The sequence below is a fragment of the Nothobranchius furzeri genome, unplaced genomic scaffold (assembly GCF_043380555.1).
Source record: "Nothobranchius furzeri strain GRZ-AD unplaced genomic scaffold, NfurGRZ-RIMD1 Scf024, whole genome shotgun sequence".
NCBI lineage: Eukaryota > Metazoa > Chordata > Actinopteri > Cyprinodontiformes > Nothobranchiidae > Nothobranchius > Nothobranchius furzeri.
The window spans coordinates 2,074,225-2,146,313 of record NW_027223041.1 but is presented as its reverse complement, the minus strand read 5'-3'; the positions used below and the strand labels follow the sequence as shown (position 1 = coordinate 2,146,313).

The following is a 72,089-nucleotide window of genomic DNA, read 5'->3' as shown; positions in this document are numbered from 1 at the left end:
CCGGTGACCTTTGGGACATGGTTTTACCCCGTATAGGAATGCGCGATCATCTTGAAACGTTCAGATCACTTACAACTCAATAGATTCTACCTTCTTGTAGCGTTTCAGCCTGATTGGACCTTGTTTTCACACAGATGGACCCAGAATGATGTGAAATTGTGCTTCGTGCAACATAATTCTGGGTGCCATTTACAAACCATAAGTGCTAATGACTCCATTCCTTTTTGTGGTTGTAGGGGCTGTTGATTGGAGTACACTAAAACAAACCTGATCTCTCTAGGACATTCAGAAGCCAAGTTATAAGCCCACAAATGTGTAACTGGACTACTTTAAATTGACACCAGATCCGGTGACCTTTGGGACATGGTTTGACCCCCTTAGGAAAGTGCTATCATCATGAAACGTTCAGATCACTTACACCTCAGTAGATTCTACCTTCCTGTAACGTTTCAGCCTGATTGGGCCTTGTTTTCACACAAATGAACCCAGAATGATGTGAAATTGTGCTTCGTGCAACATAATTCTGGGTGCCATTTACAAACCATAAGTGCTAATGACTCCATTCCTTTTTGTGGTTGTAGGGGCTGTTGATTGGAGTACATTAAAACAAACCTGATCTCTCTAGGACATTCAGAAGCCAAGTTATAAGCCCACAAATGTGTAACTGCACTACTTCTTTAAATTGACACCAGATCCGGTGACTTTTGGGACATGGTTTGACCCCCTTAGGAAAGTGCTATCATCATGAAACGTTCAGATCACTTACAACTCAATAGATTCTTCCTTCCTGTAACGTTTCAGCCTGATTGGACCTTGTTTTCACACAAATGAACCCAGAATGATGTGAAATTGTGCTTCGTGCAACATAATTCTGGGTGCCATTTACAAACCATAAGTGCTAATGACTCCATTCCTTTTTGTGGTTGTAGGGGCTTTTGATTGGAGTACACTAAAACAAACCTAACCTCTCTAGGGCATTTAGAAGCCAAGTTATAAGCCCACAAAGGTGTAACTGGACTACATCTTTAAAGTGACACCAGGCCCGGTGACCTTTGGGACATGGTTTGACCCCCTTAGGAAAGTGCTATCATCATGAAACGTTCAGATAACTTACAACTCAATAGATTCTACCTTCCTGTAACGTTTCAGCCTGATTGGACCTTGTTTTCACACAAATGAACCCAGAATGATGTGAAAATGTGCTTCGTGCAACATAATTCTGGGTGCCATTTACAAACCATAAGTGCTAATGACTCCATTCCTTTTTGTGGTTGTAGGGGCTGTTGATTGGAGTACATTAAAACAAACCTGATCTCTCTAGGACATTCAGAAGCCAAGTTATAAGCCCACAAATGTGTAACTGCACTACTTCTTTAAATTGACACCAGATCCGGTGACTTTTGGGACATGGTTTGACCCCCTTAGGAAAGTGCTATCATCATGAAACGTTCAGATCACTTACAACTCAATAGATTCTACCTTCCTGTAACGTTTCAGCCTGATTGGACCTTGTTTTCACACAAATGAACCCAGAATGATGTGAAATTGTGCTTCGTGCAACATAATTCTGGGTGCCATTTAAAAACCATAAGTGCTAATGACTCTATTCCTTTTTGTGGTTGTAGGGGCTGTTGATTGGAGTATACTAAAACAAACCTGATCTCTCTAGGACATTCAGAAGCCAAGTTATAAGCCCACAAATGTCTAACTGGACTACTTCTTTAAATTGACACCAGATCCGGTGACCTTTGGGACATGGTTTGACCCCCTTAGGAAAGTGCTATCATCATGAAACGTTCAGATCACTTACAACTCAATAGATTCTACCTTCCTGTAACGTTTCAGCCTTATTGCACCTTGTTTTCACACAAATGGACCCAGAATGATGTGAAATAGTGCTTCGTGCAACATAATTCTGGGTGCCATTTACAATCCATAAGTGCTAATGACTCCATTCCTTTTTGTGGTTGTAGGGGCTGTTGATTGGAGTACACTAAAACAAACCTGATCTCTCTAGGACATTCAGAAGCCAAGTTATAAGCCCACAAATGTGTAACTGGACTACTTCTTTAAATTGACACCAGATCCAGTGACCTTTGGGACATGGTTTGACCCCCTAAGGAAAGTGCTATCATCATGAAACGTTCAGATCACTTACAACTCAATAGATTCTACCTTCCTGTAACGTTTCAGCCTGATTGGACCTTGTTTTCACACAAATGAACCCAGAATGATGTGAAATTGTGCTTCGTGCAACATAATTCTGGGTGCCATTTACAAACCATAAGTGCTAATGACTCCATTCCTTTTTGTGGTTGTAGGGGCTTTTGATTGGAGTACACTAAAACAAACCTAACCTCTCTAGGGCATTTAGAAGCCAAGTTATAAGCCCACAAAGGTGTAACTGGACTACATCTTTAAAGTGACACCAGGCCCGGTGACCTTTGGGACATGGTTTGACCCCCTTAGGAAAGTGCTATCATCATGAAACGTTCAGATAACTTACAACTCAATAGATTCTACCTTCCTGTAACGTTTCAGCCTGATTGGACCTTGTTTTCACACAAATGAACCCAGAATGATGTGAAAATGTGCTTCGTGCAACATAATTCTGGGTGCCATTTACAAACCATAAGTGCTAATGACTCCATTCCTTTTTGTGGTTGTAGGGGCTGTTGATTGGAGTACATTAAAACAAACCTGATCTCTCTAGGACATTCAGAAGCCAAGTTATAAGCCCACAAATGTGTAACTGCACTACTTCTTTAAATTGACACCAGATCCGGTGACTTTTGGGACATGGTTTGACCCCCTTAGGAAAGTGCTATCATCATGAAACGTTCAGATCACTTACAACTCAATAGATTCTACCTTCCTGTAACGTTTCAGCCTGATTGGACCTTGTTTTCACACAAATGAACCCAGAATGATGTGAAATTGTGCTTCGTGCAACATAATTCTGGGTGCCATTTAAAAACCATAAGTGCTAATGACTCTATTCCTTTTTGTGGTTGTAGGGGCTGTTGATTGGAGTATACTAAAACAAACCTGATCTCTCTAGGACATTCAGAAGCCAAGTTATAAGCCCACAAATGTCTAACTGGACTACTTCTTTAAATTGACACCAGATCCGGTGACCTTTGGGACATGGTTTGACCCCCTTAGGAAAGTGCTATCATCATGAAACGTTCAGATCACTTACAACTCAATAGATTCTACCTTCCTGTAACGTTTCAGCCTTATTGCACCTTGTTTTCACACAAATGGACCCAGAATGATGTGAAATAGTGCTTCGTGCAACATAATTCTGGGTGCCATTTACAATCCATAAGTGCTAATGACTCCATTCCTTTTTGTGGTTGTAGGGGCTGTTGATTGGAGTACACTAAAACAAACCTGATCTCTCTAGGACATTCAGAAGCCAAGTTATAAGCCCACAAATGTGTAACTGGACTACTTCTTTAAATTGACACCAGATCCAGTGACCTTTGGGACATGGTTTGACCCCCTAAGGAAAGTGCTATCATCATGAAACGTTCAGATCTCTTACAACTCAATAGATTCTACCTTCCTGTAACGTTTCAGCCTGATTGGACCTTGTTTTCACACAAATGAACCCAGAATGATGTGAAATTGTGCTTCGTGCAACATAATTCTGGGTGCCATTTACAAACCATAAGTGCTAATGACTCCATTCCTTTTTGTGGTTGTAGGGGCTTTTGATTGGAGTACACTAAAACAAACCTAACCTCTCTAGGGCATTTAGAAGCCAAGTTATAAGCCCACAAAGGTGTAACTGGACTACATCTTTAAAGTGACACCAGGCCCGGTGACCTTTGGGACATGGTTTGACCCCCTTAGGAAAGTGCTATCATCATGAAACGTTCAGATAACTTACAACTCCATAGATTCTACCTTCCTGTAACGTTTCAGCCTGATTGGACCTTGTTTTCACACAAATGAACCCAGAATGATGTGAAAATGTGCTTCGTGCAACATAATTCTGGGTGCCATTTACAAACCATAAGTGCTAATGACTCCATTCCTTTTTGTGGTTGTAGGGCCTGCTGATTGGAGTACACTAAAACAAACCTGATCTCTCTAGGACATTCAGAAGCCAAGTTATAAGCCCACAAATGTGTAACTGGACTACTTCTTTAAATTGACACCAGATCCGGTGACCTTTGGGACATGGTTTGATCCCCTAGGAAAGTGCTATCATCATGAAACGTTCAGATTACTTACAACTCAATAGATTCTACCTTCCTGTAACGTTTCAGCCTGATTGGACCTTGTTTTCACACAAATGAACCCAGAATGATGTGAAATTGTGCTTCGTGCAACATAATTCTGGGTGCCATTTAAAAACCATAAGTGCTAATGACTCCATTCCTTTTTGTGGTTGTAGGGGCTGTTGATTGGAGTATATTAAAACAAACCTGATCTCTCTAGGACATTCAGAAGCCACGTTATAAGCCCACAAATGTGTAACTGGACTACTTCTTTAAATTGACACCAGATCCGGTGACCTTTGGGACATGGTTTGACCCCCTTAGGAAAGTGCTATCATCATGAAATGTTCAGATCACTTACAACTCAATAGATTCTACCTTCTTGTAGCGTTTCAGCCTGATTGGACCTTGTTTTCACACAAATGAACCCAGAATGATGTGAAATTGTGCTTCGTGCAACATAATTCTGGGTGCCATTTAAAAACCATAAGTGCTAATGACTCCATTCCTTTTTGTGGTTGTAGGGGCTGTTGATTGGAGTATATTAAAACAAACCTGATCTCTCTAGGACATTCAGAAGCCACGTTATAAGCCCACAAATGTGTAACTGGACTACTTCTTTAAATTGACACCAGATCCGGTGACCTTTGGGACATGGTTTGACCCCCTTAGGAAAGTGCTATCATCATGAAACGTTCAGATCACTTACAACTCAATAGATTCTACCTTCTTGTAGCGTTTCAGCCTGATTGGACCTTGTTTTCACACAAATGAACCCAGAATGATGTGAAATTGTGCTTCGTGCAACATAATTCTGGGTGCCATTTACAAACCATAAGTGCTAATGACTCCATTCCTTTTTGTGGTTGTAGGGGCTGTTGATTGGAGTATAATAAAACAAACCTGATCTCTCTAGGACATTCAGAAGCCAAGTTATCAGCCCACAAAGGTGTAACTGGACTACTTCTTTAAATTGACACCAGATCCGGTGACCTTTGGGACATGGTTTGACCCCCTTAGGAAAATGCTATCATCATGAAAAGTTCAGATCACTTACAACTCAATAGATTCTACCTTCTTGTAGCGTTTCAGCCTGATTGGACCTTGTTTTCACACAAATGAACCCAGAATGATGTGAAATTGTGCTTCGTGCAAAATAATTCTGGGTGCCATTTACAAACCATAAGTGCTAATGACTCCATTCCTTTTTGTGGTTGTAGGGGCTGTTGATTGGAGTATAATAAAACAAACCTGATCTCTCTAGGACATTCAGAAGCCAAGTTATCAGCCCACAAAGGTGTAACTGGACTACTTCTTTAAATTGACACCAGATCCGGTGACCTTTGGGACATGGTTTGACCCCCTTAGGAAAGTGCTATCATCATGAAAGGTTCAGATCACTTACAACTCAATAGATTCTACCTTCTTGTAGCGTTTCAGCCTGATTGGACCTTGTTTTCACACAAATGAACCCAGAATGATGTGAAATTGTGCTTCGTGCAACATAATTCTGGGTGCCATTTACAAACCATAAGTGCTAATGACTCCATTCCTTTTTGTGGTTGTAGGGGCTGTTGATTGGAGTACATTAAAACAAACCTGATCTCTCTAGGACATTCAGAAGCCAAGTTATAAGCCCACAAATGTGTAACTGGACTACTTCTTTAAATTGACACCAGATCCGGTGACCTTTGGGACATGGTTTGACCCCCTTAGGAAAGTGCTATCATCATGAAACGTTCAGATCACTTACAACTCAATAGATTCTACCTTCCTGTAACGTTTCAGCCTGATTGGACCTTGTTTTCACACAAATGAACCCAGAATGATGTGAAATTGTGCTTAGTGCAACATAATTCTGGGTGCCATTTAAAAACCATAAGTGCTAATGTCTCCATTCCTTTTTGTGGTTGTAGGGGCTGTTGATTGGAGTACACTAAAACAAACCTGATCGCTCTAGGACATTCAGAAGCCAAGTTATAAGCCCACAAATGTGTAACTGGACTACTTCTTTAAATTGACACCAGATCCGGTGACCTTTGGGACATGGTTTGACCCCCTTAGGAAAGTGCTATCATCATGAAACGTTCAGATCACTTACAACTCAATAGATTCTACCTTCCTGTAACGTTTCAGCCGGATTGGACCTTGTTTTCACACAAATGGACCCAGAATGATGTGAAATTGTGCTTCGTGCAACATAATTCTGGGTGCCATTTACAAACCATAAGTGCTAATGACTCCATTCCTTTTTGTGGTTGTAGGGGCTGTTGATTGGAGTACACTAAAACAAACCTGATCTCTCTAGGACATTAAGAAGCCAAGTTATAAGCCCACAAATGTGTAACTGGATTACTTCTTTAAATTAACACCAGATCCGGTGACCTTTGGGACATGGTTTTACCCCGTATAGGAATGCGCGATCATCTTGAAACGTTCAGATCACTTACAACTCAATAGATTCTACCTTCTTGTAGCGTTTCAGCCTGATTGGACCTTGTTTTCACACAGATGGACCCAGAATGATGTGAAATTGTGCTTCGTGCAACATAATTCTGGGTGCCATTTACAAACCATAAGTGCTAATGACTCCATTCCTTTTTGTGGTTGTAGGGGCTGTTGATTGGAGTACACTAAAACAAACCTGATCTCTCTAGGACATTCAGAAGCCAAGTTATAAGCCCACAAATGTGTAACTGGACTACTTTAAATTGACACCAGATCCGGTGACCTTTGGGACATGGTTTGACCCCCTTAGGAAAGTGCTATCATCATGAAACGTTCAGATCACTTACACCTCAGTAGATTCTACCTTCCTGTAACGTTTCAGCCTGATTGGGCCTTGTTTTCACACAAATGAACCCAGAATGATGTGAAATTGTGCTTCGTGCAACATAATTCTGGGTGCCATTTACAAACCATAAGTGCTAATGACTCCATTCCTTTTTGTGGTTGTAGGGGCTGTTGATTGGAGTACATTAAAACAAACCTGATCTCTCTAGGACATTCAGAAGCCAAGTTATAAGCCCACAAATGTGTAACTGCACTACTTCTTTAAATTGACACCAGATCCGGTGACTTTTGGGACATGGTTTGACCCCCTTAGGAAAGTGCTATCATCATGAAACGTTCAGATCACTTACAACTCAATAGATTCTTCCTTCCTGTAACGTTTCAGCCTGATTGGACCTTGTTTTCACACAAATGAACCCAGAATGATGTGAAATTGTGCTTCGTGCAACATAATTCTGGGTGCCATTTACAAACCATAAGTGCTAATGACTCCATTCCTTTTTGTGGTTGTAGGGGCTTTTGATTGGAGTACACTAAAACAAACCTAACCTCTCTAGGGCATTTAGAAGCCAAGTTATAAGCCCACAAAGGTGTAACTGGACTACATCTTTAAAGTGACACCAGGCCCGGTGACCTTTGGGACATGGTTTGACCCCCTTAGGAAAGTGCTATCATCATGAAACGTTCAGATAACTTACAACTCAATAGATTCTACCTTCCTGTAACGTTTCAGCCTGATTGGACCTTGTTTTCACACAAATGAACCCAGAATGATGTGAAAATGTGCTTCGTGCAACATAATTCTGGGTGCCATTTACAAACCATAAGTGCTAATGACTCCATTCCTTTTTGTGGTTGTAGGGGCTGTTGATTGGAGTACATTAAAACAAACCTGATCTCTCTAGGACATTCAGAAGCCAAGTTATAAGCCCACAAATGTGTAACTGCACTACTTCTTTAAATTGACACCAGATCCGGTGACTTTTGGGACATGGTTTGACCCCCTTAGGAAAGTGCTATCATCATGAAACGTTCAGATCACTTACAACTCAATAGATTCTACCTTCCTGTAACGTTTCAGCCTGATTGGACCTTGTTTTCACACAAATGAACCCAGAATGATGTGAAATTGTGCTTCGTGCAACATAATTCTGGGTGCCATTTAAAAACCATAAGTGCTAATGACTCTATTCCTTTTTGTGGTTGTAGGGGCTGTTGATTGGAGTATACTAAAACAAACCTGATCTCTCTAGGACATTCAGAAGCCAAGTTATAAGCCCACAAATGTCTAACTGGACTACTTCTTTAAATTGACACCAGATCCGGTGACCTTTGGGACATGGTTTGACCCCCTTAGGAAAGTGCTATCATCATGAAACGTTCAGATCACTTACAACTCAATAGATTCTACCTTCCTGTAACGTTTCAGCCTTATTGCACCTTGTTTTCACACAAATGGACCCAGAATGATGTGAAATAGTGCTTCGTGCAACATAATTCTGGGTGCCATTTACAATCCATAAGTGCTAATGACTCCATTCCTTTTTGTGGTTGTAGGGGCTGTTGATTGGAGTACACTAAAACAAACCTGATCTCTCTAGGACATTCAGAAGCCAAGTTATAAGCCCACAAATGTGTAACTGGACTACTTCTTTAAATTGACACCAGATCCAGTGACCTTTGGGACATGGTTTGACCCCCTAAGGAAAGTGCTATCATCATGAAACGTTCAGATCACTTACAACTCAATAGATTCTACCTTCCTGTAACGTTTCAGCCTGATTGGACCTTGTTTTCACACAAATGAACCCAGAATGATGTGAAATTGTGCTTCGTGCAACATAATTCTGGGTGCCATTTACAAACCATAAGTGCTAATGACTCCATTCCTTTTTGTGGTTGTAGGGGCTTTTGATTGGAGTACACTAAAACAAACCTAACCTCTCTAGGGCATTTAGAAGCCAAGTTATAAGCCCACAAAGGTGTAACTGGACTACATCTTTAAAGTGACACCAGGCCCGGTGACCTTTGGGACATGGTTTGACCCCCTTAGGAAAGTGCTATCATCATGAAACGTTCAGATAACTTACAACTCCATAGATTCTACCTTCCTGTAACGTTTCAGCCTGATTGGACCTTGTTTTCACACAAATGAACCCAGAATGATGTGAAATTGTGCTTCGTGCAACATAATTCTGGGTGCCATTTAAAAACCATAAGTGCTAATGACTCCATTCCTTTTTGTGGTTGTAGGGGCTGTTGATTGGAGTATATTAAAACAAACCTGATCTCTCTAGGACATTCAGAAGCCACGTTATAAGCCCACAAATGTGTAACTGGACTACTTCTTTAAATTGACACCAGATCCGGTGACCTTTGGGACATGGTTTGACCCCCTTAGGAAAGTGCTATCATCATGAAATGTTCAGATCACTTACAACTCAATAGATTCTACCTTCTTGTAGCGTTTCAGCCTGATTGGACCTTGTTTTCACACAAATGAACCCAGAATGATGTGAAATTGTGCTTCGTGCAACATAATTCTGGGTGCCATTTAAAAACCATAAGGGCTAATGACTCCATTCCTTTTTGTGGCGATAGGGGCTGTTGATTGGAGTACACTAAAACAAACCTGATCTCTCTAGGACATTCAGAAGCCAAGTTATAAGCCCACAAATGTGTAACTGGACTACTTCTTTAAATTGACACCAGATCCGGTGACCTTTGGGACATGGTTTGACCCCCTTAGGAAAGGGCTATCATCATGAAATGTTCAGATCACTTACAACTCAGTAGATTCTACCTTCCTGTAACGTTTCAGCCTGATTGGACCTTGTTTTCACACAAATGAACCCAGAATGATGTGAAATTGTGCTTCGTGCAACATAATTCTGGGTTCCATTTACAAACCATAAGTGCTAATGACTCCATTCCTTTTTGTGGTTGTAGGGGCTGTTGATTGGAGTACATTAAAAAATACCTGATCTCTCTAGGACATTCAGAAGCCAAGTTATAAGCCCACAAATGTGTAACTGGACTACTTCTTTAAAATTGACACCAGATCCGGTGATCTTTGGGACATGGTTTGACCCCCTTAGGAAAGTGCTATCATCATGAAACGTTCAGATCACTTACAACTCAGTAGATTCTACCTTCCTGTAACGTTTCAGCCTGATTGGACCTTGTTTTCACACAAATGGACCCAGAATGATGTGAAATTGTGCTTCGTGCAACATAATTCTGGGTGCCATTTACAAACCATAAGTGCTAATGTCTCCATTCCTTTTTGTGGTTGTAGGGGCTGTTGATTGGAGTACACTAAAACAAACCTGATCGCTCTAGGACATTCAGAAGCCAAGTTATAAGCCCACAAATGTGTAACTGGACTACTTCTTTAAAGTGACACCAGATCCGGTGACCTTTGGGACATGGCTTGACCCCCTTAGGAAAGTGCTATCATCATGAAACGTTCAGATCACTTACAACTCAGTAGATTCTACCTTCCTGTAACGTTTCAGCCTGATTGGACCTTGTTTTCACACAAATGGACCCAGAATGATGTGAAAATGTGCTTCGTGCAACATAATTCTGGGTGCCATTTACAAACCATGAGTGCTAATGTCTCCATTCCTTTTTGTGGTTGTAGGGGCTGTTGATTGGAGTACACTAAAACAAACCTGATCGCTCTAGGACATTCAGAAGCCAAGTTATAAGCCCACAAATGTGTAACTGGACTACTTCTTTAAATTGACACCAGATCCGGTGACCTTTGGGACATGGTTTGACCCCCTTAGGAAAGTGCTATCATCATGAAACGTTCAGATCACTTACAACTCAATAGATTCTACCTTCCTGTAACGTTTCAGCCTGATTGGACCTTGTTTTCACACAAATGGACCCAGAATGATGAGAAATTGTGCTTCGTGCAACATAATTCTGGGTGCCATTTACAAACCATAAGTGCTAATGACGCCATTCCTTTTTGTGGTTGTAGGGGATGTTGATTGGAGTACACTAAAACAAACCTGATCTCTCTAGGACATTAAGAAGCCAAGTTATAAGCCCACAAATGTGTAACTGGATTACTTCTTTAAATTGACACCAGATCCGGTGACCTTTGGGACATGGTTTTACCCCCTATAGGAATCTGCGATCATCTTGAAACGTTCCGATCACTTACAACTCAATAGATTCTACCTTCTTGTAGCGTTTCAGCCTGATTGGACCTTGTTTTCACACAAATGGACCCAGAATGATGTGAAATTGTGCTTCGTGCAACATAATTCTGGGTGCCATTTACAAACCATAAGTGCTAATGACTCCATTCCTTTTTGTGGTTGTAGGGGCTGTTGATTGGAGTACACTAAAACAAACCTGATCTCTCTAGGACATTCAGAAGCCAAGTTATAAGCCCACAAATGTGTAACTGGACTACTTCTTTAAATTGACACCAGATCCGGTGACCTTTGGGACATGGTTTGACCCCCTTAGGAAAGTGCTATCATCATGAAACGTTCAGATCACTTACAACTCAGTAGATTCTACCTTCCTGTAACGTTTCAGCCTGATTGGGCCTTGTTTTCACACAAATGAACCCAGAATGATGTGAAATTGTGCTTCGTGCAACATAATTCTGGGTGCCATTTACAAACCATAAGTGCTAATGACTCCATTCCTTTTTGTGGTTGTAGGGGCTGTTGATTGGAGTACATTAAAACAAACCTGATCTCTCTAGGACATTCAGAAGCCAAGTTATAAGCCCACAAATGTGTAACTGGACTACTTCTTTAAATTGACACCAGATCCGGTGACTTTTGGGACATGGTTTGACCCCCTTAGGAAAGTGCTATCATCATGAAACGTTCAGATCACTTACAACTCAATAGATTCTACCTTCCTGTAACGTTTCAGCCTGATTGCACCTTGTTTTCACACAAATGAACCCAGAATGATGTGAAATTGTGTTTCATGCAACATAATTCTGGGTGCCATTTAAAAACCATAAGTGCTAATGACTCCATTCCTTTTTGTGGTTGTAGGGGCTGTTGATTGGAGTACCCTAAAACAAACATGATCTCTCTAGGACATTCAGAAGCCAAGTTATAAGCCCACAAATGTGTAACTGGACTACTTCTTTAAAGTGACACCAGATCCGGTGACCTTTGGGACATGGTTTGACCCCCTTAGGAAAGTGCTATCATCATGAAACGTTCAGATCACTTACAACTCAGTAGATTCTACCTTCCTGTAACGTTTCAGCCTGATTGGACCTTGTTTTCACACAAATGGACCCAGAATGATGTGAAATTGTGCTTCGTGCAACATAATTCTGGGTGCCATTTAAAAACCATAAGTGCTAATGTCTCCATTCCTCTTTGAGGTTGTAGGGGCTGTTGATTGGAGTACACTAAAACAAACCTGATCGCTCTAGGACATTCAGAAGCCAAGTTATAAGCCCACAAATGTGTAACTGGACTACTTCTTTAAATTGACACCAGATCCGGTGACCTTTGGGACATGGTTTGACCCCCTTAGGAAAGTGCTATCATCATGAAACGTTCAGATCACTTACAACTCAATAGATTCTACCTTCCTGTAACGTTTCAGCCTGATTGGACCTTGTTTTCACACAAATGGACCCAGAATGATGTGAAATTGTGCTTCGTGCAACATAATTCTGGGTGCCATTTACAAACCATAAGTGCTAATGACTCCATTCCTTTTTGTGGTTGTAGGGGCTGTTGATTGGAGTACACTAAAACAAACCTGATCTCTCTAGGACATTAAGAAGCCAAGTTATAAGCCCACAAATGTGTAACTGGATTACTTCTTTAAATTGACACCAGATCCGGTGACCTTTGGGACATGGTTTTACCCCCTATAGGAATCTGCGATCATCTTGAAACGTTCAGATCACTTACAACTCAATAGATTCTACCTTCTTGTAGCGTTTCAGCCTGATTGGACCTTGTTTTCACACAAATGAACCCAGAATGATGTGAAATTGTGCTTCGTGCAACATAATTCTGGGTGCCATTTACAAATCATAAGAGCTAATGACTCCATTCCTTTTTGTGGTTGTAGGGGCTGTTGATTGGAGTACACTAAAACAAACCTGATCTCTCTAGGACATTCAGAAGCCAAGTTATAAGCCCACAAATGTTTAACTGGACTACTTCTTTAAATTGACACCAGATCCGGTGACCTTTGGGACATGGTTTGACCCCCGTAGGAAAGTGCTATCATCATGAAACGTTCAGATCACTTACAACTCAGTAGATTCTACCTTCCTGTAACGTTTCAGCCTGATTGGGCCTTGTTTTCACACAAATGAACCCAGAATGATGTGAAATTGTGCTTCGTGCAACATAATTCTGGGTGCCATTTACAAACCATAAGTGCTAATGACTCCATTCCTTTTTGTGGTTGTAGGGGCTGTTGATTGGAGTACATTAAAACAAACCTGATCTCTCTAGGACATTCAGAAGCCAAGTTATAAGCCCACAAATGTGTAACTGGACTACTTCTTTAAATTGACACCAGATCCGGTGACTTTTGGGACATGGTTTGACCCCCTTAGGAAAGTGCTATCATCATGAAACGTTCAGATCACTTACAACTCAGTAGATTCTACCTTCCTGTAACGTTTCAGCCTGATTGGACCTTGTTTTCACACAAATGGACCCAGAATGATGTGAAATTGTGCTTCGTGCAACATAATTCTGGGTGCCATTTAAAAACCATAAGTGCTAATGTCTCCATTCCTTTTTGAGGTTGTAGGGGCTGTTGATTGGAGTACACTAAAACAAACCTGATCGCTCTAGGACATTCAGAAGCCAAGTTATAAGCCCACAAATGTGTAACTGGACTACTTCTTTAAATTGACACCAGATCCGGTGACCTTTGGGACATGGTTTGACCCCCTTAGGAAAGTGCTATCATCATGAAACGTTCAGATCACTTACAACTCAATAGATTCTACCTTCCTGTAACGTTTCAGCCTGATTGGACCTTGTTTTCACACAAATGGACCCAGAATGATGTGAAATTGTGCTTCGTGCAACATAATTCTGGGTGCCATTTACAAACCATAAGTGCTAATGACTCCATTCCTTTTTGTGGTTGTAGGGGCTGTTGATTGGAGTACACTAAAACAAACCTGATCTCTCTAGGACATTAAGAAGCCAAGTTATAAGCCCACAAATGTGTAACTGGATTACTTCTTTAAATTGACACCAGATCCGGTGACCTTTGGGACATGGTTTTACCCCCTATAGGAATCTGCGATCATCTTGAAACGTTCAGATCACTTACAACTCAATAGATTCTACCTTCTTGTAGCGTTTCAGCCTGATTGGACCTTGTTTTCACACAAATGGACCCAGAATGATGTGAAATTGTGCTTCGTGCAACATAATTCTGGGTGCCATTTACAAATCATAAGTGCTAATGACTCCATTCCTTTTTGTGGTTGTAGGGGCTGTTGATTGGAGTACACTAAAACAAACCTGATCTCTCTAGGACATTCAGAAGCCAAGTTATAAGCCCACAAATGTGTAACTGGACTACTTCTTTAAATTGACACCAGATCCGGTGACCTTTGGGACATGGTTTGACCCCCGTAGGAAAGTGCTATCATCATGAAACGTTCAGATCACTTACAACTCAGTAGATTCTACCTTCCTGTAACGTTTCAGCCTGATTGGGCCTTGTTTTCACACAAATGAACCCAGAATGATGTGAAATTGTGCTTCGTGCAACATAATTCTGGGTGCCATTTACAAACCATAAGTGCTAATGACTCCATTCCTTTTTGTGGTTGTAGGGGCTGTTGATTGGAGTACATTAAAACAAACCTGATCTCTCTAGGACATTCAGAAGCCAAGTTATAAGCCCACAAATGTGTAACTGGACTACTTCTTTAAATTGACACCAGATCCGGTGACCTTTGGGACATGGTTTGACCCCCTTAGGAAAGTGCTATCATCATGAAACGTTCAGATCACTTACAACTCAGTAGATTCTACCTTCCTGTAACGTTTCAGCCTGATTGGACCTTCTTTTCACACAAATGGACCTAGAATGATGTGAAATTGTGCTTCGTGCAGCATAATTCTGGGTGCCATTTAAAAACCATAAGTGCTAATGTCTCCATTCCTTTTTGAGGTTGTAGGGGCTGTTGATTGGAGTACACTAAAACAAACCTGATCGCTCTAGGACATTCAGAAGCCAAGTTATAAGCCCACAAATGTGTAACTGGACTACTTCTTTAAATTGACACCAGATCCGGTGACCTTTGGGACATGGTTTGACCCCCTTAGGAAAGTGCTATCATCATGAAACGTTCAGATCACTTACAACTCAATAGATTCTACCTTCCTGTAACGTTTCAGCCTGATTGGACCTTGTTTTCACACAAATGGACCCAGAATGATGTGAAATTGTGCTTCGTGCAACATAATTCTGGGTGCCATTTACAAACCATAAGTGCTAATGACTCCATTCCTTTTTGTGGTTGTAGGGGCTGTTGATTGGAGTACACTAAAACAAACCTGATCTCTCTAGGACATTAAGAAGCCAAGTTATAAGCCCACAAATGTGTAACTGGATTACTTCTTTAAATTGACACCAGATCCGGTGACCTTTGGGACATGGTTTTACCCCCTATAGGAATCTGCGATCATCTTGAAACGTTCAGATCACTTACAACTCAATAGATTCTACCTTCTTGTAGCGTTTCAGCCTGATTGGACCTTGTTTTCACACAAATGGACCCAGAATGATGTGAAATTGTGCTTCGTGCAACATAATTCTGGGTGCCATTTACAAATCATAAGTGCTAATGACTCCATTCCTTTTTGTGGTTGTAGGGGCTGTTGATTGGAGTACACTAAAACAAACCTGATCTCTCTAGGACATTCAGAAGCCAAGTTATAAGCCCACAAATGTGTAACTGGACTACTTCTTTAAATTGACACCAGATCCGGTGACCTTTGGGACATGGTTTGACCCCCGTAGGAAAGTGCTATCATCATGAAACGTTCAGATCACTTACAACTCAGTAGATTCTACCTTCCTGTAACGTTTCAGCCTGATTGGGCCTTGTTTTCACACAAATGAACCCAGAATGATGTGAAATTGTGCTTCGTGCAACATAATTCTGGGTGCCATTTACAAACCATAAGTGCTAATGACTCCATTCCTTTTTGTGGTTGTAGGGGCTGTTGATTGGAGTACATTAAAACAAACCTGATCTCTCTAGGACATTCAGAAGCCAAGTTATAAGCCCACAAATGTGTAACTGGACTACTTCTTTAAATTGACACAAGAACCGGTGACTTTTGGGACATGGTTTGACCCCCTTAGGAAAGTGCTATCATCATGAAACGTTCAGATCACTTACAACTCAGTAGATTCTACCTTCCTGTAACGTTTCAGCCTGATTGGACCTTGTTTTCACACAAATGGACCCAGAATGATGTGAAATTGTGCTTCGTGCAACATAATTCTGGGTGCCATTTAAAAACCATAAGTGCTAATGTCTCCATTCCTTTTTGAGGTTGTAGGGGCTGTTGATTGGAGTACACTAAAACAAACCTGATCGCTCTAGGACATTCAGAAGCCAAGTTATAAGCCCACAAATGTGTAACTGGACTACTTCTTTAAATTGACACCAGATCCGGTGACCTTTGGGACATGGTTTGACCCCCTTAGGAAAGTGCTATCATCATGAAACGTTCAGATCACTTACAACTCAATAGATTCTACCTTCCTGTAACGTTTCAGCCTGATTGGACCTTGTTTTCACACAAATGGACCCAGAATGATGTGAAATTGTGCTTCGTGCAACATAATTCTGGGTGCCATTTACAAACCATAAGTGCTAATGACTCCATTCCTTTTTGTGGTTGTAGGGGCTGTTGATTGGAGTACACTAAAACAAACCTGATCTCTCTAGGACATTAAGAAGCCAAGTTATAAGCCCACAAATGTGTAACTGGATTACTTCTTTAAATCGACACCAGATCCGGTGACCTTTGGGACATGGTTTTACCCCCTATAGGAATCTGCGATCATCTTGAAACGTTCAGATCACTTACAACTCAATAGATTCTACCTTCTTGTAGCGTTTCAGCCTGATTGGACCTTGTTTTCACACAAATGGACCCAGAATGATGTGAAATTGTGCTTCGTGCAACATAATTCTGGGTGCCATTTACAAATCATAAGTGCTAATGACTCCATTCCTTTTTGTGGTTGTAGGGGCTGTTGATTGGAGTACACTAAAACAAACCTGATCTCTCTAGGACATTCAGAAGCCAAGTTATAAGCCCACAAATGTGTAACTGGACTACTTCTTTAAATTGACACCAGATCCGGTGACCTTTGGGACATGGTTTGACCCCCGTAGGAAAGTGCTATCATCATGAAACGTTCAGATCACTTACAACTCAGTAGATTCTACCTTCCTGTAACGTTTCAGCCTGATTGGGCCTTGTTTTCACACAAATGAACCCAGAATGATGTGAAATTGTGCTTCGTGCAACATAATTCTGGGTGCCATTTACAAACCATAAGTGCTAATGACTCCATTCCTTTTTGTGGTTGTAGGGGCTGTTGATTGGAGTACATTAAAACAAACCTGATCTCTCTAGGACATTCAGAAGCCAAGTTATAAGCCCACAAATGTGTAACTGGACTACTTCTTTAAATTGACACCAGAACCGGTGACTTTTGGGACATGGTTTGACCCCCTTAGGAAAGTGCTATCATCATGAAACGTTCAGATCACTTACAACTCAGTAGATTCTACCTTCCTGTAACGTTTCAGCCTGATTGGACCTTGTTTTCACACAAATGGACCCAGAATGATGTGAAATTGTGCTTCGTGCAACATAATTCTGGGTGCCATTTAAAAACCATAAGTGCTAATGTCTCCAATCCTTTTTGAGGTTGTAGGGGCTGTTGATTGGAGTACACTAAAACAAACCTGATCGCTCTAGGACATTCAGAAGCCAAGTTATAAGCCCACAAATGTGTAACTGGACTACTTCTTTAAATTGACACCAGATCCGGTGACCTTTGGGACATGGTTTGACCCCCTTAGGAAAGTGCTATCATCATGAAACGTTCAGATCACTTACAACTCAATAGATTCTACCTTCCTGTAACGTTTCAGCCTGATTGGACCTTGTTTTCACACAAATGGACCCAGAATGATGTGAAATTGTGCTTCGTGCAACATAATTCTGGGTGCCATTTACAAACCATAAGTGCTAATGACTCCATTCCTTTTTGTGGTTGTAGGGGCTGTTGATTGGAGTACACTAAAACAAACCTGATCTCTCTAGGACATTAAGAAGCCAAGTTATAAGCCCACAAATGTGTAACTGGATTACTTCTTTAAATCGACACCAGATCCAGTGACCTTTGGGACATGCTTCGGACACTTTCCTACGGGGGTCAAACCATGTCCCAAAGGTCACCGGATCTGGTGTCAATTTAAAGAAGTAGTCCAGTTACACATTTGTGGGCTTATAACTTGGCTTCTGAATGTCCTAGAGCGATCAGGTTTGTTTTAGTGTACTACAATCAACAGCCCCTACAACCACAAAAAGGAATGGAGACATTAGCACTTATGGTTTTTAAATGGCACCCAGAATTATGTTGCACGAAGCACAATTTCACATCATTCTGGGTTCATTTGTGTGAAAACAAGGTCCAATCAGGCTGAAACGTTACAGGAAGGTAGAATCTATTGAGTTGTAAGTGATCTGAACGTTTCATGATGATAGAACTTTCCTATAGGGGGTCAAACCATGTCCCAAAGGTCACCGGATCTGGTGTCACTTTAAAGAAGTAGTCCAGTTACACATTTGTGGGCTTATAACTTGGCTTCTGAATGTCCTGGAGAGGTCAGGTTTGTTTTAGTGTACTCCAATCAACAGCCCCTACAACCACAAAAAGGAATGGAGACATTAGCACTTATGGTTTGTAAATGGCACCCAGAATTATGTTGCACGAAGCACAATTTCACATCATTCTGGGTTCATTTGTGTGAAAACAAGGTCCATTCAGGCTGAAACGTTACAGGAAGGTAGAATCTATTGAGTTGTAAGTGATCTGAACGTTTCATGATGATAGCACTTTCCTAAGGGGGTCAAACCATGTCCCAAAGGTCACCGGATCTGGTGTCAATTTAAAGAAGTAGTCCAGTTACACATTAGTGGGCTTATAACTTGGCTTCTGAATGTCCTAGAGCGATCAGGTTTGTTTTAGTGTACTCCAATCAACAGCCCCTACAACCACAAAAAGGAATGGAGACATTAGCACTTATGGTTTGTAAATGGCACCCAGAATTATGTTGCACGAAGCACAATTTCACATCATTCTGGGTTCATTTGTGTGAAAACAAGGTCCAATCAGGCTGAAACGTTACAGGAAGGTAGAATCTACTGAGTTGTAAGTGATCTGAACGTTTCATGATGATAGCACTTTCCTAAGGGGGTCAAACCATGTCCCAAAGGTCACCGGATCTGGTGTCAATTTAAATAAGTAGTCCAGTTACACATTTGTGGGCTTATAACTTGGCTTCTGAATGTCCTAGAGAGATCAGGTTTGTTTTAGTGTACTCCAATCAACAGCCCCTACAACCACAAAAAGGAATGGAGTCATTAGCCCTTATGGTTTTTAAATGGCACCCAGAATTCTGTTGCACGAAGCACAATTTCACATCATTCTGGGTTCATTTGTGTGAAAACAAGGTCCAATCAGGCTGAAACGCTACATGAAGGTAGAATCTATTGAGCTGTAAGTTATCTGAACGTTTCAAGATGATCGCACATTCCTATAGGGGGTAATACCATGTCCCAAAGGTCACCGGGCCTGGTGTGACTTTAAAGAAGTAGTCCAGTTACACCTTTGTGGGCTTATAACTTGGCTTCTGAATGTCCTAGAGAGGTTAGGTTTGTTTTAGTGTACTCCAATCAACAGCCCCTACAACCACAAAAAGGAATGGAGTCATTAGCTTTTTTGGTTTGTAAATGGCACCCAGAATTATGTTGCACGAAGCACAATTTCACTTCATTCTGGGTCCATTTGTGTGAAAACAAGGTCCAGTCAGGCTGAAACGTTACAGGAAGGTAGAATCTATTGAGTTGTAAGTGATCTGAACATTCATGATGATAGCACTTTCCTAAGGGGGTCAAACCATGTCCCAAAGGTCACCGGATCTGGTGTCAATTTAAAGAAGTAGTCCAGTTACACATTTGTGGGCTTATAACTTGGCTTCTGAATGTCCTAGAGAGATCAGGTTTGTTTTAGTATACTCCAATCAACAGCCCCTACAACCACAAAAAGGAATGGAGTCATTAGCACTTATGGTTTGTAAATGGCACCCAGAATTATGTTGCACGAAGCACAATTTCACATCATTCTGGGTTCATTTGTGTGAAAACAAGGTCCAATCAGGCTGAAACGTTACAGGAAGGTAGAATCTATTGAGTTGTAAGTGATCTGAACGTTTCATGATGATAGCACTTTCCTAAGGGGGTCAAACCATGTCCCAAAGGTCACCGGATCTGGTGTCAATTTAAAGAAGTAGTCCAGTTACACATTTGTGGGCTTATAACTTGGCTTCTGAATGTCCTAGAGAGATCAGGTTTGTTTTAGTGTACTCCAATCAACAGCCCCTACAACCACAAAAAGGAATGGGGTCATTAGCACTTATGGTTTGTAAATGGCACCCAGAATTATGCTGCACGAAGCACAATTTCACAACATTCTGGGTCCATTTGTGTGAAAACATGGTCCAATCAGGCTGAAACGTTACAAGAAGGTAGAATCTATTGAGTTGTAAGTGATCTGAACGTTTCATGATGATCGCACATTCCTATAGGGGGTCAAACCATGACCCAAAGGTCACCGGGCTTGGTGTCACTTTAAAGAAGTAGTCCAGTTACACCTTTGTGAGCTAATAACTTGGCTTCTGAATATCCTAAAGAGGTCAGGTTTGTTTTAGTGTACTCCAATAGACAGCCTCTACAACCACAAAAAGGAATGGAGTCATTAGCACTTATGGTTTGTAAATGGCACCCAGAAATATGTTGCACGAAGCACAATTTCACATCATTCTGGGTCCATTTGTGTGAAAACAAGGTCCAATCAGGCTGAAACGTTACAGGAAGGTATATTCTATTGAGTTGTAAGTGATCTGAACGTTTCATGATGATAGCACATTCCTATAGGGGGTCAAACCATGTCCCAAAGGTCACCGGATCTGGTGTCAATTTAAAGAAGTAGTCCAGTTACACATTTGTGGGCTTATAACTTGGCTTCTGAATGTCCTAGAGAGATCAGGTTTGTTTTAGTATACTCCAATCAACAGCCCCTACAACCACAAAAAGGAATGGAGTCATTAGCACTTATGGTTTGTAAATGGCACCCAGATTTATGTTGCACGAAGCACAATTTCACATCATTCTGGGTTCATTTGTGTGAAAACTAGGTCCAATCAGGCTGAAACGTTACAGGAAGGTAGAATCTATTGAGCTGTAAGTGATCTGAACGTTTCATGATGATAGCACTTTCCTAAGGGGGTCAAACCATGTCCCAAAGGTCACCGGATCTGGTGTCAATTTAAAGACGTAGTCCAGTACCAACATTTGTGGGCTTATAACTTGGCTTCTGAATGTCCTAGAGAGGTCAGGCTTGTTTTAGTGTACTCCAGTTAACAGCCCCCATTACCCCAAAACGTAATGGAGTCATTAGCACTTATGGTTTTTAAATGGCACCCAGAATTATGTTGCACGAAGCACAATTTCACATCATTCTGGGTTCATTTGTGTGAAAACAAGGTCCAATCAGGCTGAAACGTTACAGGAAGGTAGAATCTATTGAGTTGTAAGTTATCTGAACGTTTCATGATGATCGCACATTCCTATAGGGGGTCAAACCATGACCCAAAGGTCACCGGGCCTGGTGTCACTTTAAAGAAGTAGTCCAGTTACACCTTTGTGAGCTAATAACTTGGCTTCTGAATATCCTAAAGAGGTCAGGTTTGTTTTAGTGTACTCCAATAGACAGCCTCTACAACCACAAAAAGGAATGGAGTCATTAGCTTTTTTGGTTTGTAAATGGCACCCAGAATTATGTTGCACGAAGCACAATTTCACTTCATTCTGGGTCCATTTGTGTGAAAACAAGGTCCAGTCAGGCTGAAACGTTACAGGAAGGTAGAATCTATTGAGTTGTAAGTGATCTGAACGTTTCATGATGATAGCACTTTCCTAAGGGGGTCAAACCATGTCCCAAAGGTCACCGGATCTGGTGTCAATTTAAAGAAGTAGTCCAGTTACACATTTGTGGGCTTATAACTTGGCTTCTGAATGTCCTAGAGAGATCAGGTTTGTTTTAGTGTACTCCAATCAACAGCGCCTACAACCACAAAAAGGAATGGAGTCATTACCACTTATGGTTTTTAAATGGCACCCAGAATTATGTTGCACAAAGCACAATTTCACATCATTCTGGGTTCATTTGTGTGAAAACAAGGTCCAATCAGGCTGAAACGTTACAGGAAGGTATATTCTATTGAGTTGTAAGTGATCTGAACGTTTCATGATGATAGCACATTCCTATAGGGGGTCAAACCATGTCCCAAAGGTCACCGGATCTGGTGTCAATTTAAAGAAGTAGTCCAGTTACACATTTGTGGGCTTATAACTTGGCTTCTGAATGTCCTAGAGAGATCAGGTTTGTTTTAATATACTCCAATCAACAGCCCCTACAACCACAAAAAGGAATGGAGTCATTAGCACTTATGGTTTGTAAATGGCACCCAGAATTATGTTGCACGAAGCACAATTTCACATCATTCTGGGTTCATTTGTGTGAAAACAAGGTCCAATCAGGCTGAAACGTTACAGGAAGGTAGAATCTATTGAGTTGTAAGTGATCTGAACGTTTCATGATGATAGCACTTTCCTAAGGGGGTCAAACCATGTCCCAAAGGTCACCGGATCTGGTGTCAATTTAAAGAAGTAGTCCAGTTACACATTTGTGGGCTTATAACTTGGCTTCTGAATGTCCTAGAGAGATCAGGTTTGTTTTAGTGTACTCCAATCAACAGCCCCTACAACCACAAAAAGGAATGGGGTCATTAGCACTTATGGTTTGTAAATGGCACCCAGAATTATGCTGCACGAAGCACAATTTCACAACATTCTGGGTCCATTTGTGTGAAAACAAGGTCCAATCAGGCTGAAACGTTACCAGAAGGTAGAATCTATTGAGTTGTAAGAGATCTGAACGTTTCATGATGATCGCACATTCCTATAGGGGGTCAAACCATGACCCAAAGTTCACCGGGCTTGGTGTCACTTTAAAGAAGTAGTCCAGTTACACCTTTGTGAGCTAATAACTTGGCTTCTGAATATCCTAAAGAGGTCAGGTTTGTTTTAGTGTACTCCAATAGACAGCCTCTACAACCACAAAAAGGAATGGAGTCATTAGCACTTATGGTTTGTAAATGGCACCCAGAATTATGTTGCACGAAGCACAATTTCACATCATTCTGGGTCCATTTGTGTGAAAACAAGGTCCAATCAGGCTGAAACGTTACAGGAAGGTATATTCTATTGAGTTGTAAGTGATCTGAACGTTTCATGATGATAGCACATTCCTATAGGGGGTCAAACCATGTCCCAAAGGTCACCGGATCTGGTGTCAATTTAAAGAAGTAGTCCAGTTACACATTTGTGGGCTTATAACTTGGCTTCTGAATGTCCTAGAGAGATCAGGTTTGTTTTAGTATACTCCAATCAACAGCCCCTACAACCACAAAAAGGAATGGAGTCATTAGCACTTATGGTTTGTAAATGGCACCCAGATTTATGTTGCACGAAGCACAATTTCACATCATTCTGGGTTCATTTGTGTGAAAACTAGGTCCAATCAGGCTGAAACGTTACAGGAAGGTAGAATCTATTGAGTTGTAAGTTATCTGAACGTTTCATGATGATAGCACTTTCCTAAGGGGGTCAAACCATGTCCCAAAGGTCACCGGATCTGGTGTCAATTTAAAGACGTAGTCCAGTACCAACATTTGTGGGCTTATAACTTGGCTTCTGAATGTCCTAGAGAGGTCAGGCTTGTTTTAGTGTACTTCAGTTAACAGCCCCCATTACCCCAAAACGTAATGGAGTCATTAGCACTTATGGTTTTTAAATGGCACCCAGAATTATGTTGCACGAAGCACAATTTCACATCATTCTGGGTTCATTTGTGTGAAAACAAGGTCCAATCAGGCTGAAACGTTACAGGAAGGTAGAATCTATTGAGTTGTAAGTGATCTGAACGTTTCATGATGATAGCACTTTCCTAAGGGGCTCAAACCATGTCCCAAAGGTCACCGGATCTGGTGTCAATTTAAAGAAGTAGTCCAGTTACACATTTGTGGGCTTATAACTTGGCTTCTGAATGTCCTAGAGAGATCAGGTTTGTTTTAGTGTACTCCAATCATCAGCCCCTACAACCACAAAAAGGAATGGAGTCATTAGCACTTATGGTTTGTAAATGGCACCCAGATTTATGCTGCACGAAGCACAATTTCACAACATTCTGGGTCCATTTGTGTGAAAACAAGGTCCAATCAGGCTGAAACGTTACAAGAAGGTAGAATCTATTGAGTTGTAAGTTATCTGAACGTTTCATGATGATCGCACATTCCTATAGGGGGTCAAACCATGACCCAAAGGTCACCGGGCCTGGTGTCACTTTAAAGAAGTAGTCCAGTTACACCTTTGTGAGCTAATAACTTGGCTTCTGAATATCCTAAAGAGGTCAGGTTTGTTTTAGTGTACTCCAATAGACAGCCTCTACAACCACAAAAAGGAATGGAGTCATTAGCACTTATGGTTTGTAAATGGCACCCAGAATTATGTTGCACGAAGCACAATTTCACATCATTCTGGGTCCATTTGTGTGAAAACAAGGTCCAATCAGGCTGAAACGTTACAGGAAGGTATATTCTATTGAGTTGTAAGTGATCTGAACGTTTCATGATGATAGCACATTCCTATAGGGGGTCAAACCATGTCCCAAAGGTCACCGGATCTGGTGTCAATTTAAAGAAGTAGTCCAGTTACACATTTGTGGGCTTATAACTTGGCTTCTGAATGTCCTAGAGAGATCAGGTTTGTTTTAGTATACTCCAATCAACAGCCCCTACAACCACAAAAAGGAATGGAGTCATTAGCACTTATGGTTTGTAAATGGCACCCAGAATTATGTTGCACGAAGCACAATTTCACATCATTCTGGGTTCATTTGTGTGAAAACAAGGTCCAATCAGGCTGAAACGTTACAGGAAGGTAGAATCTATTGAGTTGTAAGTGATCTGAACGTTTCATGATGATAGCACTTTCCTAAGGGGGTCAAATCATGTCCCAAAGGTCACCGGATCTGGTGTCAATTTAAAGAAGTAGTCCAGTTACACATTTGTGGGCTTATAACTTGGCTTCTGAATGTCCTAGAGCGATCAGGTTTGTTTAAGTGTACTCCAATGAACAGCCCCTACAACCACAAAAAGGAATGGAGTCATTAGCACTTATGGTTTGTAAATGGCACCCAGAATTATGTTGCACGAAGCACAATTTCACATCATTCTGGGTTCATTTGTGTGAAAACAAGGTCCAATCAGGCTGAAACATTACAGGAAGGTATATTCTATTGAGTTGTAAGTGATCTGAACGTTTCATGATGATAGCACATTCCTATAGGGGGTCAAACCATGTCCCAAAGGTCACCGGATCTGGTGTCAATTTAAAGAAGTAGTCCAGTTACACATTTGTGGGCTTATAACTTGGCTTCTGAATGTCCTAGAGAGATCAGGTTTGTTTTAGTATACTCCAATCAACAGCCCCTACAACCACAAAAAGGAATGGAGTCATTAGCACTTATGGTTTGTAAATGGCACCCAGAATTATGTTGCACGAAGCCTAATTTCACATCATTCTGGGTTCATTTGTGTGAAAACAAGGTCCAATCAGGCTGAAACGTTACAGGAAGGTAGAATCTATTGAGTTGTAAGTGATCTGAACGTTTCATGATGATAGCACTTTCCTAAGGGGGTCAAATCATGTCCCAAAGGTCACCGGATCTGGTGTCAATTTAAAGAAGTAGTCCAGTTACACATTTGTGGGCTTATAACTTGGCTTCTGAATGTCCTAGAGTGATCAGGTTTGTTTAAGTGTACTCCAATCAACAGCCCCTACAACCACAAAAAGGAATGGAGTCATTAGCACTTATGGTTTGTAAATGGCACCCAGAATTATGTTGCACGAAGCAAATTTCACATCATTCTGGGTTCATTTGTGTGAAAACAAGGTCCAATCAGGCTGAAACGTTACAGGAAGGTAGAATCTATTGAGTTGTAAGTGATCTGAACGTTTCATGATGATAGCACTTTCCTAAGGGGGTCAAACCATGTCCCAAAGGTCACCGGATCTGGTGTCAATTTAAAGAAGTAGTCCAGTAGCAACATTTGTGGGCTTATAACTTGGCTTCTGAATGTCCTAGAGAGGTCAGGCTTGTTTTATTGTACTCCAGTCAACAGCCCCTACAACTACAAAAAGGAATGGAGTCATTAGCACTTATGGTTTGTAAATGGCATCCAGAATTAAGTTGTACGAAGTACAATTTCAAATCATTCTGGGTCCATTTGTGTGAAAACAAGGTCCAATAAGGCTGAAACGTTACAGGAAGGTAGAATCTATTGAGTTGTAAGTGATCTGAATGTTTCATGCTGATAGCACTTTCCTAAGGAGGTCAAACTATGTCCCAAAGGTCACCGGATCTGGTGTCAATTTAAAGAAGTAGTCCAGTTACACATTTGTGGGCTTATAACTTGGCTTCTGAATGTCCTAGAGAGATCAGGTTTAATTTAGTGTACTCCAATAAACAGCCCCTACAACCACAAAAAGGAATGGAGTCATTAGCACTTATGGTTTGTAAATGGCACCCAGAATTATGTTGCACAAATCACAATTTCACATCATTCTGGGTTCATTTGTGTGAAAACAAGGTACAATCAGGCTGAAACGTTACAGGAAGGTAGAATCTATTTAGTTGTAAGTGATCTGAACGTTTCATGATGATAGCACTTTCCTAAGGGGGTGAAACCATGTCCCAAAGGTCACCGGATCTGGTGTCAATTTAAAGAAGTAGTCCAGTTACACCTTTGTGGGATTATAACTTGGCTTCTGAATGTCCTAGAGAGGTCAGGCTTGTTTTAGTGTACTCCAATCAACAGCCCCTACAACCACAAAAAGGAATGGAGTCATTAGCACTTATGGTTTGTAAATGGCACCCAGAATTATGTTGCACGAAGCAAAATTTCACATCATTCTGGGTCCATTTGTGTGAAAACAAGGTCCAATCAGGCTGAAACGTTACAAGAAGGTAGAATCTATTGAGTTGTAAGTGATCTGAACGTTTCATGATGATCGCACATTCCTATAGGGGGTCAAACCATGTCCCAAAGGTCACCGGGCCTGGTGTCACTTTAAAGAAGTAGTCCAGTTACACCTTTGTGGGCTTATAACTTGGCTTCTGAATATCCTAAAGAGGTCAGGTTTGTTTTAGAGTACTCCAGTTAACAGCCCCCATTACCCCAAAAAGGAATGGAGTCATTAGCACTTATGGTTTTTAAATGGCACCCAGAATTATGTTGCACGAAGCACAATTTCACATAATTCTGGGTTCATTTGTGTGAAAACAAGGTCCAATCAGGCTGAAACGTTACAGGAAGGTAGAATCTATTGAGTTGTAAGTGATCTGAACGTTTCATGATGATAGCACTTTCCTAAGGGGGTCAAACCATGTCCCAAAGGTCACCGGATCTGGTGTCAATTTAAAGAAGTAGTCCAGTACCAACGTTTGTGGGCTTATAACTTGGCTTCTGAATGTCCTAGAGAGGTCAGGCTTGTTTTAGTGTACTCCAGTCAACAGCCCCTACAACTACAAAAAGGAATGGAGTCATTAGCACTTATGGTTTTTAAATGGCACCCAGAATTATGTTGCACGAAGCACAATTTCACATCATTCTGGGTCCATTTGTGTGAAAACAAGGTCCAATCAGGCTGAAACGTTACAAGAAGGTAGAATCTATTGAGTTGTAAGTGATCTGAACGTTTCATGATGATCGCACATTCCTATAGGGGGTCAAACCATGTCCCAAAGGTCACCGGGCCTGGTGTCACTTTAAAGAAGTAGTCCAGTTACAACTTTGTGGGCTTATAACTTGGCTTCTGAATATCATAAAGAGGTCAGGTTTGTTTTAGTGTACTCCAATCAACAGCCCCTACAACCACAAAAAGGACTGGAGTCATTAGCACTTATGGTTTTTAAAAGGCACCCAGAATTATGTTGCACGAAAAATAATTTCACATCATTCTGGGTTCATTTGTGTGAAAACAAGGTCCAATCAGGCTGAAACGTTACAGGAAGGTAGAATCTATTGAGTTGTAAGTGATCTGAACGTTTCATGATGATAGCACTTTCCTAAGCGGGTCAAACCATGTCCCAAAGGTCACCGGATCTGGTGTCAATTTACAGAAGTAGTCCAGTTACACATTTGTGGGCTTATAACTTGGCTTCTGAATGTCCTAGAGAGATCAGGTTTGTTTTAGTGTACTCCAATCAACAGCCCCTACAACCACAAAAAGGAATGGAGTCATTAGCACTTATGGTTTGTAAATGGCACCCAGAATTATGCTGCACGAAGCACAATTTCACAACATTCTGGGTCCATTTGTGTGAAAACAAGGTCCAATCAGGCTGAAACGTTACAGGAACGTAGAATCTATTGAGTTGTAAGTGATCTGAACGTTTCATGATGATCGCACATTCCTATAGGGGGTCAAACCATGTCCCAAAGGTCACCGGGCCTGGTGTCACTTTAAAGAAGTAGTCCAGTTACACCTTTGTGAGCTAATAACTTGGCTTCTGAATATCCTAAAGAGGCCAGGTTTGTTTTAGCGTACTCCAATCAACAGCCTCTACAACCACAAAAAGGAATGGAGTCATTAGCACTTATGGTTTGTAAATGGCACCCAGAATTATGTTGCACGAAGCACAATTTCACATAATTCTGGGTCCATTTGTGTCAAAACAAGGTCCAATCAGGCTGAAACGTTACAGGAAGGTAGAATCTATTGAGTTGTAAGTGATCTGAACGTTTCATGATGATAGCACATTCCTATAGGGGGTCAAACTATGTCCCAAAGGTCACCGGATCTGGTGTCAATTTAAAGAAGTAGTCCAGTTACACATTTGTGGGCTTATAACTTGGCTTCTGAATGTCCTAGAGAGATCAGGTTTGTTTTAATGTACTCCAACCAACAGCCCCTACAACCACAAAAAGAAATGGAGTCATTAGCACTTATGGTTTGTAAATGGCACCCAGAATTATATTGCACGAAGCACAATTTCACATCATTCTGGGTCCATTTGTGTGAAAACAAGGTACAATCAGGCTGAAACGTTAGAAGAAGGTAGAATCTATTGAGTTGTAAGTGATCTGAACGTTTCATGATGATCGCACATTCCTATAGGGGGTCAAACCATGTCCCAAAGGTCACCGGGCCTGGTGTCACTTTAAAGAAGTCGTCCAATTACACCTTTGAGGGCTTATAACTTGGTTTCTGAATGTCCTAGAGAGATCAGGTTTGTTTTAGTATACTCCAATCAACAGCCCCTACAACCACAAAAAGGAATGGAGTCATTAGCACTTATGGTTTTTAAATGGCACCCAGAATTATGTTGCACGAAGCACAATTTCACATCATTCTGGGTTCATTTGTGTGAAAACAAGGTACAATCAGGCTGAAACGTTACAGGAAGGTAGAATCTATTGAGTTGTAAGTGATCTGAACGTTTCATGATGATAGCACTTTCCTAAGGGGGTGAAACCATGTCCCAAAGGTCACCGGATCTTGTGTCAATTTAAAGAAGTAGTCCAGTTACACATTTGTGGGCTTATAACTTGGCTTCTGAATGTCCTAGAGAGATCAGGTTTGTTTTAGTATACTCCAATCAACAGCCCCTACAACCACAAAAAGGAATGGAGTCATTAGCACTTGTGGTTTTTAAATGGCACCCAGAATTATGTGGTACGAAGCACAATTTCACATCATTCTGGGTTCATTTGTGTGAAAACAAGGTCCAATCAAGCTGAAACGTTACAGGAAGGTAGAATCTATTGAGTTGTAAGTTATCTGAACGTTTCATGATGATAGTACTTTCCTAAGGGGATCAAACCATGTCCCAAAGGTCACCGGATCTGGTGTCAATTTAAAGAAGTAGTCCAGTTACACATTTGTGGGCTTATAACTTGGCTTCTGAATGTCCTAGAGAGATCAGGTTTGTTTTAGTGTACTCCAATCAACAGCCCCTACAACCACAAAAAGGAATGGAGTCATTAGCACTTATGGTTTGTAAATGGCACCCAGAATTATGCTGCACGAAGCACAATTTCACAACATTCTGGGTCCATTTGTGTGAAGACAAGGTCCAATCAGGCTGAAACGTTACAGGAACGTAGAATCTATTGAGTTGTAAGTGATCTGAACGTTTCATGATGATCGCACGTTCCTATAGGGGGTCAAACCATGTCCCAAAGGTCACCGGGCCTGGTGTCACTTTAAAGAAGTAGTCCAGTTACACCTTTGTGAGCTAATAACTTGGCTTCTGAATATCCTGAAGAGGCCAGGTTTGTTTTAGTGTACTCCAATCAACAGCCTCTACAACCACAAAAAGGAATGGAGTCATTAGCACTTATGGTTTGTAAATGGCACCCAGAATTATGTTGCACGAAGCACAATTTCACATCATTCTGGGTCCATTTGTGTCAAAACAAGGTCCAATCAGGCTGAAACGTTACAGGAAGGTAGAATCTATTGAGTTGTAAGTGATCTGAACGTTTCATGATGATAGCACATTCCTATAGGGGGTCAAACTATGTCCCAAAGGTCACCGCATCTGGTGTCAATTTAAAGAAGTAGTCCAGTTACACATTTGTGGGCTTATAACTTGGCTTCTGAATGTCCTAGAGAGATCAGGTTTGTTTTAATGTACTCCAACCAACAGCCCCTACAACCACAAAAAGAAATGGAGTCATTAGCACTTATGGTTTGTAAATGGCACCCAGAATTAAATTGCACGAAGCACAATTTCACATCATTCTGGGTTCATTTGTGTGAAAACAAGGTACAATCAGGCTGTAACATTACAGGAAGGTAGAATCTATTGAGTTGTAAGTGATCTGAACGTTTCATGATGATAGCACTTTCCTAAGGGGGTCAAACCATGTCCCAAAGGTCACCGGATCTGGTGTCAATTTAAAGAAGTAGTCCAGTTACACATTTGTGGGTTTATAACTTGGCTTCTGAATGTCCTAGAGAGATCAGGTTTGTTTTAGTATACTCCAATCAACAGCCCCTACAACCACAAAAAGGAATGGAGTCATTAGCACTTGTGGTTTTTAAATGGCACCCAGAATTATGTGGTACGAAGCACAATTTCACATCATTCTGGGTTCATTTGTGTGAAAACAAGGTCCAATCAAGCTGAAACGTTACAGGAAGGTAGAATCTATTGAGTTGTAAGTTATCTGAACGTTTCATGATGATAGTACTTTCCTAAGGGGATCAAACCATGTCCCAAATGTCACCGGATCTGGTGTCAATTTAAAGAAGTAGTCCAGTTACACATTTGTGGGCTTATAACTTGGCTTCTGAATGTCCTAGAGAGATCAGGTTTGTTTTAATGTACTCCAATCAACAGCCCCTACAACCACAAAAAAGGAATGGAGTCATTAGCACTTATGGTTTGTAAATGGCACCCAAGATTATGTTGCACGAAGCACAATTTCACATCATTCTGGGTCCATTTGTGTGAAAACAAGGTCCAATCAGGCTGAAACGTTACAAGAAGGTAGAATCTATTGAGTTGTAAGTGAACTGAACGTTTCATGATGATCGCACATTCCTATAGGGGGTCAAACCATGTCCCAAAGGTCACCGGGCCTGGTGTCACTTTAAAGAAGTAGTCCAATTACACCTTTGAGGGCTTATAACTTGGTTTCTGAATGTCCTAGAGAGATCAGGTTTGTTTTAGTGTACTCCAATCAACAGCCCCTACAACCTCAAAAAGGAATGGAGTCATTAGCACTTATGGTTTTTAAATGGCACCCAGAATTATGTTGCACGAAGCACAATTTCACATCATTCTGGGTCCATTTGTGTGAAAACAAGGTCCAATCAGGCTGAAACTTTACAAGAAGGTAGAATCTATTGAGTTGTAAGTGATCTGAACGTTTCATGATGATCGCACATTCCTATTGGGGGTCAAACATTGTCCCAAAGGTCACCGGGCCTGGTGTAACTTTAAAGAAGTAGTCTTGTTACACCTTTGTGGGATTATAACTTGGCTTCTGAATATCCTAGAGAGGTCAGGTTTGTTTTAGAGTACTCCAATTAGCAGCCCCCATTACCACTAAAAGGAACGGAGTCATTAGCACTTATGGTTTTTAAATGGCACCCAGAATTATGTTGCACGAAGCACAATTTCACATCATTCTGGGTTCATTTGTGTGAAAACAAGGTCCAATCAGGCTGAAACGTTACAGGAAGGTAGAATCTATTGAGTTGTAAGTGATCTGAACGTTTCATGATGATAGCACCTTCCTAAGGGGGTCAAACCATGTCCCAAAGGTCACCGGATCTGGTGTCAATTTAAAGAAGTAGTCCAGTTACACATTTGTGGGCTTATAACTTGGCTTCTGAATGTCCTAGAGAGATCAGGTTTGTTTTAGTATACTCCAATCAACAGCCCCTACAACCACAAAAATGAATGGAGTCATTAGCACTTATGGTTTTTAAATGGCACCCAGAATTATGTTGCACGAAGCATTATTTCACATCATTCTGGGTTCATTTGTGTGAAAACAAGGTCCAATCAGGCTGAAACGTTACAGGAAGGTAGAATCTATTGAGTTGTAAGTGATCTGAACGTTTCATGATGATAGCACTTTCCTAAGGGGGTCAAACCATGTCCCAAAGGTCACCGGATCTGGTGTCAATTCAAAGAAGTAGTCCAGTTACACATTTGTGGGCTTATAACTTGGCTTCTGAATGTCCTAGAGCGATCAGGTTTGTTTTAGTGTACTACAATCAACAGCCCCTACAACCACAAAAAGGAATGGAGACATTAGCACTTATGGATTTTAAATGGCACCCAGAATTATTTTGCACGAAGCACAATTTCACATCATTCTGGGTTCATTTGTGTGAAAACAAGGTCCAATCAGGCTGAAACGTTACAGGAAGGTAGAATCTATTGAGTTGTAAGTGATCTGAACGTTTCATGATGATAGAACTTTCCTATAGGGGGTCAAACCATGTCCCAAAGGTCACCGGATCTGGTGTCACTTTAAAGAAGTAGTCCAGTTACACATTTGTGGGCTTATAACTTGGCTTCTGAATGTCCTGGAGAGGTCAGGTTTGTTTTAGTGTACTCCAATCAACAGCCCCTACAACCACAAAAAGGAATGGAGACATTAGCACTTATGGTTTGTAAATGGCACCCAGAATTATGTTGCACGAAGCACAATTTCACATCATTCTGGGTTCATTTGTGTGAAAACAAGGTCCAATCAGGCTGAAACGTTACAGGAAGGTAGAATCTATTGAGTTGTAAGTGATCTGAACGTTTCATGATGATAGCACTTTCCTAAGGGGGTCAAACCATGTCCCAAAATGTCACCAGATCTGGTGTCAATTTAAAGAAGTAGTCCAGTTACACATTTGTGGGCTTATAACTTGGCTTCTGAATGTCCTAGAGGGATCAGGTTTGGTTTAGTGTACTCCAATCAACAGCCCCTACAACCACAAAAAGAAATGGAGTCATTAGCACTTATGGTTTGTAAATGGCACCCAGAATTATGTTGCACGAAGCACAATTTCACATCATTCTGGGTCCATTTGTGTGAAAACAAGGTCCAATCAGGCTGAAACGTTACAAGAAGGTAGAATCTATTGAGTTGTAAGTGATCTGAACGTTTCATGACGATCGCACATTCCTATAGGGGGTAAAACCATGTCCCAAAGGTCACCGGGCCTGGTGTCACTTTAAAGAAGTAGTCCAGTTACACTTTTGTGGGCTTATAACTTTTCTTCTGAATGTCCTAGAGAGGTCAGGTTTGTTTTAGAGTACTTCAATTAATAGCTCCTACAACCACAAAAAGGAATGGAGTCATTAGCACTTATGGTTTGTAAATGGCATCCAGAATTATGTTGTACGAAGCACAATTTCAAATCATTCTGGGTCCATTTGTGTGAAAACAAGGTCCAATCAGGCTGAAACATTACAGGAAGGTAGAATCTATTGAGTTGTAAATGATCTGAACGTTTCATGCTGATAGCACTTTCCTAAGGAGGTCAAACTATGTCCCAAAGGTCACCGGATCTGGTGTCAATTTAAAGAAGTAGTCCAGTTACACATTTGTGGGCTTATAACTTGGCTTCTGAATGTCCTAGAGAGATCAGGTTTAATTTAGTGTACTCCAATAAACAGCCCCTACAACCACAAAAAGGAATGGAGTCATTAGCACTTATGGTTTGTAAATGGCACCCAGAATTATGTTGCACGAAGCACAATTTCACATCATTCTGGGTTCATTTGTGTGAAAACAAGGTCCAATCATGCTGAAACGTTACAGGAAGGTAGAATCTATTGAGTTGTAAGTGATCTGAACGTTTCATGATGATAGCACTTTCCTAAGGGGGTCAAACCATGTCCCAAAGGTCACCGGATCTGGTGTCAATTTAAAGAAGTAGTCCAGTTACACATTTGTGGGCTTATAACTTGGCTTCTGAATGTCCTAGAGAAGTCAAGCTTGTTTTAGTGTACTCCAATCAACAGCCCCTACAACCACAAAAAGGAATGGAGTCATTAGCACTTATGGTTTGTAAATGGCACCCAGAATAATGTTGCACGAAGCACAATTTCACATCATTCTGGGTCCATTTGTGTGAAAACAAGGTCCAATCAGGCTGAAACGTTACAGGAAGGTAGAATCTATTGAGTTGTAAGTGATCTGAACATTTCATGATGATAGCACTTTCCTAAGGGGGTCAAACCATGTCCCAAAATGTCACCGGATCTGGTGTCAATTTAAAGAAGTAGTCCAATTACACATTTGTGGGCTTATAACTTGGCTTCTGAATGTCCTAGAGAAGTCAAGCTTGTTTTAGTGTACTCCAATCAACAGCCCCTACAACCACAAAAAGGAATGGAGTCATTAGCACTTATGGTTTGTAAATGGCACCCAGAATTATGTTGCACGAAGCACAATTTCACATCATTCTGGGTCCATTTGTGTGAAAACAAGGTCCAATCAGGCTGAAACGTTACAAGAAGGTAGAATCTATTGAGTTGTAAGTGATCTGAACTTTTCATGATGATCGCACAATCCTATAGGGGGTCAAACCATGTCCCAAAGGTCACCGGGCCTGGTGTCACTTTAAAGAAGTAGTCCAGTTACACTTTTGTGGGCTTATAACTTGGCTTCTGAATATCCTAAAGAGGTCAGGTTTGTTTTAGAGTACTCCAGTTAACAGCCCCCATTACCCCAAAAAGGAATGGAGTCATAAGCACTTATGGTTTTTAAATGGAACCCAGAATTATGTTGCACGAAGCACAATTTCACATAATTCTGGGTTCATTTGTGTGAAAACAAGGTCCAATCAGGCTGAAACGTTACAAGACGGTAGAATCTAGTGAGTTGTAAGTGATCTGAACATTTCATGATGATAGCACTTTCCTAAGGGGGTCAAATCATGTCCCAAAGGTCACCGGATCTGGTGTCAATTTAAAGAAGTAGTCCAGTTACACATTTGTGGGCTTATAACTTGGCTTCTGAATGTCCTAGTGAGATCAGGTTTGTTTTAGTGTACTCCAATCAACAGCCCCTACAACCACAAAAAGGAATGGAGTCATTAGCACTTATGGTTTTTAAATGGCACCCAGAATAATGTTGCACGAAGCACAATTTCACATCATTCTGGGTTCATTTGTGTGAAAACAAGGTCCAATCAGGCTGAAACGTTACAGGAAGGTAGAATCTATTGAGTTGTAAGTGATCTGAACGTTTCATGATGATAGCACTTTCCTAAGGGGGTCAAACCATGTCCCAAAGGTCACCGGATCTGGTGTCAATTTAAAGGAGACATAACATGAAAAACCCACCTTTTTATCCATTAACACGGTGTGTTTCACATTTTAAGTGTCTAAGTGAGCAAAAAGGCTTATATTATTCACTGGAGTTGCTATTTAGATATTTAATAATTAAGTTTTGGGCATATTTGTCCACCCGTTCAGTTTTTACATTATCTATTACATCAGTAATTAATTTAGTGAGGATAACTACCAAATATGGTAATGGCCCTCGGCTAAACACAGAGCCAATCCGCCATTTTTTCTTCTCGCTAAGATTTTTTGTAGTCCTATTGGAAAAATGCAGAATGTCTGGTTATTTTAGCCACACACAGCTCAAAACTATTCCTCGTTTTAAGGAAGGGTCCCTGCTGGAAAAACCAGCATAGACCAGCATGGCTTCCTTGCTGGTCTTTGCTGGTTTTTGCTGGTCCATGCTGGTTTGGTGCTGGTTTAGCTGGTTTATGCTGGTGGACCAGCATAAACCAGCAACGACCAGCATGGCTTCCTTGCTGGTCTTTGCTGGTCCATGCTGGTTTAGCTGGTATATGCTGGTCCACCAGCATAAACCAGCTAAACCAGCTTCCTTGCTGGTCATTGCTGGTTTATCCACCAGCAATGTCTGCTGGTGGCCAAAGTTGATCCAGGGTTTGAATTCCAGCCCCATATCTTTAGCCGCATTTCTCCCTCCTCTCTCCCAAGGTTTCCTGCTTCCTTGCAGTGTGAAAAACTGCCAGTAGTGCCCAAAAAATTGAGACCAGTAATGTTTAGATTGCTTTGGGGAATGTGTTTTAAAGTGCTTAGCTTGATACTGTTAATATGGTTAATTCTCTCTCTGATTACAATTCTAAAACTATAGTTTTCAATCACTTTCAGTTTTGATGTTTTGGATGAATCTATGAAAGCACTTTAATAAAAACATTCCTCCATCAGACACAAGCCACACTGAAGACAAGAGCATACATATTTTAGTACATTTAATATTAGGAAAAATAAGTAAATAAATAAAATAAACAGATTCTAAGATTAAAAAAATGGATCTATGAATAATTACACAATAGTCAATATTATCTTTATATACATTTATTATATAAAACAAACAAATTGTAATTGTTTCAGCAAATGTTAAACATCATAAACATTAAAATCTTAAGGGAATTTTTATTGCTATTTAAAGTGGCTTTAGCAACTAATCAAGATTACATCACTTTTGTTCACATTTTAACATTGCAGTTTTTCGATAAAATAGTAATATTTTTCCATCCATCAATAAACACTGTGTACATAAAGTAAAAACAAAACTTAAAGATTTGAGCAGATTAAAAAAGGTGAACACTTAAAGCATGGATCTTTGGTGTGTTCTTGCTGTGTTCTGTTTCTAATTCAATTTCTAGTTCTTTTTAAAACACAGGAAAGGTTTTTGCTTTACCTGCTAACGTTTCGTTTGTGACTAAAAACATCCTCAGAGCTGACGCCAATGGTGGTGTCACTTCCTTCTCTGTGTATCCGCGGGCAGCAGAGGATGTTGTCGCCCTCTGCTGCCCGCTCTCCCCTCTCCGATGATGCAGTCCCATGTGCGATCCAACTCCATTGTCCCTGTTCATGGTCCCACATCCACGTCTCCTCATCTCGATAGCTTCTTTTATCCATCTTTTGTACTTCTGTTGCTCAGTTTTTATGATCCTTGTGTTGTCCCAGTCCATTATATGGTTTTCTCTTGTGCAGTGATCTGTTACGGCTGACTTCTTTATAGTGCTTCGTCGCCAACTCAACACACGAACAATAGAACACAGAAAGGAGTGCGAGAAAGAAACAAGTCGAAAACACACAAGAGCAGTGAAGCAAGAAGCAGAAAGCACAATAAAGAAATCGGCCGTAACAGATCACTGCACAAGAGAAAACCACATAATGGACTGGGACACAAGGATAAACAGCGAACAATAGAAATACAAAAGATGGATCAAAGAAGCTATAGAGATAAGGAGAAGTGGATGTGGGACCATGAACAGAGACAATGGAGTCTACACATTGGATCGTGCATGGGACTACATCAACGGAGAGGGGAGAGCGGGCAGCAGAGGGCGACAACGTCCTCTGCTGCCCGGGGATAAATGGAGTAGGAAGTGACGCCACCATCAGTGTCAGCTCTGAGGATGTTTGTAGTCACAAACGAAATGTTAGCAGGTAAAGAAAAAACTTCCTGTGTTTTAAAAAGAACTAGAAATGGAATTAAAGCATGCACACTAAAAAAGAAAAGTGCACAGGCAAAGAAATGCTCTTTGTAGTTGGGGTGCTTTACAAAAAGACTATTTTCTCAGTGACACCGAGCATTTCTAATGTTTAAAAGAAATTGATCAAAGTTTCATCTTGTGCATGCTAAAAATACTACAGCCATCAAGAAAGGTTTTGGAACAAGACCACTTGACCACTAGAGTTTGCAATTTTTCAGAACAGTTGTGGTTATTTTTAGTACATGTGTCAGTGATGTTAAAAATGAACCCATCAGAGGGAAGTCAATGCAGTTCTTTGTCTTCACCACCAACTGTCAAAAGCCAGCTTGATTTGTGGGAGCAAAATTCTACTTCAAGGCTGCAGCTTTCCAAAAGGCATCGTGCAGATAGAACCAAGTCTAGCACACCCACAGCAGGTTGGCCACACACGTGAGCTGGCCCTCTCTCGAAGAAGGTGCATGCTTGGAGTGGACTTTCAGCATGCGCAATGTTGAGGAAACTGGTCAAATGAGTGCATTTTATGCAAGCGCGGAAAAGGAAGTTGGTCTCCCCACTTATGGCACAAATCAAACCCCATATTGTGTTGTTTCCCTGTCCCCTCTGAAGAAGGACCTTCCACAAATACAAAATCCTGGTGTTCTCCAGTACAGTGAGGAATGCTCAGAACTGTAAATCAGGAAAACAAAGAAGCCAGTTCAGACACATGGCACAGCACACAAAGTCCACTCTCCTGGGCAGAAATCTGAATCAGCCAGAACTGATCAAGAGAAGTTGTGAAACACAAGAGAAAAATGTTACCTACAGAACGACAACCAAAGACTAGTCTCTTTCATGTTGGTTTGGAAAGTCACAAATGAAAGTCTCATCACCAGTTTTCAGGACCAGACATTTCTGCTCTAACCTGTCTACTGGAATCAGATCCACAGTAGGTCCCCTACTTATAAGTCTAATATGTGACTCAAATCTGTACCCTTGTGGTAAAGGGAATGATGCTTGTGTATGAAACTTTTGGAAAAGTACAGCAATTTCTGTACCACACTCTGAGGGAAAAGATATAATGCTTCGAATCTCTCCACAAACACCATCACTCAACTTTCCATAACAATCCCTTCTTCTCTTACTGAGGCTGTAGCTTTTGCTGGTATAAACCAGTCCTTTGTGCACCATTCTCTTGTGTACCACCATTTCATCTGGTGGAACTTTTTCTGCAGAAATGAAGGCACTTTTCTCTTCCTCAGTTGTCTCAGTAACCCTGCCATTATCCAGAACAGTTGTGTCTTGATATCTAATGAAGGACTTTACTCTTGAGTTATTTGTGAGCTCCAAACAGAAGTTCTTTACTTGCTCACTAACTGCAAACCTTGTACTGAAAAGCGGAACCGTTCTATGCAACAAGAATTTGTTTACAATCTGCAAAGCTACACATTTTGTTCCGTGAAACAGTTTCAACAGACCACCATTTGCATTTTCAAATACAAATGCTGAGTGTGCCCAGAGCGGCCCCCACAGTTTCACAGACTTGGACAGGTGCGTTAGCAAGTGTACATTGAATGTCATAGATGCTTCTCCATACAACAGTTGAAACCTTGCCACGAACTCGAACAGCATCTCATCTGCTTTGTTGATCTCTTCGAATGTGACATTCTCCTTCAAAAGCAGAAATACTGCAAACACCAGCAGGGATAGGTGCTTCACATAACGTGACTGAAGCACCCCATTCAGGACTGGCAAACTGTAAAACAGGAGCCAAGCTCGCCACTCTGAGGCTTTCCAGTACTTGAACTCTGCAATGGGTCTGGGAAGTCATGTAATAAGGTGTGGTGGCTTGATTTCCTTGATCCTGTTTTCTAGCACCCTCATTGTATTTGGACTGCCGATATAGTAGGGTTGATCACTGCCACTCAACAGAAGCTCTGTCAGCTGTCTAATGACACCAAGCAAGACAGCATGCATATAGTCTGGAACAAACCCCCAAACAATGTCAAAATAAGGCATGTTTATCAGTGGTGATGGACCTTTCACCCCTCTGACACTTCTGTGTTGTTCTACGGCATGCTCCATATCTGCAATCATTTTATTAGCCTCTCTATCAGGGTATTCTGTGGCAGTCACAGTATACTTCACCTGTTTTTCAACGAGAGTCCCAGGGTGTAAACAGAAGCCACAACCAAAATACCCATTAAACTGGGTGGTGTTTTGCATAGCTGGTCTTGCCTTTGAGTCCACACAACAACAGAGTCCAACAATTTTGCTGTTCACCAGAGCTCCACATTTTCTCCAGGACACACCTTTGGATGCCAGTGTTTTTGCCTGATCAACAAATAGTTTTAGAAAAATTGGCATGACTGGCTCTTGAGCACCAAACCAAAGACCTGCAAGCATTACATTCTGGAATCTCAATTTGGGAGGGAGTTCATTTAAATGCAGCTGGATGGGCCATATTGAAAATTTGGAAGACTTGTAGACAGGTGAACCATCAGAATTAAAATTAAATGACAAATTGGCCGGATCTGACAGAATGCCACCTGGTTTTGACAGGTTTTGATACATTTCACCATCATATATGTCAGAGATAACATGTTCATTCTGTTGCCTTTGGTATCTGTAGTTCATGCTGTTTTGAATTTGAGGGTTTTCCATCAGTGTCTGAATTTGAGGTGCAATTGGTATGCTTATGAAAAAGCTTGCACTGTTCAATGTGCTAATTTCAATGGGAGCACTACAAATTGTACACTGAACAATGTTTTTTTCTTTTATGTCTTCTTGTTTGCCAATGTATAATTTGCAGGTTTTGCAGTAGAAGTGAAATTCCACTATGTCAGAAGAGTTCTTACACACTTTGTTGAACAAATATTTGGATCTCGGTAAAACCTCTTTGCCAAACAGTGCATTTATAAGCTTTAACAAATCATCAAGTTGTGTTCCTGTTATGTTATGTCTTGCTGCATGACTCATTACCATGAGCAGTGCTTCAGCCCTTGTTGTTGTACCCCCTGAAATTAGTGCAGAATCCATGTCAGTGTCAAATCCTATCTGTCCAAATGGGTCGTCCTCTGGAAGGTCTTCAATGTTTGAATCAACTTGAGGATCACTTTCAGGTGAGGAATCGCACTCAAACTCCTGGCTGACGTCACTTGATTGCAGCACAGATAAGCCACCAGAAGAAGTTGTGGGCTGTAGGGTGACAATAAACACACATTATTGCATGTATCTACCAGCAAAAACAAATGATAAAAGCAACTGATCGGGTGACTGTATCGGATCGATTCCCCTCTTTACTTGGTGCTAAATTATTTTTTCGGTTGTTTGGACAAATCTTGTTTAGAGATCAGGAAACCGATTTATTCATTATTTATTTATTATTAAAGAGGCCATTTCATTCTGACCTGAATTGGAATGTTTATTATGTGAAGTGCCTTGAGACGACTCTTGTCGTGATTTGGCGCTATATAAATAAACTTGAATTGAACTGAATTGAATTGAATTCTAATTTCAGGACTTTGTGGTTATTTCTTAAGTATTAACCAGTAATATGAAACATTTTACATCTAAAAAACGTTACGAAATACTGATTAACAGACCATTCAATCGGTCTGGGTCAATATTCAGGTGGTTCCGGCTTGTTCCATCAGGCAGCTTCGGCTGCTGCTCGTTCATACTCATTATTTGAATTTGCTAGCCTCAGATTGGCTAACAAACTAGCCTATGAGAGCAAGATATATCGTTTCCTGCCCCGCTGCTCATTGTTAACACCGGGCGTTCTCTCTTCCTGTTTGGTATGCTACAGCTTTTAGCATGCAGCATGCTAGGCGTGGTTTCAACTGCGAGAGCTACCGAATACTAACAAACAAAGGAGTTGTGACAAATCAAATACAGGCCATTGGAACTCGCATTTTATCAACACCTGCATAGTTTGGGATTGTGTTTTTTGGTTTGGGAGACGAACCCCTCCTCCGTAACCAGGTTATTTGTACGGAAGCCCGGAAAGGTAAAAAATCCTCAAATGTATTTTTTCCCTACTGGCGGATAAAAATGTATTGAATAGAACAGAATAGATTTATTAATCCTACAGTGGGGACATTCACTCATTACAGCAGCACACACACTTAGAGAAGAAAAATAAGATTACAGGTAAAACTGATTCCAGCCATGTTTGCTTTCATAACTTCAACAACATCATGCTGATGACCCACATGAACATAATCCTCTGTTAGTCGATGCAGTTACATCACAAAGTTAGCTTAACATGATAAGATTACTTTTGCTTGGCAAAATACAACAACAGGTAATATTACGAATGACCCTAGATGGAATTTAAATCCTTTTACATTAATCATAACTAAAAGTTCCTGGGAGACATTTGTGACATGTAGCTGTAACTCTTTACTGCTGACAGATGATGTGAGTCCTTGTAAACCACCCCACGATGGGACGCACCCAAAGCACCACATATACCAAATAACACCCAAGAACATACAGTCCGATGTCTCAGAACGACCGTCTTAGTACGTCTATGCACCCCCGCTCCAACGGTGCCGAAAAAGTCAGCAAGTCCGGGTAAACTGGACGCTGCTGCCAACATGAAACACAACAGAGACGCTCTTTTCACGACTAAAATGCTAGATTTTAAACGTTTTTGAATTGTAAACAATTTGGTACGCTTAACATGATTAATCATTTTTAAATTAATCGGCACACCCCTTGATTCAATGAATTCTTTTTATTTAGTTTTTCTTAGGTTATTTCCATCAGAAATGACGTTTTTTTTTCTGGTCTTTGATGCTGATTTCCATATTAGTTTCCTCTTTTATTGATCAGCCCTAATTTACTCTGCAGTATTAATTAATTTCTTTATCCCTAGTTTTATGGGTTAATTTTAGTTTGATCTATATAGCTTTTCTAGTGTTCACTAGCCCGTATGTTACCCCTTATATCTGTTGCACTCTTTTTGTGGATTTTTAGCGCCTTTCCATTTTGCCAATGTCCTGTTTGTGGTTTTGAAGGCACTGTTACGTTAGATCTTTTTTTTCCTGGTTTAGGTCTCTTTATACTGTAATTTCTTGGACCATTGCAGATGTTCTCCCTCTTTTTAGTCCAGCATTTAGAATACTTTTTCTCTACATGATATCTATTTGTTTTTACTTTCCCAGAAATGTCACTTATGTCACTCACCTGTGCTGCTTGATCATTATCATGAGATACACATGCTGTCTCTCCAATTTCCGTTATTACAGTTTTTCAGTTAATTACCGGATCCTCTGATCTGTTCAGTTTTTCGCTCATTCTGTTTTTGCCAACTTCATGTCGAGCCTTCTGTTTTATTTAATGTTTCTTGAATAGACCTTGTAATTTATTTTTTTTATTAACTCACTACAATGCCTCACTTCAGTGGACTGCTGTTTAACACTTATAATAAACAGCAAAGATAATAGAAAAACATTGCTTGTGTATAAAAATAAGAATTGCAGGTATTGTTGTGTGATTTGGTTAAAAGCTTACCAGGTTGAATGTCTCATCTGAATCAGACTCCAGACAGCCACATGGAGACATGGTCTGAAGAGAATGTAGAAAAGGCACAAACACAGTAAGAAACAGAAATGTGTAATAATATTATCTTGCCTCACATATTAGTCAATCACCTCAACATCTGCAGCATCTTCTCTGCCACATTCAGTGTAGGGCAAGGTCTAGAGACAAAAGAAATTATTTGAAAAGATTTTTAGTTCATTTCTTTGTACATTCAGTTTGTAAATATCACAAACTTGCACATGAGGTTTGGTAAAAGAACTTACAAGGTTGATTGTGTCATCTGGATATTCCGGGAAATCAAAATGACCAGATGAAGACGTGGTCTTCAGAGGAGGTAGAAAAGATGTTACTAAGTAAGAAAGTACCACAACACTTTGTGCAGGGCAGCACAGTGTGAAATCATGTTTCTATCAATTTAAGAATACATGTAACCCTCACCTCAAAATCTGCAGAATATGGACCAGAAGTCACTTGGTCACAGCTTTCACTGCTCAAGGGAGAAGTCTGAAAATATTTACAAAACCATATTCCCTATTTAGTGTCTTCAAACATCAGCAAAGGCAATGTGATAGATCTGTTAAAGAAAAAAAAAAGTCAAATTTCATTACTGCATTACAAAAGGGTTATTGTAGGTTTCAGAAAGTTACAATTAAGACCTTTTAAGACCGCTATGAACAAAATGTTAGACCAGCATGACACATTAACACAAAGTCACACATTAACAAAGTCTGTTTGAGTTGGAACATCTCAGAAGCATCTGATGGCAGATGTTTTGTTATCCAGTCAATCAAAAGAACTGACCTGTTTAAACCTAAGACATAGTAGGGCTGCACGATTCTGGATAAAATAATCCCAATTATTTTTTGCTCATATTTAGATCATGATTCTCTCACAATTTTTTCCCCAATTTAAATAGTTATTGCACGTATTAACTGCAAATCAGCTTTGTAACAGCTGACACTGAAAATAAAAACAATAAATAAAGGCTACTGTTGTTTTATCCTGCCAGCTCGCTTCTGCATCACATGGTATAAGGCTCCGCCATTATCAATTGTTGAGGGAAAAAGAGGGAGCACTTTTTTTCATGCAGATTATGTCCAGGTTTAAAATGCGGTACAATGATTGTGTTTTTTTTTTCCCTTTTTCATTTTAATTGTCATTTCAGAATGAGTTTGCTTACAAGCATGAATTGAAATCACAACCTTTTAACGATTAATTGTGCAGTCCTAAGACATAGAACAAAAAACTGGGTGGGCGTTGTTCAGACTTAAGTCCTTGAATTTAAAGTTATGTATTTTAGACTTTTTTTAAGACCATTTAAGACCCTGCAAGAACTCTGATACATCTTTCATGAGCTAACTTACATCCAAAGTCTCTCTGTTCCATCTTGCAGAGGGTAACTTGATGGTACTGTTTGGTTCCAGGTACAATTTGTACTTGCGCTTTGGCATTCTAAAACAAAAATGAACATCGATATCAGTAACAGACATGATTCGTGAATAAAACCATGGTAAATTTAAACAGTTACACTGGTGAAATTCAGCTCACTTAAGAAATACCATTATTTGAAAGTATTAGTCAAGTCACCATTTCAAAAGTCCAAGTCACACTCAAGTCCTTAGTGCAGGGGTCGGCAACCTGTTCCCATCAAAGAGCCATTATTACCCGTTTCCCACGGTAAAGAAAACACTGGGAGCCACAGCAGCTGTGGCGTTGTGGGCGGGGCCTACACTCAGACAGCAGAGAGCTGCTTTAACAGATCACAACAGGTGACAGCAACCAATACCAGTCGCTCATGTACCTCAAAGTTATCTTTCAACAGAAGATTATTAATAAAACAGTTTGTTTCAAATTGATCCAAAAAAAATGTAGCCCGTCTGCGCTACAATATTTTGATATTTTTCACCCTTCTAGTGGTTTTAATAGCTGAGCAGGTGACGCTTCTTGAGGCGTCACACATAACTGCTCTGTCTCGTTGGACTGTTGTAATTAAACATTGTACTGAACTAAACTTTGCATTAATCATTGTTGAAAAGGATCCAATCAGGTAGTTTTTTTCCCTCATTTACACTGACGGAGGTAACGGCACAGTGTGCATGGCTCTGGTGTTCATCCGGTTTAATGTTTCTGTTTGCAACAATTTTCACAAGAAGGTAAAACAGTTAAATGACAGGATTCGCACTGACCGGATATTTCCCGTGTTTGACTGTTTATTTTGATGGAGAAATCTCAAACCTGCAGATGCGCTGATATTTTAATCGTTATGCACATCGTAGAGGTAGCTACATCAATCAGGAAAAGATTCCCATCAGAACATCTGAGATGGACACTGAGCTCAGCGCAGCTCGCTGTCAGCGCATGCGTATGGTGGACAGCAAGATGAAGATGTGTAGATCGGGGGCTTGGAGCGCATCGCATAACCAGAACCATGCAGGAAGATTCAGTGTTTTCTAAACACGGTCTCTCAGAGACTTAAAAAATGTCCCCTGATTATGAATCTTTGGCTGAATAGCACTTGTTCCTGTCTCCAACACATCAATGAGCCTGTCTGAAGAACAGTCCAGAATCTCATATCCTCTTCAGCTCAGAAAGCGCCTATAGACTTATTTGATTATGCACAAACAGTTGACCTGTTCAGGTTTACGCAGACAATCTTTAACTATTCATTAGTTAGTTTACAAGCAGAGAGCCACATCAGATGGATGAAAGAGCCGCATGCGGCTCCAGAGCCGCGGGTTGCCGACCCTTGCCTTACCCCGGGTTTCCACAGGAGCCGTCAGCAGCACGTTACTGCAGCAGCACGTTTTGCTCGCGTAAGCTGCTGCTTGGCCCTTCCCACGAGACGCAAAGCAGCAGGGGAGCAGCTGTCACCGACAGGGCACGAAGTCACACGAGTGACTTCGTCAGTAAACACAACAACAAGCAGGAGAAAACTACAACATGGTTTGTGTTTTATGTTCTGTCCGTTTTATAATCGCCAATACGGACCTGAAAAACAAAGGAGACCGCTAGCTAGGTGATAACTTCTCACGGGGCCGCACAGTTAGTAACTTTTTCTTTAAAGTAAAGCAACCGGAAGGCAGTACGTTCTTTATTCTGAAAATCTCGGGAGCTTCTCTCCATTTCCGCGTCCGATTTCCTGTCTTTCCTTCCCCAAAAATGTCGAACTTGACCCGTTTCAGAGGCGTCGCGCGTAGAAAATAGAACCGGCGCGTAAAGGCCGCGACATGCTGCTCCTGAGACGTGGCCGACTCGCGCTGCTGACGGCTCCAGTGGAAACGGTTCTGTTGACCACACGGTTCCTATCAGCAGCTATGACGTGCTGCTGCAGTAACGTGCTGCTGACGGCTCCAGTGGAAAGCCGGGGTTAGTGTGCAAGTCCAAGTCTCATAGGATTAATCCAAGTCAAGTCACTGGACCCTACTGGGCAAGTGTGAGTCCAAGTCCCTAAAATAATCTTCCAGTCCAGGTCAAGTCATTATCACCTTTGAGCAAATCACCAATCTGAGAGAGTTTATAACTACAATAATGGCAGCTATACATGGTTTATTTTAAAATAAATTGTACTCATATCAGGCGAGTCTTTCATCATGAATGGTCATCATGTGGTGGAAACAATAGCTAGAAAATTACATTAGAAGAACAAAATTCTGTGCAAACATCTCCCTTTAACAAGAACTGTAGATGTTTGTTTTCTGCATTTTTAGTTAATGTTTTTTTGTATTCACTGAAGTTACTCGTTGGTTACAGTATTCAGAAATGTTAGTCAAATAAGAGTAATTGTGAACTACTAAACACTTTGAATAAATTATTTAAATCTTAAATTTAATTTTAAAGTACTCAATTAAATGAAATCATTAAATTTAAATTAAATAAAAATTTACTAATTATTTAATTTTATTAGTTTATTTTATTTCATTAATTTATTTTATTAAAATTATTTAATTATAAAATTGAATTAAATGAATATGCAACATTTTATTCGAGTAGAAATGATAAAGTAAAACTACCCGTAAAAAGTATTTTTCCCCCATAAAGTTACTAAAGGAAATTGGCGGAGTGAATGTAACAAGTCCCTACCCACCTCTGGTGGATAATAAGTAATAATAAATCACTTTTTTTTTCTAGATGGATTGTAGTTTCAAAAAATGTCAATGTTTACATTTAAGAAATATTTCAGATATAGTGTCTGCAATTAGCTATTAACATTTAATGAGTCATGGGTCACTTATTCTCCCTTAAAATAAAAAATAATTGGTTGTAATCAAATCCCCACTATGAATTGAGAGGGGGAACTGGGAACTACAGCATCCTCTGCTCAGTGCTCACGCGCTTCCCGCCGTTGAAGTCAAAGCTAGCTGGAGGGGCGTATCTCAACATTAGCATTAGGACCAAGATCAAGAGCAAATTAAGTTGCGGCGTCACGATTTAAAAACTAAAATATTTTAGACCTTATTTCTTTTTAGACAACAGTTATATTTAACTAATTCGAATTTAGGAAACTAATTTTGTTTGCCTTAAAAAATGTTTGCTTATGTTAGGTATATAGACGACGGCTGTAAAGAAATCGTTCCAACAACCTTTATCAAAGATTTTGACAGCCAGAAGGATACCAGCAAAATTTACTGGGTTCGCTGGCAAGACAGTTTTTTCAAAGCTCAAATATTAATGCTGAAGGGTAAGTCACGATCTCACAAACAGTTTTACTTATTAATAAGGTCGACCTAGGATGTGTAGTTAACTTGACTGGCTGAAATCTCTGTCTACCGCTCTAGTCGAGCTAGCTAGTGTGCTATTAGCTTTTAGCTAGTTACGATAGTGTAGCGTTGCTAAGGTTAGCGTTCCTTAAGAACAGAGCGAATAATGAAATAACTACATAAAATTATGTACAGTATAGCCGATGCAGTCAAATACTTACATGAAGTGCTGTTTATATTCCAGACACCAAAGAGGACATCGAAGAGGAGCTGTCAACGGGGAAGACCCTGCTGGAAAAACCAGCATAGACCAGCATAGCTGGTAACCAGCATAGACCAGCATATGTTGTGTTTTGGTGCTGGTCTAGCTGGTCAAGCTGGTCCATGCTGGTCAAGCTGGTCTTGCTGGTCTAGCTTGTCCATGCTGGTCTTGCTTGTCCATGCTGGTCTAGCTGGTCTTGCTTGTCCATGCTGGTCTAGCTGGTCTTGCTTGTCCATGCTGGTCTAGCTGGTCTTGCTTGTCCATGCTGGTCTAGCTGGTCCATGCTGGTCCATGTTGGTCCATGCTGGTCTAGCTGGTTTATGCTGATCTAGCTGGTCCATGCTGGTCTATGCTGGTTCAGCTGGTAATCAGCATGGATCTGGTTACCAGCTGAACCAGCATAGACCAGCATGGACCACTATTGATTGTTGGTCCATGTTATTGGAGCAGCATTCAATGGTGGTCCATGCATGGGATGCTGATTAGCAGTACAAATTCTCCCAGAGGATACGAGTGTACTGAACAACCACACTGAATTTTGTTACAATAAGACAGAATATTGGAAAATATTACATACTGTAACTACTACAATAAAGACAAGGTAAGGTTTTCAAGTCAGTATGTACATTTATTACGTTTGTGTAACAAAGAACGTGGTAACAAAATGCATACAAATCATTTAAAAAACAAACTAATAACAAATAAGAACAAACACTAATAACAAGTAACTAATTTAACTTACCTTATGAAAACATAAAACATAAAAAATGCCACATTTCAGTCCTTGGGGGTTTTGTTTTTTTGTTTATTAATGTCCATAATTTTTTCTGTAAGGTATTGCCCTGCTTTTACCCATCTTGCTTGCAGCTCGGGCTCCTCCAACTTTTTGTTGATGAGCCACTCTTTGAAGCAGGCTGAAATGAAATACAAATAGACAAGAACCTAAGTATTAAGTCTTGAAAAAATCATTCACATAAGCATGAACAGGGTTTCCTACAAGCAATATATTATCAACAATGTTTGCTTCATTGTTACTTGAGTATTGGGTATCAGTCAAAAGTTTGAAAACAAAAAATATAGATATTTTTTTCATTTTCTTCTATAGTATGAATTAAAATTGAAAATATCAAACAATGAATGAAAACATATGGAAATGTGTAGCAAACAAAATATAGCAAATGTCAATTAATCTACAATGTAGAAAAGAGGTCCAAAGAAAAGAAACACCACAAAGAAAAACTACTCCATAAAAGGATGTGTCCTTTATCCGGTACTGTATATGTTTGTAAAAGCCATGTGTTGCACTACAACACATGGCTTGACGCGCTCCGCTATCCGTGTGCTGCGGTGTTTCACCTCACCGACGCAGCATTGAAACGCCTACTACACTTTGCGGTCAGGAGATCCCTTTGATCTGCTCAAAAGTAACTGATGAGGTGAAAAAGTAAGAAGCCAAGTAGTAGTTTTTCTGGAGAGTTTAGAGGAGATGCAGGAAGATGAGAGATGGGACAGAAAACAAAGCAACAAGAAAACAAAGCAAAGTGTTTGAAAGTAAAATATAGGTAGATTTATCTCCACTACACGTTGAATAAAACAATAAGTTATACACATGTAATATTTATACATTTGATACAATTCAGATCACCTTCAAATTCAGTCACACAGCCAGGGCTGTTTCAATGCATTTTGGGGGCCAAGGTAAAACGGCATCAAACAAATTGTTATCGAGGTTAAATCCTCAATATATCGTGATGTTGATTTTAGGCCATATAGCCCAGCCCTAGTGTGATTTCTTTTTGGGAAATGGAAATATGACCACCCTAGTTTAAATTCAATTTTATCTATTATTGACATTAAAGCATTTGTCTATTGATATATTTAATTATTTGTGCACTTTTACTCCTTCATACTTGTCAACACTCAAGAACATTTTGCAAATCCAACTAAAAATACCATACCTCTCAATGTTTCCAGCTTCTTTGGGGTTAAAGGCTGCCTGGTGCTCTTAGTTGTAGGACACGCCTTCCCTGTAAGGCTTTTCTGGCCTAGGGTCTTTGTTCCCCAGATTGCCACTGCAAGCTCCTTCACAAACAAAGAATCCTTTGATTGGTTTTTAATCCTTGACCAGGCCTCTCTCCGGATGTAGACTCCTCCTCCCAGGTGAATCTGACAAAAATAAAAATAAAAATAAACACCCACACAAGTCTAAAACAAATACACTGAAAAGTTAGTTGGCTTGTGAACAAATGATGGAGAGGTGTTCTTCATAGTTCTACATATGAAAACACATTTTGCTATTTGAGTATGGGGTGCCATTTGTAATGTTACACAGTCAAAAATTAACAGCAATATTTTTAATTATTTATCTCATAATCAGAGCAAAAAAGTAGGTTTCATTTTTTAAACACTTATTTTCACCTTGTCATTCAAGTATTTATAAATGTTAAGTTTCCTAGCTAAATATTTAGTTAACAAGTTAAATATATATTTTAAAAACAAAATATTTATTGTGAAAATTAAACATTTAGTTTGGAACAAAATATTTAGCTTCCTAATTTAATATCTATTTTTCAAATCAAATATTTTGTTTTTAAACATTTTTTTACAGGCTAAATGTCTAGTTTTTAAAGAGCAAGTCACCCCCAAATCACTTTTTTTTTGCTGATAAACTATATAAAGGAGTGTCTAATCATGCTACAGACACGTGCAGTCAATAATTTGGCAGTTCAGTGCATCGTGGTTAAAATTCAAATATTCTGCCTAAAACTGTCAGTGTTGCGCCGTCGTCAGGGAAAAATTCTGCACTGTATTTGAATTTAAATCTGCCAAAAACATGACTGTTAGGTTGATCGGTCTGTCCAAATTGTCCTTAGGTGTGAGTGTGTGTGTGCATGATTGATTGTCCTGTGTGTCTGTGTTGCCCTGCAATGGACTAGCTCTCTGTCCAGGGTGAACCCCGCCTGATTGCCCGTTGGCTGCTGGAGTTAGGCACCAGCCCCCCCCCCCCCCCCCCCCCCCCCCCCCCGCATTGACAAAGCGGGTTCAGAAAATGGATAGACGGATGGATGGACAAGTTTGTGAACTGGAAACGCAGGATTTGATAGTAAACAGGTAAAAATATCACACTCTGGGGCTTTATTTAACTTGCTAACTAAATATTTAGCTAGGAAACTTAACATTTATAAATACATGAATGACAAGGTGAAAATAAGTGCTTAAAAATGAAACCTAGTTTTTTTCTCTGATTACAAGATAAATGATTAAAAATTTTGCTGATAATTTTTTACTGTGTAACATTACAAATGGCACCCCATATATGAGTTGTGTTGCTACACTTGTGGTGTGTATTTGAATACTGTATGCAGGGGAAGTACAGTACCTCCTCTCCTTCTGGACACCTAGGTGTCTCCACTCCATCTTCACTGCCAGACTCTGCAACTATGAAAAGAATGTTAAAATATTCAGCATTTGTGTCTTGCTTAAACCAAGCAAGAAGCCACATGGTGTAAGTGGAGAATGGATAATTTTTTTCCAAAACTGTCTCACTTTAAATCAAAATCAACACAAGTACAAACACAAAAGGCCATTTTTAAATGAGGGTTATTATGAGTAAGGGAGAAGAAAAATCCAAAACTTCCATGGCCCAGTGTGACAAAGTGATTGCCCCGAAACCCAATTACCTCGATTGGGCTGCCCTTAGCAGCTTCAATTCAATTCAATTCAAGTTGATTTATATAGCGCCAAATTACGACAAGTCATCCCATTTGTTGCTGAATGTCTTGGAATCTCTGCATGATGTTGAGGATATTTTGATCTACTTCACTGTTTCAGGAAAGTCTGACAGGATTGATTTCTTTACTGAGAACAGGTGTGGTAGGAATCAGGCCTCTGTGCGGCAGGACAAACAGAAGTCGGGTGTGATGAGCCGCTGTTAAGTTATGTTTCAGCTAAAGCTGGGTATTGGTTCATTTCAAGAATAAATTTGATTTTGATTCTCAAGAGTTAGAATCGACAAAATTCGATTCAACCCAGTCTGTTCCAATTCAACATGGGTCACTGCTTTTGAAAACTTTTCTGTGAGCTGTTACCTTAATTATATTGCTGAAATGAAATGATGCAACACTGAGTAACAATTCACCTGAAAAAATTGTGTTAACCCTTTCAGACCTTACTTTTCATTAGTTTTAAAGAAAAGGCAAACAATGTTAAACCAAACGATTCTTGGACTTTTTAATTGATACGATTTGTTTCTTAGAAGAATTGATTCAGAATCAATTTTTCAAAATGTTTCAACACAGCACTAGTTTCAGCTGAGGGCGCAATCATTTACTCACCCAGGGCTGTGTAGATTTTCAGTTCTCCCTTGATAAAAACCTTGATTTAAAACTTCCATTTTGTGTTTGTGTTGTCTTTGAGTAAAATTTACATTTGTGTGATGAAATGAAACATTTAAGATTGACAAACATGTAAAACCAAACATGAGACCACTTTGACTAAATTAAGGGGGCTTTTGAAAATGTAAAATTAGTTCACAATTCTGATTTCACTTATATCAAGTTGGTACTGCAAGTGTAGAAATCTATTTTAACAATGTAAATTTAAAAAAAAAATTGTATTCTAAATGTTGATAAATTTTGGTTGCACTTACTGTATAAAGTCTTTGAGTTTTGGGTGGCAGGATCTTTAACAGTTAGAGAGAAAATAAGCATATCATGAACACAGGAAATAATGGAAAACACAACAACAAAGAATATGTTTCCCAAACCTTATTAGGTTAGTGATACCTAAGCTCACAGCTGAAGTACTGCAACTAATGGTCACTTCCAAAGTGTTTTTGATGTTTGCTACCTTCAGCTACTTGATAAATGTATATATTCTGTCCTTATATCCTTGTTAAAATGTTTGTTTCTGAGCGTCAGGCAACTGTAAAAGTTAAGTGAGCTACAATATATATTGCTTTTCTATCTTTTTCCCTATTCACAAACAAATGGGTGCATAACTGTCTAAGTTCAGTGTTTTGCCCAAAAACATTTCAACAAGATAAGAGGGGTTTGGGACTGCCAGCCCAGAGGGAAACATTTCCTTATATGGGATAATTTACATTAAGCCCAGAAGTATACATTAAAAAATACCCACAACACATTTCAGTTTTAGGTACAACTGCATTAGTAAAGAGACTTAGGGGAAATGATCTGTCCTCACCACTGCTCTTGGAGGAGGTTGACTTCAGCGCCTTCATTAGATGCTGTTGCAGCTCTATGTTCAGCTCTCGGAGAGTTTTATTTTCAGACTCCATTGTTGAAAGACTCTTTTCTTGCTCCTGCATTCTTAAACAGAAGAAAATATGTAATGACTATATTATTAGGAAATGATAAAAAAATTGTTAATTATTATCTGTGAAATTATCTAGCTGCCTATAGTGCAGATGGGTAGTGCTGCACATGTGCACAGCATTCAGAAAGGCCAAATCTGGACAGTATGTGGTAGTTGTGTGACAAAAACAAGTAGCAAAATATTATATTACCAAATATATCAATTTAAAAGTATAAACACACCTTTGAAATATAAAGATTCAATAATAAGGCTCAATAATTAAAAACATATTTTTGATCAAAGTACCCAGCCTATTTCAACAGGACCAAATAATGCTATTGCTATTCACAATATTCTACACACCCATCTACTTTTGGCAAGGACAATAACAAGACTGAATCCAACTAGAGCTTAAAGGTAGATTTACAGTATATTGTTAGGACACATTAACAATAATACAAAATTATTTTTCAAGGCTATTCAAAACTTACCTTTTTTCCATTTCCTGCTGCTGTAGACACATGCAACTATACTTTTTCTGATAAAAGCGTTGTTTTTTTATTGCCTCCTCATAAAGTTTCTGTGGGACAACACCACCATCATTATCGTCATCCTCAGTATCATCTTCAAAGAGGGAATCGCTGAGGATATCTTCTCTGATTTTTTTGGTACTGGTAGGGCAGAGTGGAGAGTTCCTCTTTCTGTTTTTTCTTTCCTGCAGAATGGCCAGTAGGTTAACATCTTTTGCTTCCTCTGCGGCCTTTTTCTGAGTTGTCTGTAAACATTAAAAAAGCACAACTTAAAATTACAGTATGACTTTCATAAGATTTAAAGTTAGCAAACTCACATACTAACAAACTAAGCAATGCTACTCAAAGCAAGTGCAATATTACTGGAAATAATTTTTAACCTAATGTCATGGCCTGATGTTGGCTTTATTCACTCCAGTAACAATACACTTTTGGACACAGATCTGCTCAGAAAGGACTGAGTTTGCATATTCTTGTAAATGACATTTGTAGCTTACAATGACAAAACAACTTTCTCTTGCTGATTCCTTATTAATGCGTTTTTTGTTGTGATGTTTTTTTTTCATTGAAATAGACCATGTCTTCCCAAAATAGCTGATAAGTGACTTCTTTGTCTAGACCCACATTACATGTATTCGTTTTGTGTTGTTAATATCGAATTTGCTCAGACGACTTCTTCTCTTTCTTAATATTAGTGCCATAACTTTTTTTTTGTCATTTTGTGTTTATTTTCTAACCTTATTCTCCATTTAAGAGCATGCACTGAGCTACTTTAAAAAACACATTAACTATAACATTTTTTAACTTGTGAACATTAAAATTCTAATTAGACCAAAAAAGACCAATGATTAATTTTACATTGACTTCTTAACATTTCGGTAAATTTGCCTGAAATATTTTGATTGGTGTGAAATAAATATGTAAGAATGGGTTTATTCTTTATTGTCTATGCAGCAGAAAAGGATCAAACAGTGGAAATAAGTGAAAATGGTGATCTACTAATATCGTCTTTGTAACACAAATGCAATTTATGGTTACAGAAGGACTTAACTATACCTGGACGTGTGTTAATTCCCAAAGCTGAGGGTCTTTCTCGATTAGTAAATACAAGCTCAGCCCTTGAGATCTCTAACGGTATTTGTGAAATTTTTTGAAAAGATCTGATTACATTTTTAAAGCATAATTTCTCTCCCTAAGTGTTATACAGTATTTGCAATAACCAGGATATTTATTTAGATGTGACATTGTTTTTACAGAACTGGATTGATTATAATATTCTTCTCATTAAACAACTTTTTAACAACGATGGTCTAACTTTTACATATGTAGAATTCCTTTCTGGGTTTAAAACTTGACTTGACTCCTTGATTGTTATGTTATGGATTCTATTCCTTTAAGCCTAAAACTAATTATTTCAAACTAGGCTGATTTACAAATTTATATATATATAAGAAACTCAGACCCCGTTTTGAGTAGTAGCTGTAAAACACAAAAATAAAATAAAAATAATTCAAAGAGATACTATGAGCCAGACAGCTGAAACTTGCTGCATGGAGATGGAATCTGCATGGAACAAACTTATTTAATGAAATATGTTGGAGAAAAACTTGGTTATTTGGGAGTTTTCTTATATGAAATATATCTATCCACACAATTTGGGTGTCAGTAAGTAATATAATGACCTTTTCAGTAGAAAATTAGAATTGGGTGTTTAATTTAAACTGAGTATGTTCCATTTTAATTTAAACTGAGTATGTTCCATTGACAGATATGCATATGTACATTATTTTTATTTGTTGTCTATATAATATAGATCATGATTGATTGAAAGGTTAAGGAAGATGGTTAACAATTTAATATAAAGATTTTAGTTTATAATTCTAAAAAAATTCGGATTACACTGGATTTATAAATAAAATGTAATCGCTGATGCACACTCCGGAGCAGTAGGGGCGGTAAAAAGTAAAGGTAAAGATAAAAACTGCAACTCCCAGTTGGCTGCCAACCGCCGTAAAACCCCTCAAGAAAGGAGAAGAAGAAAAAACAGAAGATCGGAAGCAGCTGCGCATTTGTGTGTTGGAAAGTTGTGAAGATTTGTCTTTTCATTTTTGTTTTACCAACGTTGGGCCCATTTATTCATCATTGGTGAGTATTGAGTGGTTAATGAACATTGCCTAATGTTTGCCAACATGCTAGTAGAATATACTTTTTTTGTCCTGGCTTCCTCCGCCTCAGAAGGTAGCGGTGAAGTGCTGGGATCCATGACTTTTTTAACACGGACCCTCCCCGTTGACAGCTCCTCTTCGATGTCCTCTTTGGTGTCTGGAATATAAACAGCACTTCATGTAAGTATTTGACTGCATCGGCTATACTGTACATAATTTTATGTAGTTATTTCATTATTCGCTCTGTTCTTAAGGAACGCTAACCTTAGCAACGCTACACTATCGTAACTAGCTAAAAGCTAATAGCACACTAGCTAGCTCGACTAGAGCGGTAGACAGAGATTTCAGCCAGTCAAGTTAACTACACATCCTAGGTCGACCTTATTAATAAGTAAAACTGTTTGTGAGATCGTGACTTACCCTTCAGCATTAATATTTGAGCTTTGAAAAAACTGTCTTGCCAGCGAACCCAGTAAATTTTGCTGGTATCCTTCTGGCTGTCAAAATCTTTGATAAAGGTTGTTGGAACGATTTCTTTACAGCCGTCGTCTATATACCTAACATAAGCAAACATTTTTTAAGGCAAACAAAATTAGTTTCCTAAATTCGAATTAGTTAAATATAACTGTTGTCTAAAAAGAAATAAGGTCTAAAATATTTTAGTTTTTAAATCGTGACGCCGCAACTTAATTTGCTCTTGATCTTGGTCCTAATGCTAATGTTGAGATACGCCCCTCCAGCTAGCTTTGACTTCAACGGCGGGAAGCGCGTGAGCACTGAGCAGAGGATGCTGTAGTTCCCAGTTCCCCCTCTCAATTCATAGTGGGGATTTGATTACAACCAATTATTTTTTATTTTAAGGGAGAATAAGTGACCCATGACTCATTAAATGTTAATAGCTAATTGCAGACACTATATCTGAAATATTTCTTAAATGTAAACATTGACATTTTTTGAAACTACAATCCATCTAGAAAAAAAAAGTGATTTATTATTACTTATTATCCACCAGAGGTGGGTAGGGACTTGTTACATTCACTCCGCCAATTTCCTTTAGTAACTTTATGGGGGAAAAATACTTTTTACGGGTAGTTTTACTTTATCATTTCTACTCGAATAAAATGTTGCATATTCATTTAATTCAATTTTATAATTAAATAATTTTAATAAAATAAATTAATGAAATAAAATAAACTAATAAAATTAAATAATTAGTAAATTTTTATTTAATTTAAATTTAATGATTTCATTTAATTGAGTACTTTAAAATTAAATTTAAGATTTAAATAATTTATTCAAAGTGTTTAGTAGTTCACAATTACTCTTATTTGACTAACATTTCTGAATACTGTAACCAACGAGTAACTTCAGTGAATACAAAAAAACATTAACTAAAAATGCAGAAAACAAACATCTACAGTTCTTGTTAAAGGGAGATGTTTGCACAGAATTTTGTTCTTCTAATGTAATTTTCTAGCTATTGTTTCCACCACATGATGACCATTCATGATGAAAGACTCGCCTGATATGAGTACAATTTATTTTAAAATAAACCATGTATAGCTGCCATTATTGTAGTTATAAACTCTCTCAGATTGGTGATTTGCTCAAAGGTGATAATGACTTGACCTGGACTGGAAGATTATTTTAGGGACTTGGACTCACACTTGCCCAGTAGGGTCCAGTGACTTGACTTGGATTAATCCTATGAGACTTGGACTTGCACACTAACCCCGGCTTTCCACTGGAGCCGTCAGCAGCACGTTACTGCAGCAGCACGTCATAGCTGCTGATAGGAACCGTGTGGTCAACAGAACCGTTTCCACTGGAGCCGTCAGCAGCGCGAGTCGGCCACGTCTCAGGAGCAGCATGTCGCGGCCTTTACGCGCCGGTTCTATTTTCTACGCGCGACGCCTCTGAAACGGGTCAAGTTCGACATTTTTGGGGAAGGAAAGACAGGAAATCGGACGCGGAAATGGAGAGAAGCTCCCGAGATTTTCAGAATAAAGAACGTACTGCCTTCCGGTTGCTTTACTTTAAAGAAAAAGTTACTAACTGTGCGGCCCCGTGAGAAGTTATCACCTAGCTAGCGGTCTCCTTTGTTTTTCAGGTCCGTATTGGCGATTATAAAACGGACAGAACATAAAACACAAACCATGTTGTAGTTTTCTCCTGCTTGTTGTTGTGTTTACTGACGAAGTCACTCGTGTGACTTCGTGCCCTGTCGGTGACAGCTGCTCCCCTGCTGCTTTGCGTCTCGTGGGAAGGGCCAAGCAGCAGCTTACGCGAGCAAAACGTGCTGCTGCAGTAACGTGCTGCTGACGGCTCCTGTGGAAACCCGGGGTAAGGCAAGGGTCGGCAACCCGCGGCTCTGGAGCCGCATGCGGCTCTTTCATCCATCTGATGTGGCTCTCTGCTTGTAAACTAACTAATGAATAGTTAAAGATTGTCTGCGTAAACCTGAACAGGTCAACTGTTTGTGCATAATCAAATAAGTCTATAGGCGCTTTCTGAGCTGAAGAGGATATGAGATTCTGGACTGTTCTTCAGACAGGCTCATTGATGTGTTGGAGACAGGAACAAGTGCTATTCAGCCAAAGATTCATAATCAGGGGACATTTTTTAAGTCTCTGAGAGACCGTGTTTAGAAAACACTGAATCTTCCTGCATGGTTCTGGTTATGCGATGCGCTCCAAGCCCCCGATCTACACATCTTCATCTTGCTGTCCACCATACGCATGCGCTGACAGCGAGCTGCGCTGAGCTCAGTGTCCATCTCAGATGTTCTGATGGGAATCTTTTCCTGATTGATGTAGCTACCTCTACGATGTGCATAACGATTAAAATATCAGCGCATCTGCAGGTTTGAGATTTCTCCATCAAAATAAACAGTCAAACACGGGAAATATCCGGTCAGTGCGAATCCTGTCATTTAACTGTTTTACCTTCTTGTGAAAATTGTTGCAAACAGAAACATTAAACCGGATGAACACCAGAGCCATGCACACTGTGCCGTTACCTCCGTCAGTGTAAATGAGGGAAAAAAACTACCTGATTGGATCCTTTTCAACAATGATTAATGCAAAGTTTAGTTCAGTACAATGTTTAATTACAACAGTCCAACGAGACAGAGCAGTTATGTGTGACGCCTCAAGAAGCGTCACCTGCTCAGCTATTAAAACCACTAGAAGGGTGAAAAATATCAAAATATTGTAGCGCAGACGGGCTACATTTTTTTTGGATCAATTTGAAACAAACTGTTTTATTAATAATCTTCTGTTGAAAGATAACTTTGAGGTACATGAGCGACTGGTATTGGTTGCTGTCACCTGTTGTGATCTGTTAAAGCAGCTCTCTGCTGTCTGAGTGTAGGCCCCGCCCACAACGCCACAGCTGCTGTGGCTCCCAGTGTTTTCTTTACCGTGGGAAACGGGTAATAATGGCTCTTTGATGGGAACAGGTTGCCGACCCCTGCACTAAGGACTTGAGTGTGACTTGGACTTTTGAAATGGTGACTTGACTAATACTTTCAAATAATGGTATTTCTTAAGTGAGCTGAATTTCACCAGTGTAACTGTTTAAATTTACCATGGTTTTATTCACGAATCATGTCTGTTACTGATATCGATGTTCATTTTTGTTTTAGAATGCCAAAGCGCAAGTACAAATTGTACCTGGAACCAAACAGTACCATCAAGTTACCCTCTGCAAGATGGAACAGAGAGACTTTGGATGTAAGTTAGCTCATGAAAGATGTATCAGAGTTCTTGCAGGGTCTTAAATGGTCTTAAAAAAAGTCTAAAATACATAACTTTAAATTCAAGGACTTAAGTCTGAACAACGCCCACCCAGTTTTTTGTTCTATGTCTTAGGACTGCACAATTAATCGTTAAAAGGTTGTGATTTCAATTCATGCTTGTAAGCAAACTCATTCTGAAATGACAATTAAAATGAAAAAGGGAAAAAAAAAACACAATCATTGTACCGCATTTTAAACCTGGACATAATCTGCATGAAAAAAAGTGCTCCCTCTTTTTCCCTCAACAATTGATAATGGCGGAGCCTTATACCATGTGATGCAGAAGCGAGCTGGCAGGATAAAACAACAGTAGCCTTTATTTATTGTTTTTATTTTCAGTGTCAGCTGTTACAAAGCTGATTTGCAGTTAATACGTGCAATAACTATTTAAATTGGGGAAAAAATTGTGAGAGAATCATGATCTAAATATGAGCAAAAAATAATTGGGATTATTTTATCCAGAATCGTGCAGCCCTACTATGTCTTAGGTTTAAACAGGTCAGTTCTTTTGATTGACTGGATAACAAAACATCTGCCATCAGATGCTTCTGAGATGTTCCAACTCAAACAGACTTTGTTAATGTGTGACTTTGTGTTAATGTGTCATGCTGGTCTAACATTTTGTTCATAGCGGTCTTAAAAGGTCTTAATTGTAACTTTCTGAAACCTACAATAACCCTTTTGTAATGCAGTAATGAAATTTGACTTTTTTTTTTCTTTAACAGATCTATCACATTGCCTTTGCTGATGTTTGAAGACACTAAATAGGGAATATGGTTTTGTAAATATTTTCAGACTTCTCCCTTGAGCAGTGAAAGCTGTGACCAAGTGACTTCTGGTCCATATTCTGCAGATTTTGAGGTGAGGGTTACATGTATTCTTAAATTGATAGAAACATGATTTCACACTGTGCTGCCCTGCACAAAGTGTTGTGGTACTTTCTTACTTAGTAACATCTTTTCTACCTCCTCTGAAGACCACGTCTTCATCTGGTCATTTTGATTTCCCGGAATATCCAGATGACACAATCAACCTTGTAAGTTCTTTTACCAAACCTCATGTGCAAGTTTGTGATATTTACAAACTGAATGTACAAAGAAATGAACTAAAAATCTTTTCAAATAATTTCTTTTGTCTCTAGACCTTGCCCTACACTGAATGTGGCAGAGAAGATGCTGCAGATGTTGAGGTGATTGACTAATATGTGAGGCAAGATAATATTATTACACATTTCTGTTTCTTACTGTGTTTGTGCCTTTTCTACATTCTCTTCAGACCATGTCTCCATGTGGCTGTCTGGAGTCTGATTCAGATGAGACATTCAACCTGGTAAGCTTTTAACCAAATCACACAACAATACCTGCAATTCTTATTTTTATACACAAGCAATGTTTTTCTATTATCTTTGCTGTTTATTATAAGTGTTAAACAGCAGTCCACTGAAGTGAGGCATTGTAGTGAGTTAATAAAAAAAATAAATTACAAGGTCTATTCAAGAAACATTAAATAAAACAGAAGGCTCGACATGAAGTTGGCAAAAACAGAATGAGCGAAAAACTGAACAGATCAGAGGATCCGGTAATTAACTGAAAAACTGTAATAACGGAAATTGGAGAGACAGCATGTGTATCTCATGATAATGATCAAGCAGCACAGGTGAGTGACATAAGTGACATTTCTGGGAAAGTAAAAACAAATAGATATCATGTAGAGAAAAAGTATTCTAAATGCTGGACTAAAAAGAGGGAGAACATCTGCAATGGTCCAAGAAATTACAGTATAAAGAGACCTAAACCAGGAAAAAAAAGATCTAACGTAACAGTGCCTTCAAAACCACAAACAGGACATTGGCAAAATGGAAAGGCGCTAAAAATCCACAAAAAGAGTGCAACAGATATAAGGGGTAACATACGGGCTAGTGAACACTAGAAAAGCTATATAGATCAAACTAAAATTAACCCATAAAACTAGGGATAAAGAAATTAATTAATACTGCAGAGTAAATTAGGGCTGATCAATAAAAGAGGAAACTAATATGGAAATCAGCATCAAAGACCAGAAAAAAAACGTCATTTCTGATGGAAATAACCTAAGAAAAACTAAATAAAAAGAATTCATTGAATCAAGGGGTGTGCCGATTAATTTAAAAATGATTAATCATGTTAAGCGTACCAAATTGTTTACAATTCAAAAACGTTTAAAATCTAGCATTTTAGTCGTGAAAAGAGCGTCTCTGTTGTGTTTCATGTTGGCAGCAGCGTCCAGTTTACCCGGACTTGCTGACTTTTTCGGCACCGTTGGAGCGGGGGTGCATAGACGTACTAAGACGGTCGTTCTGAGACATCGGACTGTATGTTCTTGGGTGTTATTTGGTATATGTGGTGCTTTGGGTGCGTCCCATCGTGGGGTGGTTTACAAGGACTCACATCATCTGTCAGCAGTAAAGAGTTACAGCTACATGTCACAAATGTCTCCCAGGAACTTTTAGTTATGATTAATGTAAAAGGATTTAAATTCCATCTAGGGTCATTCGTAATATTACCTGTTGTTGTATTTTGCCAAGCAAAAGTAATCTTATCATGTTAAGCTAACTTTGTGATGTAACTGCATCGACTAACAGAGGATTATGTTCATGTGGGTCATCAGCATGATGTTGTTGAAGTTATGAAAGCAAACATGGCTGGAATCAGTTTTACCTGTAATCTTATTTTTCTTCTCTAAGTGTGTGTGCTGCTGTAATGAGTGAATGTCCCCACTGTAGGATTAATAAATCTATTCTGTTCTATTCAATACATTTTTATCCGCCAGTAGGGAAAAAATACATTTGAGGATTTTTTACCTTTCCGGGCTTCCGTACAAATAACCTGGTTACGGAGGAGGGGTTCGTCTCCCAAACCAAAAAACACAATCCCAAACTATGCAGGTGTTGATAAAATGCGAGTTCCAATGGCCTGTATTTGATTTGTCACAACTCCTTTGTTTGTTAGTATTCGGTAGCTCTCGCAGTTGAAACCACGCCTAGCATGCTGCATGCTAAAAGCTGTAGCATACCAAACAGGAAGAGAGAACGCCCGGTGTTAACAATGAGCAGCGGGGCAGGAAACGATATATCTTGCTCTCATAGGCTAGTTTGTTAGCCAATCTGAGGCTAGCAAATTCAAATAATGAGTATGAACGAGCAGCAGCCGAAGCTGCCTGATGGAACAAGCCGGAACCACCTGAATATTGACCCAGACCGATTGAATGGTCTGTTAATCAGTATTTCGTAACGTTTTTTAGATGTAAAATGTTTCATATTACTGGTTAATACTTAAGAAATAACCACAAAGTCCTGAAATTAGAATTCAATTCAATTCAGTTCAATTCAAGTTTATTTATATAGCGCCAAATCACGACAAGAGTCGTCTCAAGGCACTTCACATAATAAACATTCCAATTCAGGTCAGAATGAAATGGCCTCTTTAATAATAAATAAATAATGAATAAATCGGTTTCCTGATCTCTAAACAAGATTTGTCCAAACAACCGAAAAAATAATTTAGCACCAAGTAAAGAGGGGAATCGATCCGATACAGTCACCCGATCAGTTGCTTTTATCATTTGTTTTTGCTGGTAGATACATGCAATAATGTGTGTTTATTGTCACCCTACAGCCCACAACTTCTTCTGGTGGCTTATCTGTGCTGCAATCAAGTGACGTCAGCCAGGAGTTTGAGTGCGATTCCTCACCTGAAAGTGATCCTCAAGTTGATTCAAACATTGAAGACCTTCCAGAGGACGACCCATTTGGACAGATAGGATTTGACACTGACATGGATTCTGCACTAATTTCAGGGGGTACAACAACAAGGGCTGAAGCACTGCTCATGGTAATGAGTCATGCAGCAAGACATAACATAACAGGAACACAACTTGATGATTTGTTAAAGCTTATAAATGCACTGTTTGGCAAAGAGGTTTTACCGAGATCCAAATATTTGTTCAACAAAGTGTTTAAGAACTCTTCTGACATAGTGGAATTTCACTTCTACTGCAAAACCTGCAAATTATACATTGGCAAACAAGAAGACATAAAAGAAAAAAACATTGTTCAGTGTACAATTTGTAGTGCTCCCATTGAAATTAGCACATTGAACAGTGCAAGCTTTTTCATAAGCATACCAATTGCACCTCAAATTCAGACACTGATGGAAAACCCTCAAATTCAAAACAGCATGAACTACAGATACCAAAGGCAACAGAATGAACATGTTATCTCTGACATATATGATGGTGAAATGTATCAAAACCTGTCAAAACCAGGTGGCATTCTGTCAGATCCGGCCAATTTGTCATTTAATTTTAATTCTGATGGTTCACCTGTCTACAAGTCTTCCAAATTTTCAATATGGCCCATCCAGCTGCATTTAAATGAACTCCCTCCCAAATTGAGATTCCAGAATGTAATGCTTGCAGGTCTTTGGTTTGGTGCTCAAGAGCCAGTCATGCCAATTTTTCTAAAACTATTTGTTGATCAGGCAAAAACACTGGCATCCAAAGGTGTGTCCTGGAGAAAATGTGGAGCTCTGGTGAACAGCAAAATTGTTGGACTCTGTTGTTGTGTGGACTCAAAGGCAAGACCAGCTATGCAAAACACCACCCAGTTTAATGGGTATTTTGGTTGTGGCTTCTGTTTACACCCTGGGACTCTCGTTGAAAAACAGGTGAAGTATACTGTGACTGCCACAGAATACCCTGATAGAGAGGCTAATAAAATGATTGCAGATATGGAGCATGCCGTAGAACAACACAGAAGTGTCAGAGGGGTGAAAGGTCCATCACCACTGATAAACATGCCTTATTTTGACATTGTTTGGGGGTTTGTTCCAGACTATATGCATGCTGTCTTGCTTGGTGTCATTAGACAGCTGACAGAGCTTCTGTTGAGTGGCAGTGATCAACCCTACTATATCGGCAGTCCAAATACAATGAGGGTGCTAGAAAACAGGATCAAGGAAATCAAGCCACCACACCTTATTACACGACTTCCCAGACCCATTGCAGAGTTCAAGTACTGGAAAGCCTCAGAGTGGCGAGCTTGGCTCCTGTTTTACAGTTTGCCAGTCCTGAATGGGGTGCTTCAGTCACGTTATGTGAAGCACCTATCCCTGCTGGTGTTTGCAGTATTTCTGCTTTTGAAGGAGAATGTCACATTCGAAGAGATCAACAAAGCAGATGAGATGCTGTTCGAGTTCGTGGCAAGGTTTCAACTGTTGTATGGAGAAGCATCTATGACATTCAATGTACACTTGCTAACGCACCTGTCCAAGTCTGTGAAACTGTGGGGGCCGCTCTGGGCACACTCAGCATTTGTATTTGAAAATGCAAATGGTGGTCTGTTGAAACTGTTTCACGGAACAAAATGTGTAGCTTTGCAGATTGTAAACAAATTCTTGTTGCATAGAACGGTTCCGCTTTTCAGTACAAGGTTTGCAGTTAGTGAGCAAGTAAAGAACTTCTGTTTGGAGCTCACAAATAACTCAAGAGTAAAGTCCTTCATTAGATATCAAGACACAACTGTTCTGGATAATGGCAGGGTTACTGAGACAACTGAGGAAGAGAAAAGTGCCTTCATTTCTGCAGAAAAAGTTCCACCAGATGAAATGGTGGTACACAAGAGAATGGTGCACAAAGGACTGGTTTATACCAGCAAAAGCTACAGCCTCAGTAAGAGAAGAAGGGATTGTTATGGAAAGTTGAGTGATGGTGTTTGTGGAGAGATTCGAAGCATTATATCTTTTCCCTCAGAGTGTGGTACAGAAATTGCTGTACTTTTCCAAAAGTTTCATACACAAGCATCATTCCCTTTACCACAAGGGTACAGATTTGAGTCACATATTAGACTTATAAGTAGGGGACCTACTGTGGATCTGATTCCAGTAGACAGGTTAGAGCAGAAATGTCTGGTCCTGAAAACTGGTGATGAGACTTTCATTTGTGACTTTCCAAACCAACATGAAAGAGACTAGTCTTTGGTTGTCGTTCTGTAGGTAACATTTTTCTCTTGTGTTTCACAACTTCTCTTGATCAGTTCTGGCTGATTCAGATTTCTGCCCAGGAGAGTGGACTTTGTGTGCTGTGCCATGTGTCTGAACTGGCTTCTTTGTTTTCCTGATTTACAGTTCTGAGCATTCCTCACTGTACTGGAGAACACCAGGATTTTGTATTTGTGGAAGGTCCTTCTTCAGAGGGGACAGGGAAACAACACAATATGGGGTTTGATTTGTGCCATAAGTGGGGAGACCAACTTCCTTTTCCGCGCTTGCATAAAATGCACTCATTTGACCAGTTTCCTCAACATTGCGCATGCTGAAAGTCCACTCCAAGCATGCACCTTCTTCGAGAGAGGGCCAGCTCACGTGTGTGGCCAACCTGCTGTGGGTGTGCTAGACTTGGTTCTATCTGCACGATGCCTTTTGGAAAGCTGCAGCCTTGAAGTAGAATTTTGCTCCCACAAATCAAGCTGGCTTTTGACAGTTGGTGGTGAAGACAAAGAACTGCATTGACTTCCCTCTGATGGGTTCATTTTTAACATCACTGACACATGTACTAAAAATAACCACAACTGTTCTGAAAAATTGCAAACTCTAGTGGTCAAGTGGTCTTGTTCCAAAACCTTTCTTGATGGCTGTAGTATTTTTAGCATGCACAAGATGAAACTTTGATCAATTTCTTTTAAACATTAGAAATGCTCGGTGTCACTGAGAAAATAGTCTTTTTGTAAAGCACCCCAACTACAAAGAGCATTTCTTTGCCTGTGCACTTTTCTTTTTTAGTGTGCATGCTTTAATTCCATTTCTAGTTCTTTTTAAAACACAGGAAGTTTTTTCTTTACCTGCTAACATTTCGTTTGTGACTACAAACATCCTCAGAGCTGACACTGATGGTGGCGTCACTTCCTACTCCATTTATCCCCGGGCAGCAGAGGACGTTGTCGCCCTCTGCTGCCCGCTCTCCCCTCTCCGTTGATGTAGTCCCATGCACGATCCAATGTGTAGACTCCATTGTCTCTGTTCATGGTCCCACATCCACTTCTCCTTATCTCTATAGCTTCTTTGATCCATCTTTTGTATTTCTATTGTTCGCTGTTTATCCTTGTGTCCCAGTCCATTATGTGGTTTTCTCTTGTGCAGTGATCTGTTACGGCCGATTTCTTTATTGTGCTTTCTGCTTCTTGCTTCACTGCTCTTGTGTGTTTTCGACTTGTTTCTTTCTCGCACTCCTTTCTGTGTTCTATTGTTCGTGTGTTGAGTTGGCGACGAAGCACTATAAAGAAGTCAGCCGTAACAGATCACTGCACAAGAGAAAACCATATAATGGACTGGGACAACACAAGGATCATAAAAACTGAGCAACAGAAGTACAAAAGATGGATAAAAGAAGCTATCGAGATGAGGAGACGTGGATGTGGGACCATGAACAGGGACGATGGAGTTGGATCGCACATGGGACTGCATCATCGGAGAGGGGAGAGCGGGCAGCAGAGGGTGACAACATCCTCTGCTGCCCGCGGATACACAGAGAAGGAAGTGACACCACCATTGGCGTCAGCTCTGAGGATGTTTTTAGTCACAAACGAAACGTTAGCAGGTAAAGCAAAAACCTTTCCTGTGTTTTAAAAAGAACTAGAAATTGAATTAGAAACAGAACACAGCAAGAACACACCAAAGATCCATGCTTTAAGTGTTCACCTTTTTTAATCTGCTCAAATCTTTAAGTTTTGTTTTTACTTTATGTACACAGTGTTTATTGATGGATGGAAAAATATTACTATTTTATCGAAAAACTGCAATGTTAAAATGTGAACAAAAGTGATGTAATCTTGATTAGTTGCTAAAGCCACTTTAAATAGCAATAAAAATTCCCTTAAGATTTTAATGTTTATGATGTTTAACATTTGCTGAAACAATTACAATTTGTTTGTTTTATATAATAAATGTATATAAAGATAATATTGACTATTGTGTAATTATTCATAGATCCATTTTTTTAATCTTAGAATCTGTTTATTTTATTTATTTACTTATTTTTCCTAATATTAAATGTACTAAAATATGTATGCTCTTGTCTTCAGTGTGGCTTGTGTCTGATGGAGGAATGTTTTTATTAAAGTGCTTTCATAGATTCATCCAAAACATCAAAACTGAAAGTGATTGAAAACTATAGTTTTAGAATTGTAATCAGAGAGAGAATTAACCATATTAACAGTATCAAGCTAAGCACTTTAAAACACATTCCCCAAAGCAATCTAAACATTACTGGTCTCAATTTTTTGGGCACTACTGGCAGTTTTTCACACTGCAAGGAAGCAGGAAACCTTGGGAGAGAGGAGGGAGAAATGCGGCTAAAGATATGGGGCTGGAATTCAAACCCTGGATCAACTTTGGCCACCAGCAGACATTGCTGGTGGATAAACCAGCAATGACCAGCAAGGAAGCTGGTTTAGCTGGTTTATGCTGGTGGACCAGCATATACCAGCTAAACCAGCATGGACCAGCAAAGACCAGCAAGGAAGCCATGCTGGTCGTTGCTGGTTTATGCTGGTCCACCAGCATAAACCAGCTAAACCAGCACCAAACCAGCATGGACCAGCAAAAACCAGCAAAGACCAGCAAGGAAGCCATGCTGGTCTATGCTGGTTTTTCCAGCAGGGACCCTTCCTTAAAACGAGGAATAGTTTTGAGCTGTGTGTGGCTAAAATAACCAGACATTCTGCATTTTTCCAATAGGACTACAAAAAATCTTAGCGAGAAGAAAAAATGGCGGATTGGCTCTGTGTTTAGCCGAGGGCCATTACCATATTTGGTAGTTATCCTCACTAAATTAATTACTGATGTAATAGATAATGTAAAAACTGAACGGGTGGACAAATATGCCCAAAACTTAATTATTAAATATCTAAATAGCAACTCCAACTAAGCCTTTTTGCTCACTTAGACACTTAAAATGTGAAACACACCGTGTTAATGGATAAAAAGGTGGGTTTTTCATGTTATGTCTCCTTTAAATTGACACCAGATCCGGTGACCTTTGGGACATGGTTTGACCCCCTTAGGAAAGTGCTATCATCATGAAACGTTCAGATCACTTACAACTCAATAGATTCTACCTTCCTGTAACGTTTCAGCCTGATTGGACCTTGTTTTCACACAAATGAACCCAGAATGATGTGAAATTGTGCTTCGTGCAACATTATTCTGGGTGCCATTTAAAAACCATAAGTGCTAATGACTCCATTCCTTTTTGTGGTTGTAGGGGCTGTTGATTGGAGTACACTAAAACAAACCTGATCTCACTAGGACATTCAGAAGCCAAGTTATAAGCCCACAAATGTGTAACTGGACTACTTCTTTAAATTGACACCAGATCCGGTGACCTTTGGGACATGATTTGACCCCCTTAGGAAAGTGCTATCATCATGAAATGTTCAGATCACTTACAACTCACTAGATTCTACCGTCTTGTAACGTTTCAGCCTGATTGGACCTTGTTTTCACACAAATGAACCCAGAATTATGTGAAATTGTGCTTCGTGCAACATAATTCTGGGTTCCATTTAAAAACCATAAGTGCTTATGACTCCATTCCTTTTTGGGGTAATGGGGGCTGTTAACTGGAGTACTCTAAAACAAACCTGACCTCTTTAGGATATTCAGAAGCCAAGTTATAAGCCCACAAAAGTGTAACTGGACTACTTCTTTAAAGTGACACCAGGCCCGGTGACCTTTGGGACATGGTTTGACCCCCTATAGGATTGTGCGATCATCATGAAAAGTTCAGATCACTTACAACTCAATAGATTCTACCTTCTTGTAACGTTTCAGCCTGATTGGACCTTGTTTTCACACAAATGGACCCAGAATGATGTGAAATTGTGCTTCGTGCAACATAATTCTGGGTGCCATTTACAAACCATAAGTGCTAATGACTCCATTCCTTTTTGTGGTTGTAGGGGCTGTTGATTGGAGTACACTAAAACAAGCTTGACTTCTCTAGGACATTCAGAAGCCAAGTTATAAGCCCACAAATGTGTAATTGGACTACTTCTTTAAATTGACACCAGATCCGGTGACATTTTGGGACATGGTTTGACCCCCTTAGGAAAGTGCTATCATCATGAAATGTTCAGATCACTTACAACTCAATAGATTCTACCTTCCTGTAACGTTTCAGCCTGATTGGACCTTGTTTTCACACAAATGGACCCAGAATGATGTGAAATTGTGCTTCGTGCAACATTATTCTGGGTGCCATTTACAAACCATAAGTGCTAATGACTCCATTCCTTTTTGTGGTTGTAGGGGCTGTTGATTGGAGTACACTAAAACAAGCTTGACTTCTCTAGGACATTCAGAAGCCAAGTTATAAGCCCACAAATGTGTAACTGGACTACTTCTTTAAATTGACACCAGATCCGGTGACCTTTGGGACATGGTTTGACCCCCTTAGGAAAGTGCTATCATCATGAAACGTTCAGATCACTTACAACTCAATAGATTCTACCTTCCTGTAACGTTTCAGCATGATTGGACCTTGTTTTCATACAAATGAACCCAGAATGATGTGAAATTGTGCTTCGTGCAACATAATTCTGGGTGCCATTTACAAACCATAAGTGCTAATGACTCCATTCCTTTTTGTGGTTGTAGGGGCTGTTTATTGGAGTACACTAAATTAAACCTGATCTCTCTAGGACATTCAGAAGCCAAGTTATAAGCCCACAAATGTGTAACTGGACTACTTCTTTAAATTGACACCAGATCCGGTGACCTTTGGGACATAGTTTGACCTCCTTAGGAAAGTGCTATCAGCATGAAACGTTCAGATCATTTACAACTCAATAGATTCTACCTTCCTGTAATGTTTCAGCCTGATTGGACCTTGTTTTCACACAAATGGACCCAGAATGATTTGAAATTGTGCTTCGTACAACATAATTCTGGATGCCATTTACAAACCATAAGTGCTAATGACTCCATTCCTTTTTGTGGTTGTAGGAGCTATTAATTGAAGTACTCTAAAACAAACCTGACCTCTCTAGGACATTCAGAAGAAAAGTTATAAGCCCACAAAAGTGTAACTGGACTACTTCTTTAAAGTGACACCAGGCCCGGTGACCTTTGGGACATGGTTTTACCCCCTATAGGAATGTGCGATCGTCATGAAACGTTCAGATCACTTACAACTCAATAGATTCTACCTTCTTGTAACGTTTCAGCCTGATT

General features: G+C 39.8%; 3 protein-coding genes across 6 annotated transcripts; 1 reads left to right on the top strand and 2 right to left on the bottom strand.

Moving 5' to 3' along the window:
- Positions 1–38,957: 38,957 nt before the first annotated feature.
- On the bottom strand, positions 38,958–49,200 carry LOC139064415 (uncharacterized). 2 transcript variants are annotated; one of them, XM_070547758.1, is made up of 8 exons: positions 48,978–49,200; positions 45,424–45,511; positions 44,498–44,563; positions 44,323–44,382; positions 44,170–44,217; positions 44,030–44,083; positions 41,489–41,704; positions 38,958–39,196 (listed from the first exon to the last, which is right to left on the bottom strand). In XM_070547758.1, the coding sequence occupies exons 1-8, from the start codon at positions 49,097–49,099 to the stop codon at positions 39,191–39,193; spliced, it is 660 nt and encodes a 219-aa protein (XP_070403859.1). In that variant the 5' UTR covers positions 49,100–49,200; the 3' UTR covers positions 38,958–39,190. The 2 variants fall into 2 exon arrangements, with proteins under 2 accessions (XP_070403859.1, XP_070403858.1); XM_070547757.1 differs by lacking the exon at positions 38,958–39,196 and having other exon boundaries at positions 40,307–41,704.
- A 370-nt stretch (positions 49,201–49,570) lies between these two features.
- LOC139064416 (BEN domain-containing protein 5-like) lies at positions 49,571–57,823 on the bottom strand. The gene is made up of 8 exons (XM_070547759.1): positions 57,447–57,823; positions 57,068–57,183; positions 54,823–55,106; positions 54,221–54,345; positions 53,667–53,699; positions 52,398–52,456; positions 50,977–51,184; positions 49,571–49,932 (listed from the first exon to the last, which is right to left on the bottom strand). Exons 1-8 carry the CDS (start codon positions 57,598–57,600, stop codon positions 49,796–49,798), a joined length of 1,116 nt encoding a protein of 371 aa, XP_070403860.1. The 5' UTR covers positions 57,601–57,823; the 3' UTR covers positions 49,571–49,795.
- LOC139064414 (uncharacterized) lies at positions 56,890–67,225 on the top strand. Of its 3 annotated transcripts, XM_070547755.1 has the most exons (8): positions 56,890–57,006; positions 57,158–57,206; positions 60,673–60,760; positions 61,621–61,686; positions 61,802–61,861; positions 61,967–62,014; positions 62,101–62,154; positions 64,479–67,066. In XM_070547755.1, exons 3-8 carry the CDS (start codon positions 60,674–60,676, stop codon positions 66,831–66,833), a joined length of 2,670 nt encoding a protein of 889 aa, XP_070403856.1. In that variant the 5' UTR covers positions 56,890–57,006; positions 57,158–57,206; position 60,673; the 3' UTR covers positions 66,834–67,066. The 3 variants fall into 3 exon arrangements, with proteins under 3 accessions (XP_070403856.1, XP_070403857.1, XP_070403855.1); XM_070547756.1 differs by lacking the exons at positions 56,890–57,006; positions 57,158–57,206 and having other exon boundaries at positions 60,405–60,760; positions 64,479–64,694; positions 66,987–67,225; XM_070547754.1 differs by lacking the exons at positions 56,890–57,006; positions 57,158–57,206 and having other exon boundaries at positions 60,405–60,760.
- Positions 67,226–72,089: the final 4,864 nt, after the last annotated feature.

What these genes read in the sequence shown, in the direction of transcription:
- LOC139064416 (XM_070547759.1), bottom strand. Translation starts at nt 57,600, where the DNA reads ATGTTTGCTTATGTTAGGTATATAGACGACGGCTGTAAAGAAATCGTT. An exon ending in CAGCAGGAAATGGAAAAAAG is followed by an intron (nt 54,346 to 54,822) that starts GTAAGTTTTGAA and finishes CTTCTGTTTAAG; the next exon opens with AATGCAGGAGCAAGAAAAGA. An exon ending in GGTGTCCAGAAGGAGAGGAG is followed by an intron (nt 51,185 to 52,397) that starts GTACTGTACTTC and finishes TATTTTTGTCAG; the next exon opens with ATTCACCTGGGAGGAGGAGT.
- LOC139064415 (XM_070547757.1), bottom strand. Translation starts at nt 49,099, where the DNA reads ATGCTGGTCTATGCTGGTTACCAGCTATGCTGGTCTATGCTGGTTTTT. An exon ending in GGAACAGAGAGACTTTGGAT is followed by an intron (nt 44,564 to 45,423) that starts GTAAGTTAGCTC and finishes AAATATTTTCAG; the next exon opens with ACTTCTCCCTTGAGCAGTGA. An exon ending in CAGATGACACAATCAACCTT is followed by an intron (nt 44,218 to 44,322) that starts GTAAGTTCTTTT and finishes TTTTGTCTCTAG; the next exon opens with ACCTTGCCCTACACTGAATG.
- LOC139064414 (XM_070547754.1), top strand. Translation starts at nt 60,635, where the DNA reads ATGTCTGTTACTGATATCGATGTTCATTTTTGTTTTAGAATGCCAAAG. An exon ending in CATATTCTGCAGATTTTGAG is followed by an intron (nt 61,687 to 61,801) that starts GTGAGGGTTACA and finishes CCTCCTCTGAAG; the next exon opens with ACCACGTCTTCATCTGGTCA. An exon ending in CAGATGACACAATCAACCTT is followed by an intron (nt 61,862 to 61,966) that starts GTAAGTTCTTTT and finishes TTTTGTCTCTAG; the next exon opens with ACCTTGCCCTACACTGAATG.